The sequence below is a fragment of the Diplotaxodon limnothrissa genome, linkage group LG20 (genome assembly GCF_057381915.1).
Source record: "Diplotaxodon limnothrissa isolate DT_005_m linkage group LG20, D_limnothrissa_male_GT1.1, whole genome shotgun sequence".
NCBI lineage: Eukaryota > Metazoa > Chordata > Actinopteri > Cichliformes > Cichlidae > Diplotaxodon > Diplotaxodon limnothrissa.
This window is the reverse complement of record NC_140615.1, coordinates 5,412,502-5,468,082: the sequence shown is the minus strand read 5'-3', so window position 1 is coordinate 5,468,082 and position 55,581 is coordinate 5,412,502. Positions and strand designations below refer to the sequence as shown.

Sequence of the window (55,581 nt, the reverse complement as noted above, 5' to 3'; positions counted from 1 at the left end):
CATGCACATCAAGTTGTCCTTTATATTTATACATATACATGTATGTATTGTTTTAATGAAAAAGCTTTATGCAGTGATGCAGATGTTGGTGCAGTCTAGCAGGAGCTGGGTGTTGAACAGACTCCTTACTACCTGCTAACGTAATACTAATTTGAACACAGCAAACAAATGCACCTGTAATCGCTCCATCTGGCAGCTTTGTGGTGTTTTACTATCACACACTAGACAAGAATGAGGACATCGTTTATTCTAATTATTGTAAATTGACTACCAGATATTTCTGTGTCATTGTGATTAAGCACTTTAGCATCACCACACCTGGTGAACCAGCAGGGTGTTGGAAAAACTGATCCTGGGTCAGCCACAATCTAATGGCAGTGACGCAATAATATTTTGTAATTTAATATGACTTGGTGCTTGTAATATGAAGTTTTAGTCTCTGTGCGTGTGAAGTTCACACAGGGTTTAGTTTTAATCATTAAATATTAATTTGTTTATTTAATACGAATACAAATACTCTCCAAATTATGACTTAACATGCTTTTTAATTCTTCTGGTTTTGCCGATGGAGGTGTGACAAAAAAGGGTTTTTTACCTGCTCTGCAGCCATTTTTCATAAATTTATTATCATTTTATTTACTTATTTATTAACTGAGCATTAAGTTTTTTCTTACAACTTTTTAAAACAAAATAGAGGGCTTGTAATCACTGAGAATACCTTTCTTTTATATGAATATATTATTTACAGCATATATCTATAAAGATCACTTGATTAATTCTTCTTCATGCCAATATCTTGCGAGTGAAGTTGTCGAGTTCGTCTGAAAAGTTGTGCAGTGCCCGTCAAAGTAGTGCATAATTGACTGATGTAACAGTAGATATAAACATTACTTTATTGTACTTAATTATTTAGAACTGCTCTTATTCCATGCATATGATAATGCTGCAGGCATAAGGATTTATCATGTTACAGGCTTGTAGGATGTGTTTTGTGCAGCATGTTGCAGGCTGTAGTGCCCATAACAGTAAAAGACACACATCATAGGACTTATATGCAATGGATATGATTTATTTTAGAAAATCATATGTCAGATTAGGAAACTGATTATTTTAAAAGTACAAACAAATCGATCGTCAGTAAACTTTCACTTATTACCTGTACTTGTTTTCAGTTAAATGTTACACATTTGAAGTGAAACGTGACCATTTCTTATTACCCATCATCTCAACATAACACACACACACACACACACACACACACACACACACACACACACACACACACACACACACACACACACACACACACACACACACATGTTAGTGACTTCAAAGAGCCTCAGTACACTGAGTAGGTGAATACGGGAAGATTATACCTTTTTTCCTGTCAAAATAAATCCAGTGCCTTTAAACTGATGATGATTATATGATTACATCAACTAAAACATCCACATTAAACTCAGTGTGATCAGCATTTGCATGTAACATATGACTATATTAGAAAGTTATTTATAAATGAGACCTTGTGCTACAACGTATTGTGACCAGTCACATATACCACATGTTGAAAAAGACCCATAATACACTTTTAAAAATGTTTTTTTTTCCTGTCTTATTAGAAAACAGAGAAAACATCCACAGTACCAGCACCTCTCTTCTGCTTAGACATTAAATTGATGTAGAGTTGTCACTGAGGTTATGACATATCCCATGATATTGATCCTCAAAGTGGGTTTAAAAAGAAAAAATGATGCTAAAAAAGACTTTGGAGTGTGACACTCATAAACGCTACCAGAAGACAGAAAATATTCATAGTATGAAGGAAAAAAATTTCATATGTTCGTTAAATATACTGAAGTTATTCTTTTTTTAAATATCAGAGACTGATTGATCTTTGATGGATTTTATTGAACTAGTGTGACTGTCCCAGCTCACACTCAGGAAGAGGCAGGGCCTAATTATCGTCACAAGAACGCCATCTGAAAACAAATGATCCAAAGCAAGAAGGTGAAATGAAGCTTTCATGTTTTCTTGGGGCGATAAATTTTAGAAAACCAGTCAACTTTTTAAACACCCTGTTGGTGTCTGAGTCTACACTCAGTCTTCTAATTGAACTAGTAACCTCAAATATGGTGTCCCGGTTTAAGTCCTCTAACATGGAGGGTGAGGACGTAACACGTGCTGAATACTTGGCTCATTGACTTCAAACCATCAGCCCTGCAGGAATCATCAATCAATTCCTCCAATCCTCCAGAAACTGCACCTACAGTATCATCGCAGCTCTTCTTCAGGGTATCCCACAGGAACATTTCTCATATTGTTTAAAGCGTGTCAGATCCCCTTTACACACACACAGATTTACATGTAACAAGGAACGTACGTGTTTTCTCTGAGACCCCACTGAAGAGCATAGTGCAGTGACAGTTGCTGCATTTAGCAGGTACCACACCACCTGGGATTTAAACGTCTTAACTATAAGACGTTTATAAGACTTTAATGCTCCCCCTCCCTGCTTCTTCCGTGTGACCCAGAGTAAAGAGTCCAACAGGCAGGAAGGACTGCAAGGAGGAAAAGAAATACACATTTAACTACACATTTGTTTTTAAAAAAAAAGCATCGCAGTAAAAGCGTTGTCTACTCAGAGTATTTAAACATAGTTACCACATCAGTAAGTAGATATTACAGATACAACAGAATCTTGTATCTAAGATGAAATATATTACGCACGGCTATAATAACGCCATTGTTGTGGAATCAAGGTAATTTATTTATATAGTGAATTTTACCAATATGCACACAGTTGTTGCGTAGTATGTGAATGTGTTTATTTTCTCATTTTCTTTACATCATTCACCACTGCTCTCATTATACTAAATGGATTGACTGGCCAATCAGGAAGAGATACCTCATAAGTCAGGCTTTAAGGCAAGTAATTAAAGGGTGGATCTCTGCTTGCCAGAGCAGGTGAATTCATTTGATCCTTGAGAGAGCCATATCTAATTAAGCAGGGCCCGGAAGCTTCAGACTCCTCCTTCCCAATCCCCTTCCGCTAGAAAATCGCCTTTCACAACGATTAGTTGTCGTACCCAGATTTTCTTGCAGCTGTTCTCAGACAACCATCAAAATTTCCTTCCTTGAGGATCTTGAGTTTGAGGAGGAAGAAAGTATGGGTGCAGGAGCCAGCGCTGAGGACAAAAAGTCCAAGGAGTTGGAAAAACAACTCCAAGAAGATGCTGATAAGGAGGCTAAAACGGTCAAGCTATTACTGCTTGGTAAGTGACCTCCTGAATAGAGTTATGCTGTGCATCCTAGACTGCAGGAGAGGAGAAGTGCTCAGACCAACAGGGTTTACCTGTTCTCATGGAGGATTCAGTAAAAAGTAATTTTTAACTTTCCATCTTTGGCTGCAAAGGTTTTGGTTTGCAGAGCAGATCCAAAGTGTTAAACAGATGCACAGAAAAATATGTTTCTTTTAGTTTCAGACTGACTGGTGTGTGAAAGATAATGAATGTAACGTTACAAAAACACCTTAAAATGGAGAAATTTATTTACCTGCAGTCATCAGGTACAGATAAATGTCTTGATGAAGTGTTGCATAGGAGCCATTTGATGGTGATACTATATATATATATATATATATATATATATATATATATATATATATATATATATATATATATATATATATATATATATATAAACTCTTAGTTTGTTAAAAGATGTTAGAGCTGTTTCATTGGCATGAGGTCAGGGGAGGCGAGAGATTAGAGAGATAGGAAAGCAGATTGAACTTTTATACCCACAGGTCTGTGATGAAGGCCATTTTGGAAATTGCAAGTTCCATAACTGAAAAGTAGAGCAAAAGCAAAAGCTTAGACTAATGTTTGCCTATCTTTACCACCTGCTTATGCTTATTATATCATGTTTAAAATACATCAGTCACAAAAAATGGAAGAATTTCATGTTTATCGAAAAGATCTTCAAAAAGAAAACAGGAAATCTGTAAATACATATGCATGGAATTTAATGCATTTAGAAATCTACTGGTGAAAAGAACTAATAATCATCTGACTTTTACTTAAAAATGACTCTTCACTTCTGATGGAAGGACATTGGTGCTTAAAAGATCACAGCCTTTGGTCTAAATGAATCACAGCCTGGCAGTGATATGTCAATCCTATTAACTAACCAGTTTAGTGCAGATCCACTTGGTGAGATCTTTGTTGACTTGCAGCTCGCACAAAATGTATAAAATGTGTTCTGTTCTGAGAAATCAGCAAAAATAACTCACAAACGTTTATACTTCTACAGGGGGAACCTAAGCTGTTCATTTGTACAAATTAGTCTTGAAAGTGGTTTGTGTTTTTCTGACAGCAATTTTTTTAAATTGCTATATCATTTGCGATTGAAAAGCTAGTCAGCGATTTAATATAGACTTGCAAGTGATTTACAGAGATGTTGCTTCTTCTGCTGCACATGGATCAGATTGTAAGGGCAGGTAAGAAGAGAGCCATCACGTGGTCTCAGGGGGATATTGTGAAAACAGGAAAAAAAAAGACCACAGAGGATCCCAAACTCTGTTTTATTACAGCTCCACAGGCTTGCAGCTGATTTCAGTAGCGAGCAACTTGTCTGCTAAATGGTGAAAGTAACAGCTGAAGCATTTTAGATGTCTTAATGAACTTTTTTCAGTCCGTAAGTAATAAAACTGGCTGACAACAAATTTTGTGATGATTCTGCCATCAAGGGAGTAAACAAAAAAATACACAAGCAAAAACGTAACATAAAAAACAAAAACAAAAAAACCTCAGTAACAACAAAATATAGGCCTTGAGTGTAAATTTTTCCAAACAGTTTTGCATATTAGAAATGGCTGTGATTTCACTGTTGATATTCTATATTTTCGTGGATTTGTATTTTCTTTAAAAAAAACAACTTCCCTCCTTTAGAGCCGCATGTGTAAAGGTTTTAAATGCTCAGCACTAAGTCTGTCCATGGCTTAAGTGATGTGGCTCAAGTGGGAGCAAGACGGTCAGCTTTGGGTGTCCTGTGACGCATAAACTCCTTCTGGCCTAACTTAGCTTACAGTGTTGGAGGGAGCCTGATCTGCAGGGAGGCTTTTCTGCAGTCAATTTTACATAAATGCACGCCACTCATTATGTATGCATGCATGTACTTACTGCAACTTGCTGTCATTTTAGCTGGTTTCAGTGTTTTTATGTCAGACGTCCAACATTTGGTGATGTCTGCCGACAAAAGCTCAGTGCTAATCATTAGTGGGTGAGATTTAAAATAATAATAATAATAATAATAATAATAATAATAATAAATAAGGGAGTTTTTTTTATAGTTTAGCAGGGGGAAAAACTCCTATGAGAGCTGTGGCGTTGCTGCTTCTGTTATCTAAGCTTTGGCTAGTTCGGTGTCCTGTGTTAAAACAAAAAAGCTTTGCAAGAAACTGAGAGTCAGAACACATCAGAGATGTATCAATGCACATTAAAATCCATCTCCTCCACTTTGCATTTCTCATCCTACTTCTATTGTATTTTCTTCACTTATATATCAGTGCACCTGGCATTCTTATGCAATATATTTACATTTAGTGTTTTTATCTGCCCACTGTCTTGTGTTTGCAAAGTAAAATATCTTCATAGTATGAAATTTAGGATCTTAACCTTTGTTCTCTTTTCCACAGGTGCTGGTGAGTCGGGGAAGAGCACCATCGTTAAACAAATGAAGTAAGCGTTAAAATAAGTGCTGATGGTAGCTTTGAGTCATTCACTGTCACAGGTAGACAATGGGAATTTGGAGTTTTTCGGGAGTTTTTATTAATCCCATCAGTCATGAATTCGACCATTTGGCTAAAGCTCTTCAATCTCTGTCTGTTTCATTTGCAGTGAAGCCCTTTACGAAAGCTTAACAAGGCAAACATCCGCTTACTAATTCGTCAGCACTTCTTTTGTGCACTTGGTTAAACTTTGGCAGTGAAACCAAAGGGAGATCACTAAGACACCACAAGGTGGCACCCTCTCCCTCTCGGCTGTTTTCTTTCTGCCCATCAGCTCAGTTAAAGTAGTTATTGTTGAGAAAGTTTTTTCCTGAGTTAAAACACTTCTGCCCCCACTCTTCTACTCGCTCGCAGGATTTTGCATCAAGGTGGTTACACAAAAGAGGAACAAATGGAGTTCAGATCGATCATCTTTGGCAACATCCTGCAATCTGCTCTGGCTATCATCAGAGGCATGGAGATGCTTGGCATTGATTTTGGCGCATCATCTGCACAGGTCTCAAGTTACACTTAAGAGATAAAAACCAGACATGATAAACTTGTTGAGTTCATTCTCCCTGACATTAAATGTTGCACTATAAATATTCCAAGCACTTTGTCCATGCTGATGGAGTTTTATTCTGTGTGCACAAAACCACAGGTGGATTCACAGAAGCTGCAAAACTTGTCAGACTCTATAGAGGAAGGCACAATGCCTCCTGAGCTGGCTGATGTTATCAAGAAGTTGTGGAAAGACTCTGGAGTGCAGGCCGCCTTTGACAGAGCTGCTGAGTACCAGCTCAATGACTCTGCTGGCTAGTGAGTCGATGTCATATGTGTAAATCTAAAGAGTCAGCTCATGCAGACTTTATAAATACAGATGATTTCATATACCAAGACTGACTGCTGTACTGTTTGTTCTGGAATCATCAGCTACCTCAATGAAATGGACAGAATCTGCAAGGCAGACTACATGCCCACTGAGCAGGATGTGCTGCGATCTCGAGTCAAAACAACTGGTATCATTGAAGAGCAGTTCTCCTGCAAAGAGCTGCACTTCAGGTGAGTCACTGGGAAACTGGCTAAAGCTTACATGTCTGCGGTTCACAGGTACTTAGTGAGTGTGTTCTGACTTTCTGTGGTGAACAGGATGTTTGATGTGGGTGGCCAGAGGTCAGAGAGAAAGAAGTGGATCCATTGTTTCGAAGGTGTGACTTGCATCATCTTTTGCGGAGCTCTCAGTGCGTACGACATGGTGCTCGTAGAGGACGATGAAGTGGTGAGTCAAGGAGTCTTAGTCCTAAGTCCTAAGTGACCACAAAGAAACTTGTCAGTGAGTAACTCTGCGTTCACTCTAACTTTTATAGAACCGTATGCACGAGTCCCTCCATCTGTTCAACAGTATCTGCAACCACAGATTCTTTGCACTGACCTCCATCGTGCTTTTCCTCAACAAGAAGGATCTCTTTGAAGACAAGATCAAGAAAGTCCACTTGAGCATCTGCTTCCCAGACTACAACGGTAAGATCGCGTGCTTTGGATTTCAGTTATACCTGTGGCATGTGGCAGGCTTGAAGAAGGAGAATTTAGCAGTAGGCCACATCTGTCAGGCAAACAGTGAGATGGAAACCAGACTGGTACATGGCACCAGAACACAAATAGCAATAAAGAAGGAAAATTAACTTATAACGTAAGCCGCGATGCAAATACGTCACCTGTCACGTCATATAACACAAGTAATTATTCTGAACCTTCTCCCCTGATCAATTGCTTTCTTTTAGGCCCCAACACATACGACGATGCCAGCAACTACATCAAGTCGCAGTTCCTGGAGCTGAACATGAAGAAGGGCGTGAAAGAAATCTACTCTCACTTGACTTGTGCCACAGACACAAAAAACGTGGAAATTGTGTTCAACGCTGTGACAGACATCATCATCAAAGAAAACCTTAAGGATTGCGGTCTCTTCTAAGCAGCTGCAGAGTGGAAAGAAGGTACGTAGCGAGCACGCCACATTGCTCCCAGAGCCTGTGTCAGTGAAGACTAATAGAGTCAAGATCAGATCCCAGCTTTATCAACTTAACCTCATCATGTCTGGCCATCCTACATTGCCAAGCAACGGCATGAGAAATAATCAGTTTGGACCAATTGAGGCTGTTGAGGATGAGGAAGATAATCAGAAGCAAAAAGCAGTTCCTCAGTGGCTTGATATGATCAGTTTCACATTCCAGAAAAGACTGACAGTAAAATATTTCATGTATGATTTATGAGAATTAGTTCATGTTTATCACTTTCTCCACTTTGCAGAAATTCCTCTCCTACCTTAACCCCTCATATATTGGCATTAACTAAGGAGCGCTAAAGATGGAGCACAAGGGATCCTCAGATTGTTGTGTTTACACCATCGCTTCCATGCCAAGACACGACCCTTGACTGATCCTAGCACCTCATCATCTCCAACAGTTACACACCCCTGCAACACAGTGCATGTCCAGCTGGGTTGAAGCAAGTATCAAGCACCCATATCAACATCGTGGACACACAGCTTTCTACAAGACTCTTTCATTTTTCTAAACTACGCTATTTTTCTCACACCAAAAGCTGAAAGTTTGATGGTAAGAACAGGAAATAGTTGCTGATTCCATCCTTTGACTTCTGTGTCATGAGTTTTATTTACTATTAAAGCCAAGCTCTGTAAAATAAACTAAATAAAATAAAACAATAACTCTGGGATTTATAAATATTTTGAATAGCAACATCTCAATTTTATTTTATTTTATTTTGAGTACAGTAGTCTCTGTGGTCTTGATAATTAAACTGTGTAAGTTGCTGAGCAAATATCCCATTCCCAGTGCAAAATAATGTACATGTAACTACATAGTGTTGATGTATTCATTTCGCTTAACATTTTAATGTGATGAATAATTTTCAGGACATCAAACATGGTAGAGAAACTTTGTACATAAGAGTAGATAATGCATTATATTTTGAAAGATAATCTATGACAGAGGGAAACACTAGAGGGACGATGCTTCATTATAAAAAGGGATTGAAAAATCTACAGAGTTTGTCCTTTCTTATGAAATGTAGAGGCATGAAATAAAGACGCATTAACTTCACCTTTGTGTCCGTGTCTTCGTTGCAGAACCACACTGTCACTACAGTATATTGAATTAGCGAAACAGGCATGCTGACACTGACAGACCAGCTCGGGCTGTTACTTGTAGGGACAATGCTGCTGTTATATAATTTCCCTAATCCAGTCAAAGGGGAAATGGCAGCGTAGGGAAGTTCATTAACAATAACCCTATTGAGAGAGCAAAACAAATTAAAGCGGTAATTAATCTGCTGGGTGAGATTCGCTCTAAGATTGTGCAGGGACGGATACACGAGGCATGACAGCAAGCAAGGGCAAAACACAGTGTAAACAATATCTGGAGCTTAAAAGAGGAGCTATGGTTTGACTTGAGTGAGCGGGATTGCTTCCTTTTTGTCTCTCATGATATATTAGCATTTCCAAATCAATGGAGAGTATGATTCTGTTCAAACAGCCGGAGAATGCCAACAGATTGTTACAGATAAATATCACATTATTATCCTCCCTATGAAATTAAAAGGTTTTGTCAAAAGTTCTTTTTTTTTTTAACAGAGCAAGGGATTTTCAACATAGCATTTCTAAACATGAAAGCATGAATTAGGTCTATTTTCACACAATAACACAATTATTTTAGAAAAAAAAATACCAGGTTCAATATTATTAGCCTGTAAAATCAAGTTAAAACTGAAGATTATTGTCCAGTTTATACACAGTATAAAAACTTCAGCAAGAGTTTTTGCTGTCACTTGGAAAACATCATGGAAAAACAAAAGAAATCAGCTTAGACTTGAGAAAAAGAATTGTTGATGTTCACAAAGCAGGAGATGGACATGCAAAGTTATTGCAGAGTTTCCAAGTGTCAAGAATCATGAAGAAATTCAGAGAGTGGCACCCAAAACAGAACAAGCCTGGCAGAGGTAGGAAGCAAAAGATTTCAAAGACTCTGGAAAGAAAACTAGTGAGGAATGTGTCTAAAGACCCCAGAACAACCGTCAACACACTCATGAATGATTTAGTCAAGTTGGGAATTGTAGTCTCAACTAAGACAATCACTAGAGCTCTCCACAGGAATGCACTGCATGTGAGGCTTGTAAGGCTGCAGACCAAAAACAATTCTACTTCTGCAGAAGAGACACTTTCAAGTAAGACTGTAGCATGCTAAGAACAACCTAGAGAAAGATTATAATTTAGACTCTGGTAGTTTTTGGTTTCTGTGAAATAATTTAGTTTCTGTGTGCAAAGTAAAATAATAAACATCTGCAGCTGTATTGGAAACTGTGTTAAAAATTTCCTTGCTCGGGGGGGGTAATAATTCTGTCCTCATCTGTATGTCATTGTCACTAAAGCCAAGGAAAAGATCAAAGTGATGTTCATCTATAAAGCAAAAAAACAAAATTAACTATTAAAAACACACGAGTGAGTCATCGCAAAGCCTTCTTAAAAAATATAACCGATTCTCAATTTTCTTTAAAGATTAACAGCTCTGGTTGGAACAAATGAGGCTGAGTGCTTTAGGCAGTAAACACAAGTGGAGCGATGGACCAACACATTGTTGGCTTTAGTCTGATGTTACCTGCTGACAACATGAAGTTTTAGAATGTCACAACCTATATCCTGCAAACTGAACATAAAAAATTGCACATTTTGTCTCAAAGAGTCTTTTCCTGTGTGCTGTCATGTTGACTCGTAGCTTGCATCTCATTTGAGTTTATTTCATGGTTTTACTCTCAAGCAGAGACAGCAGAGAAAGACAATTTGAGCTGTTTTGTGTGTGCAGCAGCTGGAACACACTGACCCTCAGCTCCAAACATACAGATGTGTCGCCGAAGTCTAAAAATACTGTTTCCAACCTGAATGACCTCAGTCTCTGCTCTGTTTCGGTGAGAATATGACTATATGGTTTACAGTGGATAGCATCTGGTTAGTGTTGCCTGTTATTTTGTTTTAAACCAGAAGAACAGTCAGACAGCTTTGAGCTATGAGGTTAAAACAGGGCCAGTACAACTGCTCAGATTTCAAGTGAGCTATACGTCCATCGGACACCTGCCTAACAATATACAGCTCTGACACACTGGACATAAGACATCTGCAGATGTATTATGGTGTTCTTTGGGTCCTGTAGACTGCAGGGTGGGTCCTTTTTGAATCAGTCTTATTGTTGTGAACTTCTAAGACGTTTGGAGGCTCAAAGGATAATTTAGGTGGTGCACGCTGGAGGGAGGCTACTTCCTTGATCCTTGGTCTGCAGCAATGTTTTTAGGTAGGCGATACATGTTGACATAGCATCTATATGAATCCCAGGATCCAGGGTTTTACCAGAAAATGTCATCACTTTACCTTCAGTGGTTTTAATCATGTGGCCAATCAGTAATAACCTTTGATGAACTTTGCTTTTGGGACCAGGCTGTGCAGGACTGTGCTCTACTGCAGAATATACAGCAGCAGTCTTCCTAAGTATTCAGTCTTCATGTACTGTGTGCATCTAAATGCCTTCATCAAACTATTATCCCAGTTTCACAGTTTAGTTTTTATATTTCTTTACTAGTATTCACAAGACGGCACATCGACCTTTTAAAGGCTACATAATATTTATATTGCAAGATCAATGAAAAACAAAACAGCACATCAAAATCAAATCCCTTCACTCACTGATTTCAATAAAGATGTTCAGTACAATGTGTTCATGTTAAAATAAAACAAACAAACAAACAAACAGACAAACACCTATGCAGATATGGATGTGGCTACTGAGTTCCTTAGACTTCAGCTAACTAATCCCTGACCCAACTGCTTATATTTTATGTTTGACATCAAACTAATCACAAAAAACTTTGTACTATACATAAGATATGTCATTCATGCATCCCCCCAAAAATGGAAATTCTCCATAACTAAAAGTAAAAATTAAAAATAAAATACAACAGATGCAAATATTTAGTAACGTAATGTGCCACAGCTAAGACAAAACGCAACACGATGGTGAACAGAATAAACATTTTAGCCATAAAAACTGCAAAATGAAACGATGGATCTGATGAACAGGCAGTCAGTTTTGGTCCTTGTGCAGATGACAGCGAAACTATTAACCCGCCTGAGTGATGCAAAGATCTTAAATATGACAGGGATCATTTCACACGCTTTGCCCACTTTCATCCTCTCAGAGCACGCCACATCTTAAAAATCTATTAAGACAAATGTGATAACAGTTGCAAGTCCCAAAGTTAACGCAGTTTAGGTCCTGCAGCGTAGTCCTTAGTGACGCCTACTTTTGAATTTTCCCTCTGCAGAAAAGATCCCAGAAGTCCTGATTGTTCTGAAACCTGCAGGGAAATGAAAAGCTATCATTAATAGTTCAATCAGGAACATTATAGTAAAAATAGGATTGTTGTTCTATCAGCAGTCATTTATATTAGGCAGTATGGCTCTGTTCTGGGACCTCCCTGCAGGTATAAACAAAGACATGGAAAGCACCTGGTGAAAGAGAGAGAGCAGCAACAGCAAACCAGAACAGTTCGAGCATCAGTGACAACAGACATGACATTTATTCAGACAGAAATGGCACGAATAGCACTAAATGTAGGAGGTAGGTTTGCAAAGCGGCTTGCAGAGGCAACAGTAACTGTTTACTGGTAGAAGCAGCCTGCCAGAACTAGCATGCTCAAGGCTACAGAACACAGCATGTTTAACTACAAATACCCCAATCCTACCCTAAACTGTGGAACATGACTGTGGAACAGTTTTCCAGTAGACTCACAGCAACCTAAAGCAAACATCATTCAGTAAAAAAAAAGTAAAACATGCTTTTTAGTAAGTGTTAGTACTAAGTATTAGTATTTAGTAAGATTAGCAAGTATGTACGAGCTTTATTCTACTGCATTTCCGACTTAATATCAGACTATTTTGCTTGTGCACATATTTGTGTGTGTGTGTGTATATATATATATATATATATATATATATATATATATATATATATATATATATATATATATATATACACTCACACAATGTCCAAAATAAAAGGTTATCATCAAAATAATATAATTTAAATTAACATTTATAAGCTGCTTGTAACAGGCAGGGGTTTGACCCCTGGTTCCTCCAAACTGCTTTACATCCACAAGCAGACTGAAGGATCCACTGGAGGAAGATGCTGGACCTTGAATTTATTGACTGCATTTGCATTTGCAGCTGACTTGCACCCAGTGCATCCATCATCATCCATCATCTATGCGAGTGTGTGCATGATAGATGGATATAACCACCAGCATTTTTTTCACATATAAAAACTGTATTGATATAAGGCGTCGGTCTACCAGATCAGTTTTTAAATTGTCTGCTGCGCTCATCTGGAAGGAAACTTACCCAGGTCATGAAGTACAAAGCAAAGTGAACTGCAAACCTACCTCAGCACAGAATTTTCAAGGTCCTGTATGTTATACCTATGGATGCACTTAGGAATACACCAATCTCAGCCCATCCAAATGTACCAGGAGGATACATATAATCAATAAAGTTACCTCAAATCTTCAAATGATTATCTTCATATTCAAGCATTAATTCAGCATGCTGACCTGAAAGGCAGCCGTAGCTTCAGTAGAGCCCAATCTCCGTCAGGTTGATCTTGATGATGACATCAGTTACTGCGTCGAACACAAACTCCACATTCTTGGTGTCTGTCGCACATGTACGGTGTGTGTAGATATCCTTGATGTCCTTTCGTTTATTCAAGTCTTCGAACTGGCACTGGATATAATCTGCTGTCTCTTTGTATGTGCTCTCACCTACAGTGAAAGACAATAAATTGTTTAAGAAACATCCCCTTAACGATCTCTGGATCACCTAATTATACCTGTTTTTCTTTGTAGAGAACATCATACACAGACTGTCTGATTAGGAACAGTCTAGTTCAATTATGCACTTATTTAAAAGAGTATAGTATATCCCACAGCTTAAAACTTCATATGTGTGTATATATATATATATATGTATATATATATATATATATATATATATATATATATATATATATATATATATATATATATATATATACTGCAAATACATAAAATACAATAAAAATACAATAAATATTTTCTCAAAACATTAAAGCTTACACCATATAAGACCTTCCATAAACTAATGTTTGTCTCACCAGTGTACTCGGGGTAGCAGATAGTAAGGGGACTTCTGGTGATCTTCTCTTCAAACAAGTCTTTCTTATTCAGGAAAAGGATGATGGAGGTGCGGGTGAACCACTTGTTGTTGCAGATGGAGTCGAAAAGCTTCATGCTCTCATGCATCCGGTTCTGAGGAAAGAGCAGATGTGACTGTGACCCTAATTGGCATTTCTTGCAGAGGACATCTTGACCTGACACAAACTGAATATCATCAATCTGCTTTGCTTTTAGGGTCCCGTCACTGAGAAACCCGACTGGCACGGTGCCGGTTAGTGCCAGCTGGCGTCCACCCCTTGCTAGTTATGTTGACCTGAACCAACGGCTCTGTGTGAGTTATGAACAAAATGTACCACATGTACAAACAGTGAAGTAGGCCAACAATAGCGTACTTTACTGTGCTTGCAGAAAGTGCAGCCAATCACTGACACAGACAAGCCACAGAATCTAGTTCACTGTCACACTGTGTCGGCTTACCTGCACATTTTATGTAAGCAATCTTTCCCTTTCCTTCTATCATAAGATATGTAAAAAAGGCCAACAGTGTGCCAACAAGAAAACCCTATGCTTTATGATTTATAAAGTGGACCAGAATCGGAGTGTTCGCTTCACAGTGCACTTACCATTTCCTCATCCTCAGCCAAGACGAGGTCATAGTCACTGAGGGCCACACAGAAAATGATTGCAGTGACTCCCTCAAAACAATGGATCCACTTCTTTCTCTCTGAGCGCTGACCTCCAACATCAAACATCCTGCGTACACATGCGCAAACAGATTCAGTTACTGCATAAACATTCTCTTTCATGCTCATATTACAGTTGTGATGTCTTTTTGTGTGTTTTCTACAAGGATGTGCACCAACACACACACACGGGGCACGCTGATGTCTGCACTCTCACATCTCATGTCTGTGCCTCGCTCTCCACCTGAGTACCTGAGAGGCAGGCCTAATCTATACTACGATTTTCAGCTGAAGCCGAAATGAAATTAGAGAGCACCGCGTTTTTCAACACCAATCGAGTGATTACACATTTTTAGATCCTGAGCATTTTTATGGGATTACAAATGAAGGGAGGCCAGGAAGGCTATTACACTAAACGTTTTACCAATATTTATAAGTACAGGAGCTATATAATGTAATAATGTGAAAGGACTGAAGCGATGTAATTCCATTAACAGCCACAAAGGTGGGTCATCTTGAGCTCAACAGCAGCAGCATTTGTGAGTTATGTAAGAGGTCGAAACCAGGTCTATGATTTTGTGAAAACAGCATCCACTAAGCAATTTTATTTTTCAATCGTGTTTTATCAGCATTTTATTTTTGAGCATCTTTGATGCTGTGACTACAAAGATGTTTCATTCCCAGGTGAGGCCTGTTCTCTCATTATTCTATAACAAATTAAGCACATAAAAGATGTGTGATTGAATCCAAGTGTTGAACTCGGATTTGATAGCTGTTCCCTGGAACTCTCAATATGTCGGTGCAAATTAAAGAGGCCATCGTTATATATATACATATACATATACATATATATATATATATATATATATATATATATATATATATTAGGGGTGCAACAATACACAAAATTCACGGTTTGGTTCGGTTCGATACTTTGGTGTCATCGATATTTTTTCGATACAAAAAAAACGTTCATGCCTTTTTAATTTGTCATTTATTAAATTTTCACGGCACATTCCGCACCACATCTCTGTGCGTTCATCATTTGTTTGAAGCCAGCTCACCTCCTGCAACTACTTTTCCGAGAATACGTGCTTCTTTTGTGGTTCGGACTCCTTCTGACATTTCTTTGGAGGTGGAGGAACATCACAGTAATTGCTTAAAGGAGCTTCTTCGACATCTTTAAGAGTTCTAAACAAATGTCTGTCCTCCTCCTGAAAATCTTATGTATGCAAACACGCGTTGCAACTTCTTATCTTGTGCCTGTTTTTTATTTTGACAGCGAATGCGCACCTGCGGACCACTTATGTGCAGCCTTGGTTATTTCGCTTGTCATATTGCAGCCACAGAAATTCTTTTGTCCATGAAACCATAAAGCTGCACTTTCTTTTTGCCTTATGGTCTGATTTCTCATAACTTTTCCGTTTTGTGGTAAGCTTTTCTTTGGCTGTCACTTCTTCACCCTGACCTGTCTTATTTGGCTCAGCAGAACTAAAATATTGTGGCGAGCTCAGACAAGGAGGAGACGAAGGTATCGTTTGGTCTTGCTTCCCGTGAGCTAGCCAGGGAGCACAGCCGTTTATTGACATCTGCAGAAGAACACTGCCGCTAGCTAACTGCTCAGCGTAGCAACAGCACAGCAACAACAACAACAACAACAACAACACACAGGGCGCCCTCTGACCCCGGAAGGACACACCGTCGCAGCGAGAGGGCGTCACCCGTCACTATGGCAACATAAACAAAACATAACTGTACAAACAGAACCCCGAACAGCCCTGACCCACTACATAGCCCCCACCTAAGGGGTCAGTCGTCCCCGACGACAGTGCAGCCTAGGCGGAGTAGTCGAACGCAGATTCACTGAGCACAGGGCAAGCTAGCGAGACAGAAGTTAAGCTCTCCTTGCAACATGGCAAATTGAACCTCCCCCACCCTCATTCAGATCTGGCGTTTGGAACTATTTTGGTTTTCATGTGACGTATGACCCTGAAGGTAAGCGCGTCATGGACTAAAGTAAAACAGTATGTTGGATGTGCCACGCAATGCTCAATTACATGGGTGGGAGCTAGTGTGTTAGCACAGTTAGCTCGTTAACGTGTTGGCCGTCCAGCCCCATGCATGGGCGATCCGCGGTAGCTCGTTAACGGAGATTTGCTGTGTTGTGGCGTTAACGTCATTTCAACGAGATTTACGCTGACAGCACTAGTGGGAACACAACAAATATGACTGCACATTTATGCTGACATTATCCTAGTGCAAAGACAAGTGGAAGCAGACAAAAACAACAAGCACGCATGCTACAAACTTTACCCGAGTCATTTAGACAGCCGTTAGCACATGATTCTTCTTATGGGGACCTGATATGTTTAATATGCTGCTGAGAATATAGCCCAGAAGAAGCGTATAGTATAGCTTTTATTTTGGAAAGAGCCATTTCTCTGTAATAAACTCTCTTTTCCAAAGATGAGTGATTCCTCAATCAGATACAGGGCTCCTGCCCGACGTCCCGGGGCTAGCGATTTTTCCAGTCGGGCTACCAAAATCTATCTCTGCCCTGCCCGTCAGGCTATCGTAGGAAGGAAAAATATATGTCAATGCTTTTGCATTCTTTCGGAAATGTAGCTGGGTAATTATGCCATTGGCATCGGTGAGCCACTGTCAATATGTGACATATTGAAATCGCGTTTGAATTTGCGCTTGTTTTTTGCTTTCACTTTGCAATCGCGTGAACTGTGTATAGAGAGCGACAGCACTGATTGGTGAGTGATGATAATTTGCGCACCAATTCCTCTGACATCGTCTTATCAATCGTTAGCTTACTATGCAAACATGACAAGTGAAACCTCCCGCAGCTTAAACATGTGAGAGGTTGATCGCGCAGAGAATCGCTGAGCTTATGTGAGTGCGTGTGTAAAAGCAGCAGGATACATATTGTAGCGGGTCAGGGCTGTTCGGGGTTCTGTTTGTACAGTTATGTTTTGTTTATGTTGCCATAGTGACAGGTGACGCCCTCTCGCTGCGACGGTGTGTCCTTCGGGGGTCAGAGGGCGCCCTGTGTGTTGTTGTTGTTGTTGTTGCTGTGCTGTTGCCTCGCTGAGCAGTTAGCTAGCGGCAGTGTTCTTCTGCAGATGTCAATAAACGGCTGTGCTCCCTGGCTAGCTCACGGGAAGCAAGACCAAACGATACTTCCGTCTCCTCCTTGTCTGAGCTCGCCACATTTGTGTCAGAAGTGGGATGATGGTGGCACCCCATGTTCTGACCCGAGGGACATTTGCTGGACTTTGTGTGGGGTAATGGGGTCGTCGGGGACGACTGACCCCTTAGGTGGGGGGTATGTAGTGGGTCAGGGCTGTTCGGGGTTCTGTTTGTACAGTTATGTTTTGTTTATGTTGCCATAGTGACGGGTGACGCCCTCTCGCTGCGACGGTGTGTCCTTCCGCCCTGTGTGTTGTTGTTGTTGTTGCTGTGCTGTTGCCGCGCTGAGCAGTTAGCTAGCGGCAGTGTTCTTCTGCAGATGTCAATAAACGGCTGTGCTCCCTGGCTAGCTCACGGGAAGCAAGACCAAACGATACCTTCGTCTCCTCCTTGTCTGAGCTCGCCACAATATTTTAGTTCTGCTGAGCCAAATAAGCAGAGGTGGGACCAAGTCATTGTTTTGCAAGTCTCAAGTAAGTCTCAAGTCTTTATCCTCAAGTCTCAAGTCAAGTCTCAAGTAATGTCAGGCAAGTCAGAGTCGAGTCTCAAGTCACTGGTGTAAAAGTCCGAGTCAAGTCACAAGTCTGAAACTTTGAATTTCAAGTCCTTTCCAGTCTTTAAAAAAAAAAGAAAAGAAAAAAGAATGTTGCAGTTATATGCTAAATGTAAATATTAGACCATGTAATTTTAAAATCTGTGTTTTTCTCAACACATGACAAAATAGTGAACTTAGAAAATATACACAAATTGTGAAATTGCACCTCTTTAAAATGCAGCTCAATTAAACCTAGCTCCAAGAATAATTTTCACCGACAGTTCTGAGATAAGCTGCATGTTATTCTTGGATGCGGTTGTAGGACTGGCTTTAAAATCGCATGACAAAAATATCATACACATTAAAAAAAACTGTATCACCAACGTAGCCTGGACAACATTTGCTAGTTAGATGAAGTCAGCTATCTCATCGTAGCATATTTATATGCATATTTATAATCATACGGTTCTTGGAGTGAGTGCATACACTCATGAAGTTTAGTAACTTCAGGTCACTGCAACAAGCCCAGGTACAGTTTACCGACAGATGGGTGCAGGACCTTGAAATGCACCGTGTAGAACGAAAGACCATCGTACGTATCACAAGTTTACCAGTCTCACAAATCGTCGTCATAAATACACATTCGTTAACCGTTTATTAATAGGACCTTTGAGCTCAACGGTAATTAATTAGTAGTGGAAATAATTTCTGGTACGCGTTACAGAAATGTAGCAGTGACAATAATATTGTATGCTGTAATCGTACTGGGCAATTAGTGATACAAAAAACCTGTTTTATCCTGTGAATAAAAGTATATGTTTTTGTCAATGTACCATAATAACAGAAGCGAAACGCAATATTGTGTCAGGACAATTCACTATTTATGCACAATAAATAAAGGAGCATAGCGCGACAATTTCTGTTCAGCGCCAGACTTGCTTGTAACCTATATCACCAATTATGTTATGAAAATGACGTATTAACTACTAAAAAACACTGACCTTCGTGTAAATGCTTGGAGCAGACTAACCTGTGAGCTGGAGTGTTCTGGGACGTTATATTTGATCTTTGAATGGCTGCAATCCAGGCCATCCGTCGCGTCTTTGTCACTTCGGAAACATGGCTTGAACAATTTCTCCTCAACGACGTAATCCGATAACAACCGATCTCTTTACCCGTCGGCTTCCCGTGGCTGTCATGCGACCGGCTATTGCAGTTAATAATACAACAGCTTCTTGACATTTTTGTGTTTCTTTTTATCGCTGTGTGACTGATTTTAATTGAAAGCCTGCGTGCGCTACTACCGCTTGCCACGAGTTCCCAGAATCCTTTGCGGTTCTACCCGTGAATGACGTCACATTTTCAATCTCTATATAATATGCATGTTAAATTTTATATTTGGGGTAAAATATCAAGTCTTTTCAAGTAAACCGGTTCAAGTCCAATTCAAGTCCCAAGTCATTGGTATAAAAGTCCAAGTCAAGTCACAAGTCTTAGAACATTTTTTCAAGTCAAGTCTAAAGTCATAAAGTTAATGACTCGAGTCTGACTCGAGTCCAAGTCATGTGACTCGAGTCCACACCTCTGCAAATAAGACAGGTCAGGGTGAAGAAGTGACAGCCAAAGAAAAGCTTACCACAAAACGGAAAAGTTATGAGAAATCAGACCATAAGGCAAAAAGAAAGTGCAGCTTTATGGTTTCATGGACAAAAGAATTTCTGTGGCTGCAATATGACAAGCGAAATAACCAAGGCTGCACATAAGTGGTCCGCAGGTGCGCATTCGCTGTCAAAATAAAAAACAGGCACAAGATAAGAAGTTGCAACGCGTGTTTGCATACATAAGATTTTCAGGAGGAGGACAGACATTTGTTTAGAACTCTTAAAGATGTCGAAGAAGCTCCTTTAAGCAATTACTGTGATGTTCCTCCACCTCCAAAGAAATGTCAGAAGGAGTCCGAACCACAAAAGAAGCACGTATTCTCGGAAAAGTAGTTGCAGGAGGTGAGCTGGCTTCAAACAAATGATGAACGCACAGAGATGTGGTGCGGAATGTGCCGTGAAAATTTAATAAATGACAAAAAGGCATGAACGTTTTTTTTGTATCGAAAAAATATCGAACCATGACACCAAAGTATCAAACCGAACCGAACCGTGAATTTTGTGTATTGTTGCACCCCTAATATATATATATATATATATATATATATATATATATATATATATATATATATATATATATATATATATATATATATATATTATACATATACATGTGTGTGTGTGTGTGTAGGGTATATTCATCAACAAACTTCAACGTGTCCAGAACTCTGCTGCCCGTATTATTACTAGGACTCCCTCTGCTCACCACATCACCCCTATCGTGAAGCAGCTTCACTGGCTCCCGGTTCAACTCTGCATTAATTTCAAAATACTCCTCTACACATTTAAGGCTATTCATTCTCTCTCCCCACCATATCTCTCTGACTTGGTACAGATCTTCATCCCATCCCGGTGGGTGGGGGGGCTTTTAGTTGCTCTGCCCCTCGACTTTGGAATTACTTACCCCCTGACCTTAGATACATCAGTTCTTTCCCCCTTTTTAAGTACACCCTCAAAACCCACCTGTTCAAGATAGCCTACTCGGTATAACTACTCCATGCTCTTAAACTTTGTTTTATTATTGTGCTCATTTTCTGTAAAGTTGTCTTGAGTGTTTTGAAAGGCACTTTTAAATAAAATGTATTATTATTATTGTTGTTGTTGTTGTAATTATTATTATACAGATATAGGATCAAAGCGAGCCTTTTTATTTGTAAAAAAAAGGAACGGACTGGCCAGCTCAGCGACACCAAAAGACCTGAAACAGGTCACAACTAAAGTGCACAATGACAGAGTTATTTCCATGGTAAAAAAAACCAAACATTTGGCAACATCTAAACAGGTCAGCAACACTTTTAACAAGCTAGCTGTCAAGGTCTACAATTGAGAGACACCTTTAAGAATGGAAAAACAGGGGGTTTACAACAAGGTGCAAACCACTGGTTACACTCAAGAACATGAAGAGCAGAACAGACTTTGCCGGGAAACAAATTCTGGACAGATGAAAACAGGATCAACTTGTCCCAGAATGATGGGAAGAAAAAAGTATGGAGAGAAACATAAAACATCCTCTGTCAAACAGAGTGGAGGCAGTGTTATGGCATGGGCATGTACGGGTGCCGCTGGAACAAGCCCACTAGTGTTTACTGATGATGTGATTGCTGATTGAAATAGCAGGATGAATTGCGAAGTGTACAGGGCATTGCTCTCTTTAATTAACACAAATACTTTTTGTGTTATGTAACTGTTTCACACAGGGAAGTCTTTTTGCACTCGACCATTACAATTTACATAAAAAACATAAACAAGAAAAGCCTAAAAATAGTCCTTATTTCCTGAAGTAGAATCCGCTCTCTGTGTTGGGAACTGCTCTGTTGAGTCTACAATGAAGACATCTAGGTAAATGTTTATAAATATAGTAAACCAGTATAGACAAGAGCTGCTCAATAAGTCGCCCAAAGGAGGCCCTTTGTGAGCAATATGAAGCTGTACTAACTTGAAGTTGAGTTCTTTGAACGTGAAGTGAGTTTCAACGATCCCGGTGGTCTTCACACGTGTGCGCAAAACATCCTGCTGAGTTGGGATGTAATCTGTCTGGCAGATTCTCTCCATTTCGTTCAGGTAGCTGAGGGACAGAAAAAAAGTAGTATGCATTCAGCAGGGTGTAAAATACATTTTTAGGCTTTCCACAACAGAATCTGCTGAATACTCTGCTGAAAATCTGTACATACATATGATATGTTTGTTTGTTTGTTTTCTTTTATTGCCAAATATTTCCAAAAATGCTAGTTTAATGCAGAGTAACAAATGTTTGGTCATGCGGAGATCATCCTGCATGCACACATCTGAGGACGCCACAAAATGATACTAAATATGGGCTCATATTTTCGTGGATGATAAACACTGACTCCTTTTGGGTTGAGTATAAACAGTCTATCTCTACAGGCTCTTCTTTTCTCATAGTGTGGACACAGAGTCATGACAGCCCGCCTGTTTTGACAACAAAGAGAGTGTGTCCTTCACGCTAAGCTACGCTACGTTTTCTTTTCAGGACGAGTGTGATATAAACGCTACAGAAGCACAAAAGAACCTTGAGCTTTATCCTCGTCTGATTGGTAATTAAAGTCTAAGCTATATTTAGCTCAAACTTCCCATCAGGTGTTCTCATTCTGAGTTTCACTTTAATAACAAACTGTTTTGCCCAAATGCCTTTAAGCGGAGGGCTGCAATTTCCATTTGCCTGTTTCTCCTTCGTTTCTTGCCCTGTTTCAGGAATGCAGTCCGTTGTGCAACAAGCCGACACAGGACTTCGAGGAACAAGACACATCTTGCCTCTCTGTGTTTCAAACATGAAGCAGGAGAGCAGCTTTTAGTCAAAGCTGTCACACTCCAGGTGACGAAGAAAATGCAATGATAAAACTTTTCTTGAGAAACCGATTTATATTGACTGTGTTATGACTGCAGTCATCTGTGTGTCAGCTCATCTAATATCTATGTGGAGAAGTGAGTGCTCACTATGCAGCCGAGTCGTTGAGCTGGTACTCTCGAGATCGATCGAAGCAGGCCTGAACTCCAGCATCGCTCCACAGCCTCTGGATCACGCTGGTCAGCTCTGCGGACATCACCCCTTCATCTGCTGAACTCGCCAGGGCAAACAGCTGGCGAGCGTCATCCTGGCAACACGAATAACTGCTCACATCGTAAAATTCTCTCTTTGAACGTCATCTTTTATGTCGACCCAGTGCAGTTAGCTTACCGCTCGCGCCTCGTCTCCGAAATCTATCTTCAACTGGCCCATTGCCCTGATGATGGCCATGATGGACTGGATGGTGTTGCTGTACACGACCACTTTGTACTGCTTGCACTCCTCTTCTGAGTAGCCATCTTCATGAATGATCCTGACACAGACACAAAATCCAAACAGGATTTTAGAGCTCGTGTAAATATTTGACAGTGTTAACAATGTGGCCTTAACAAATGTGGGGCAAATTGCACATTAGGAAAGTTTAATGCTTGTACTGTCGTTAATGCTGGAATTTCAGCTTCACTGAGCATACAGCATGGCTAATGTGGGAACTGGGGGGCTCTATTCAGGCCCTGCCAGGCTACAACCGGCCTCTGAAGCCATTGTTTAAAATGTTATTCACAAAGGCCCTGAGTGGAGCGCAATGAGGCTCCAGATCTGCTTTCCCATAAAAATGTGCTGCAGCTATACGAGGAGCTGGGACTGTCTTTCACCAATGTAGAAAATAAATAAATAAAATAAATAAATAAATAAAGGTTTCTTCCAGGAAGAAGGCGTTTGATACACAAGTTGTAACTTACTTCATCTGCTTAACTATTGTGCTTTTCCCAGATTCTCCAGCACCTGCAAAAATGGACAGTATTTACAAACAAATAAATAAATACAAACATGAAAGCTACTACAGAATGTATTACAGTCTAGTCCCCTGTCACATGGATCACACCAGCTTTTCATAACAGCTGAACTTAATCCCATCTCATTTAATCATACATCCCACAGTGTGTGGCATGTTTGCACCAAAACCACCAGGAAAAAAGCTTCTTTGTGATGAATTTCAGAAACCAAACTGGACCCTGGGGGGAGTGCAAACAGTCATGTAGTACTCACTTGCTCGAAATCAACTGGCTGCACCACTCAGCAGTTTCTCAGCATGAGCACATTCAATTTTCCTTCATCACCGGAAATAGACAGTCACCAACGTCATGTAGAGGAATGAGACGCTAACTGCTTACTGCAAACCGTAATAGCCCAGATAACAGTGAAGGAGCACAGTGAGTCGTTCGATGAGCTGGTGCACTTGATTCAAAATAGTGGGAATCTGCGACAAACAATGAACTGATGGCAGTGGTGATGTCAAAGCCGCACCAAGCTTCCATTATAATAAATGATACCGTAATGATGATGAGTAGGGAGGGATTTCACATGAACAATCATTATAGTATTTCTACAATAATCACCCAAACAGGAAACAGTTGTCACGCTTCTGGCTGAAACTGTGTTTTTCCACTGGAGAGACAGTCCCAGATATCACGCTGGTCTGGGCGTTTGAGAGCAGTTAGGCCATAAAAATACAGAATATGAATCAAACAGGATGTCAGCAAGTTGACCCCCCCCCATCCCCTCCAATAACAAACATAAACTTGTTTTCTGGCTCAAATCCAATGTTGCAGTATGAGAGGGGATGATCCTTTTCTCTTTTTTATATTAGATAGATAGATAGATAGATACATACATACATACATACATACATACATACATACATAGACGAACATTATTCAGTCACCTAGATCCACCTTTTCCTGCTTTTTACAGCTAACTGCACCTGTTCTTACACATGTTACACTGAAAAAAAAGGGATTGGCCAGCTCTTGGATTTATGTAAGCATCTTGCGTGTATTTAGCACAATTGCCTCATGGTTTAAAGTTAAGTGTAACTATATAGTGTAGAAACTACATAATATGCAGAGCGGGTAGATTAAATTTTTCATATCATGTTCGAGTGAAGTAAGTCAATAAAATTAAAGCAATGTTAAATCTTGCGACACTGCAAGGGATTTCAGTCTTGCACGCTTTGGATCGTGGTTTGAGGAAGGCATCCATCTCAGTCAAGTCGAACAGCTGCCTCTACTTTTTTTGGTAAACCGAAAGAAGTAAATTGGGTGGTTGTTACATTAAAAAAAAGTCTACCTTGTAATTTGAACACAAAATTTTCATGTTTCTATCTTGAACGTAATTAAATCATGTAGGATCTGTACGAAATTCAACAACTTAATTTGTTCTTGTTGAGATGACCTGATACAATCTAGTAAGAGTGGTTAGTTGCTGGACTCATGAACATTAACAAGATCACATGAGATTTCAAACTGCAGGAAAATCACTAGAACGTCTTGATGCATTCTCAGTCATCCAGGAAAGTAAATCTCCAAAAGTTGATTCTGTTCATCTGGACGTAGCATTTTGTGGGATGAGTGACGAAATGTTTCTCCCACAAAACGCTACGTCCAGATGAACAGAATCAACTTTTGGAGAAAATCACTAGAGTTACAAGAGGCAGACAACTACAGACACACACACACACACACAACGTGTATGCTATTGCTTTTTATTGTGTTTTAACCTGCATGTCAAGGACAAAAACGTACAGAAAATTCCGCATCAAGCCTTGAAATCATAGCTTTCCTACTTATGTCCAGCCTGGATTGGTGACATGGTGGTTAGTGCTGTTGCCTCACAGTAAGAAGGTCCTGGAATCAAATCCACAATATGGCTAGTTTGCACTGATTTCTCTCTGGGTATTCTGGTGTCCTCCCACAGTTAAAAGTCATGCAGTTACAAGAGTTAGCTTAGGTTGATTAGTGATTCTAAATTCACCATAAATGTTAATGCAAACGGTTGTTTGTCTCTATGTGATTCACTGGTGAGCTGTCCAGTGTGTACCATGCCTCGTAACCTAGCCCCCCTGCAACCAGGATATAGGAGGATGTTAGTTGTTGTAGACCCATTCAACTTTTATGTTAACCAGACTCTAGACTTTGTTGAACATTATGTAATATGAAGTCAACATGTAGTATTTAAGTGATCAAGTAGTACTGTGGTAAAGGTTATTGAATAGTGTTGAAATAAAATGACAAAATTGTGAAGGATTAAAATATTCCAAGAGCTCAACTTACTTCATCTAAACATGTTTCAATCACGTTTTATGAACACAAAATGCACAGGTTTATTGACTATGAATAAGTTGAGTTGATTTAACTCAGTTGTTTAAGTTTCTGCCAAAGCAAAACGTTTGTGTGCAACCAATGTCCATTATTGAATCAAGTAAATCCAACATGGCCTTTTTTTCAGTGTACGTGTGAGCGGACCTGACAAAAGACACGTAAGGTGCATACAATAATATTTTAGTCAAAACAATTTCATGTGTAAGTGTAAGTGTTGAGAAAGCTTCCCAATAAGCGTTGCACAGAATATAACAAAGATGAGGGCACGCCAGTGAGAGAGTGAGGGGAGAAGCCAACAGGGAAAATATTGTCATCGTCATCTGAGCTGTGTAGTCACTTCACAAAAGGTTACATTAACGTAAAAAAAGAAAAGAAAAGTAAAAAGATTATTGTAAATGTAACTAAATGTTTTGAAATATGGGCGACTGCTTTCTTCCTTAACCTCCTAGGACCTGGCGTCCACATATGTGGACATCACATTTTGGGTTATTTAGACCAAAATACTCGATTTTGCTCTACAGAGCCTGATATCCACTTACGAGGACATTATACTGCTACTGTTCTATCAAAATTTTAAACTAATATCCTCATTTGTGGCTCTCATTTTCTTAGAAACAAAAAGTAGGTAAAAAAAATCTGGTAATTGTTTGTTTTTACATTCATCAGGTCCCAATCAGCCCAAATATCAAACAGAAATTAAAAATGCATGCAATGGAAGAGTTTGGGTCTTAGGAGGTTAAAACACCCAGTAAGCTACATTGTCTTAACACAATGAATCCCTCAAAATGAGACACATTCCCATTGCCAGTCAGGAATCTACAGCAGATGAAGTTTGTCAAGGAGGCTCAGAATACAGTATCGTGTTCAGATGGACGGCCAGCAAGAATAAAATCCATGAATTCTTTGGTTAAGCTGTCAGCAGCCAGAGAGATTTATGCTCATCGGGCTCATCAGACAGAGGGGAGAAGACAAAGTGTGTTGATCCCACTTCTCAGTTCTGTCAGCAACCAGTTCTCTCATTCATGGCATTTTTGGCTGATTGTCAAGCATGGCCTGCTGCCAATTAAAAAACCAACTTTACACAGGGAGCCAGAAACACAGGCAGGAATTAGACTCCAAACCAAGCCTCATTTAACAACAATCTGAAATGCAGATTTAAAAAAAAAAAATTGTTTGTGGTCAAATAGGAGACTGTTCATTGGATGGGTTAGCTGGCTCTAAGGTTTTGTGGTTTTGAATAAAGCACAGCAGCTGAAGTCCTCTTTGTTCTTCCCATGAACTCTCCTCTTCCCGTACAGACAGGGAGTGAAGGGCACTGCCTGGAAAAATCTCTGAGGTCAAAATTTGACAATAAATCTTTCCATACAGTAAGAGTTTTGCCTGAATTTAGTATTATAGCGCCACATTTTTCCACCTGAAGTCAATCCTCGTATATCTGCTGGTAGGATTTGTGTGTATCCAAAACCCACATATGTGACTTCATGTGGAATCTATTTTTAACCTAGCAGCTTTATTTTTTCCCAAACAACAGCCATGCTGTAGTCTATTAACCTAACAGTGGAGAAAAAATAAAAGGTAACCTAACACTTGTGGGCAGTAATGGCTCAAAAAATACAGTAAGTAGATTTACTGGCAGAGTTTAGTTCTGTCTTATCTTTTAAATCAAGGTACAAAAAATCATTGCAGACACAAAGGACAGCGCACTGATGGAAAAGCTGCCTCATTGTGAGAAAAATGCCTCTATCCAGAATGTGACACAGAACACAAACAAGGGGGGAAAAGCAGGAAATCAGATATAGAGAAGCATGAAAATCATCTCAGTCTTGATCAACAACCGCAAATGTTCACACAGTGCAGTTCCTGTTAGTGGAAAATATTCATGTTAAGTGAGGTTAAGTGGGTGGTGCCTAAAAAACAAAACGTTATTTCAGGGTATTACGTTACACTTTGTCTCTCCAAAAAAAAAAATCACAGACAATATCTTTACCTTTGATTATCTTTCTGATTTACCACCACAGTTACAGTAATTGACAAATTCATTTGTTCCTTTGAACTGTCCAAGCTGAATCATGAATAAACACTTTCTACAGTTTTATGAGTAGATTTTCCACCATCATTAAAAACTGTAATTTACAAACAGCGCTATGTTCTGGCATCCTGCTGCGTGACGAAATTAACACTCACTGGCCACTTTGCTCTTTAACAAAAATATCTAATCAGCTGATCACATGGCAAGAAGTCAATGCATTTAGGCACACAGATATGATCAAAATGACCTGCTGACACTCAAACTGCGAATCAGGATAGAGAAGAAAGGTTGTTTAGGTGACTCTGAACGTCATGCATGGTTGTTGGTGCCAGACTGGCTGATCTGAGTGTTTCAGAAACTGCCGATCTACTGGGATTTTCCTTCACGATGATCTCTAGGGTTTACAGAGCATTGCCCAAAAAAGGGAAAATATCCAGTGAGTGGCAGCTCTCTGGGCTAAAACGCTTTGTTGATACAAAAGGTCAGAGGAGAAAGGTCAGACTGTTTAGAGCTGATAAGAAAAGCAACTCAAAAGTAACTCAAATAATCACTGGATACAATCAAGGTATGCAGAAGAGCACGTTTGGATACACAACATGTTGTACCTTGAAGCAGATGGGCTACAGCAACGTAACACCAATGCGGGTGCCGTTCCTGTCAGCTAAGAACAGGAACTTGAGGCTACGAGTCATACGACCTAACCAAAATTGCACAATAAAAGTTTGGAAAAATGATGATGAGTCTTAATTTGTGCTGCAACATTCAGACAGTAAGGTCAGAATTTGACACACTTCTTTTCACACTTGTTTAAACGCGACAGCCTTCCTGAGTACAGTGGCTGACTCTATCCATGCCATTATGACCACGGTGTACAAATCTTCTGATTGGTCATTCCAGCAGAATAACGCCCCAGGTCATTTCACAAAGCTCAAATCATCTCAAAGTGGTTTCTTGAACATAACAATGATCACTGCACTCAAATGGCCTCCACAGTCTGCGCATCTCAATCCAACAGAGCACCTTTGGGACGTGGAGGAAGATTTACATCATGAATGTGCAGCCGTGTGATGCTGTCATGTCAATGTGAACCAAAATCCCTGTGGAATGTTTTTTTAGCACCTTGTTGAATCATGAAGAGTTAAAACAGGAGATTATACCTGCTACTAGCAAAGTGTACCCAAAGAATGGTATGTTACGTATGATATTGTTACGTGAATAAAACTGTGTGTTAGACAGCGGTCTCATATAGTGACAAACAACATCTTCCACCTCTCTCCTTTAGTTTTACGACCCATAACTCTTCTTCTGCTTTGGTTTACGCCCATTCCTAAATCTCTGTATCATATTCTTGTGATCATCTTCACATATAGTTCATTATATTGAAATGACAGCGATTAGCATTCAGTATGAGTGTGAACAGCAAAGTTAATATGTTGCTCATCTGGGAGCGTTTACGATATGATATTTTCTGTTATACTAATACTTTAGGCAAGGTCAAACACAGTAAAGGATGTTTAATTGTCTGGTTGGTTCACTTTCTGCACTGATAAGTCTTTTTTTTGTTTTAAACAACAGATGGCACAAAAAATATCACAGAGTCGTCTCTCTGCTCAGTTTAGAAACAAAATACCACAAATCTGGGCAGGCCCAGATCAACAGACCATAAAATTTTAATGGAGCTTTTTGATGTTGACGTTCTCCTTCTTTTTCCAGAATGGAAAACAAAAGAATCTACCCTGTTGTCTCAAGTTTAGGCAAGTCCGATGGTATTTACATGAAAATTTTAACAGACATCATATTCAATTACAGGATCTTTCTCTGTTCTTACACATTTACACCATGAAATACATCCACAGGCACAGAGAATAAAAACACTAAGCCTTGTTAGACTAGGCTAATTTAATACCCCACACCCACAGTGACAGTGTAACAATACAGCATACAGTTATAGCATGCTGAAATCTGCACACACTGTGAAGATAAGGCCTGACTTTTTGTGTGGTCGGCAGGATCCTCTGCCTGAAATTCACCACAGCAACAAACTGCTTTGGCTAAAGACAAAACGATTCTAAAAGAAGTTAAATTACTACATTTAGAAATGACTAAGGTGAAGAACACTAAAAATATGCAGACCTTAAATAATGAGCGGATTAACTGATTGGGTTGCTCATTCATTTAACTGCATATGCAGGCATATCAGTCTTGGTGTGGCTGCAGGCTGTATGCACAGATTGCCAGTGCAGCACAGCTCATCACAGGTGGACACTTTTGTCCATGAACTTGTGATAATGTCAAGCTCAGCTCTTTCAGAAGCTCCAATACAATTCATTTTAAATGCACTTGTTCTCAAGTACCAGAACAGACTGACCCCAGACCAGCTTTTACCTGCAGCTCTAAATCTGTAAGCACTGATGTAAAACAGACCCGAGGCAAGTGACAACACTTGTCAGCTCTGGGCAAGTACTCCCAATTTCAGCAATGCAACACAGACTGAAAACCAGTGAGGTGGCTAAGGACTTGCATTTGCCCTCTCACCACCAACATCTGGTTTACTTCTGAAGGAAGAGGAGAAGCGATGAGCCGCAGCTGCTTAAAGCTGACAGGAGGAGGGGGAGGGAGGAGTGTTTGGAGTCAACCTAAAACCTAAAACGATCCCACACTAAAGAAGTGAATATTAAAAGTGGACTTCTCATACAGTCGTGTGATGACACAACATCTGCTGTACATAAAAAAAGAGAGAGAGACTGTAAATAAAGTTCATACCAAGTAAAAGTAGTTTCACTTCTTTGGAGGATTTGTCTCTGTCTTCTCGCAGGTTTTTATCAATCATTTTACTCCTCTCCACCGCAGCTTTGTCCTCGGCGCTGATCGTGCACCCCATTTTTTCCTTCAAACGAATTCTTAGGCGACGGACTGTGGTTTCAGCAGCTCATAAGTTGAAAACACCGTCCAACGAGCTCTGAGCTCGGCGTGAGCTGAAGTTCCCCAACGCAGGGCGAAGCCGAGAGAGAGAGGGGGGGAAAGGCGTTGGCACAGGAGCCTCAGTCCAACTAAACCCACAGTCTGATGCTGCTGAGCTCGCACAGCTCCAGGCCATTCACTACCAGGAGACTATCAAATATAACTTTTCAAATCATAAAATACTTTAATCCAATTTATCGACACTTACAGCTAAAATCATATAAATAAAAAGAAAGAAAGTAAATATGAAAACTGTGTGAAAATCAGGAGCCAAATCCAGCGTTTCCGGTGAAAAAGTCCAATAAAAACTACCAAATGTTCTTTTTCGCCCCCCAAAAAGTGACTGCCGCACAGCGGAGCGTCCAACCAGCTGATCCAGCTGCGGACCAAGAAAACCCTGCTGAAAAGGGAAAATTGACGCTCACCACGGGGCTGACGGGAAATGTAGTCAACTCCATTCAACCTGCTATGTAGCCTATTTCTGCCTGTGTTCCCAGAAGTAATGCTCGTCTAAATAAATGTAGTCTACTTCTTAAAGCTTTGAGCTGTAATGTTTAGACCACGTGAAGGTTATCTGCAAGTTTTCTCTGTAGCTCATTCTGAAGTACAGGCAGGAGAGTTTTGTGTGGTGTGACTGCGCCCTCTGGGGACTCACGAATGAAGCGCATTGAAATGCGGAATTCAATTAACCTTTATTCAGTCTGTATGATATTGTGCCTGCCCAGAGAGGTTGAGGGGCTCAAAAAACGGTTTCCTCCAGCTATTAGATATAACTTTGACTTTTTGAACAGGAAATAGTTTGGGGGCACACCTTTCAATGAGCCTGGAGGTTCGTGCGCGTTTATTATCGGAACGGTTAAATGCAGCAGTATTAGCAGAGTTAAGCTAATGTTTAGAATTAAGATTTTACACGTTAAATACGTGAAATGAGTGACAGAGATGTATCCAGTGTTTTATGTTTGTTGGATTGATGTGACAATCCTGGTCATTTTTATCTCCATCTGGATTAGCTTATTGACCCTTTTGTTGTGAAATCTCAGCAGTTAAAAAGTTCACTACATTTGAACATCTGGAAGCAGATAATATTTACTGGTATCAGTAATTTAAAAGAATTACACTTATGTCAGTGGACTAACCTTTTTCTTTCTTTGTCGTGTCCTAATGCAACCAAAGATAATTTGAATTTTATATCTACCATCTTTTTAAAAGACTATTAAAAAAAACATAGGTGCCATTCTAAGAATACTTTTATATGTGACATGTATTTTAAGAGGGACAATTTAATGTTTGGTTGTTTTGTTTTGTTTTTTATAAATGATGCAATAACCTTTTATAAAATATCGTTTTTTCCCCAGCTCCTGCTGCCAAACAAACTTCACACCACTGTCATCAGCACAGGTTACCAGGGCAACAGCTGATTTCAGGGAAGTCAGGATTGGGAAGTAAGTGAGAAATTCGTGTGAGCTCTTGTTTGACCTACACTTTGTTTTTTAGTAGCTGTGAGCCTGTTTGTCAGAGCTTAGAGGCTCGTAGGCCTCGGTTTAAATGTTTGGTTTATAAGAGGCAATTCGTTACTACACCCACTGACGGTGGGCCACTGGGTGCAGGTGTGGGATGCTGCCATCATGTCACATTGACTTGATGTTGGCATCAGTCCCTGGGCACTTTCACTGGGAGTGTTGTAGCCTATCGAAAGGTCAGGCTGTTTGAACTGTTTCTGTGCACTGCAGGAGGCTCCCGCTGCTGCTCGACATTAAAGCTATGAGTCTCTCTGTCCAATGGGGTGCAGCACACGAGAGTGTATGAAAATTAAAATAATCAGAAAGCTGTGGTGGAGCCTCAGATGATGCTTGTGTCCTCTGTGTTTTGATGTATCTGGTGAATACAGAAAGGGGATATGCTGATATGTATTTGCATATGAAAAAGAAATTAGCTTACAGTAACTAGTGCTGCATGTGGCCTATTAACATATAAACTTACGATAACAATAAACAAAGAGGGGAACTAAGTCCCCTGCTACCTTACGAGCTACGGTGTTGTATAGTCCATACACAAAGCAATTAAACATTACTAAAACATAGTAGTGGCTTTAGTTTTAGTTTAATATGTGTATATATATATTTTTTTTAAAATAATAAAAATAATTATAACTTGAGTAACCATGCATGTTTTGCATGGGCTGCTGCAATGACTTAGTCTTTACCCCTTGTTAGAATAAATTATTCTTATTCTTATCTATTCTTATTCGTATTCACATTATTTGTGAAATTTGTGCATTTAATGATAAGGCTGTCAATGCAGAACCCCAAGTTCAGTCAGAAAGTTCACAAATTAAATGATTTCATCACAGCAGCAGAATATAGTTTGTGCTGGCCTCTAGACTTTTTAAACTATCATTCCACCCAAAAATTGTTACACGTGATAATGGAAAGTATAAGTTAAATACAGTTGGGTCCTTAATTTGTTGGACAAAGAGACAATGACGGTGGATTATAGATCAAACCATTAAGACTGAAGAGCAGATTTTTCAGCTTTAATTCAAGGTTTTTAACAAAAGCTTTGCATTAACTTATCAGGAATTACAGACATTTTATACACAATCCCCATCAGAGATCAGGTGACTCACTCGGCCATGGAAGAATATCCCATTTCTTTGCCTTGAAAAACTCTTCAGTTGCTTTTGCAGTTTGTTTTGGGTACATTATCCATTTGCACCGTGAAGCGCTGTCTGATCAGTTTTGTGGCGTTTGGATGTATCTGAGCAGAGAGTGTGAGTGCTTTTAGATGTCTTCTAGTCTCACCTGGTTTTTCTGGTCTTCAGTGTAGACCTTGATTGTAAACCCTCTGCATTTACATTCATGAAGGCATTTCTTGATTGTAGACCTTGACAATGATACCCCAACCTCCGCGAGTGTCGTCTTGACATGGTTAGAAATTGAGAAGCTATTTTTCTTAAACAATGAAAAGAATTTTGGCCTAATGCACTTTAGCTATCTTCTGTGGTCTTTCAGGCTATTTAGTGTTGCTACGCTGATCAGTGAATTCAATCTTTTTAACAATGCATCACATTGTAGGTTTTTGCTGTCTCTCTGATGGTGTTCTGGGGGGTTTTCAGCCTAATGATGATTTCCTTCACTCTTTAGGTCTCATAATTAACATTAAAGTGACAGCTATAAAAAACAAAACAAAGTAAACACTTTGAATCAACTTCAGATGTTATGCCTGCTCCATTTGGCATGAAATAACAAGGGAACAGCCTTCATCTGGGCATGAAAGTACCTGTCAGTCAACTGTCCGGTTAAATTTGAGCCTCTGAAAATGTGGGACTTAGCATAAGAATGGCTGCAATTCCTCAACAGCTCATGCAAGGTCTTTGTAAAATCCACTGATTTTAAGCTGAAATTCTGCACCACTGCAGTGGTGTACAGAGGTGAAGCTGCAAACAACTCTGTCTTTCTAGAGCAAATAGTGGATCTAACTGTGACCTCCTAAATCCTGCAGGTGGATGTTGGGGTGGTGGAGGGGTCAGCTGTACAGGTCAGCTGCTGCAGTACTGACATGTCAGAGGGATGCTGCAGCGTAAATAGATGCCAAATTGAGAGAGTGTGTTTGGTAAATGACATGAGGAGAATGAGGTCTGTTGTGTGTATGATGCAATATGGCTGTGTTGTCTTACTAGCTCGCAGGTTTTGCTACATTTGTGATAAAAGTCCAGCATGGGGGCAGTGTTTTGTTGAGGGATAGCAGCATCCCACCTTACTCAAAATGTCACTCCTCTTTCATCCTGTCCTACTGTTTCATTTCACCCCCTACCTACATCACACACGCACACACACGTGTGTGCAAGGACACACGCAGAGGTAAAGAGCAGGAGGTACCTAGAGGGCACGAGAGAAAGGAGATGATTGATGGGGTTGCTCATGCGATTGATGCAGTTATTGATCTGGAAAAAAAAATATGTCTACAACTACAAATTCAACCAGCAACACTCAAGTTAATCTTCTTGCTGCATCTTTAATGATTTCAGTTGAGGGAGGGAGGTACACAGCAAAATCTTAACATGGAGACAAACAAAATCTTAAGAATTAAGAATAGGAGCTGCCTTTGCAGCTGAAGTGCGAAAAAGAGAAACACAGAGGAACATGGAAAACATCACCACTGTACTGATGATTTACAGTACAAACAAAACTCTGTTTAATGATGTCCAGAATTCTCCCAAAGGTAAGAATATTATCTGCAGTTCACCTTCAGACCAGGTTATTTCTCTGTCCTCGCAATCAACAGATGGTCACAGAAAGACAGCTTAAAGCATTTAATGAGATTGGTCTGGGCGATTTTGCCGCTAGAGTAATGGAAACCAGATGATTGAGCGTTGGATTGATGTTCTCTCGGTATAAGGGGTTTTGTAATGACCCCAGACTGTGGGAAATATCACTGAAGTTATTACAGCATTGTATCATAAAAATAATAAAGTAATACTCCACAGAAAAAAAACAGAGACAATCCAAAGAGATTAAACCCCCGTTCAGCAGTGCAAGTGAAATAAATCGAGTCAGTTTTAAATTATTTTTTTAAAATAAATAAATTGTGTAATAGTTTTGCATTTGGAAGGTTTTAGCAGTCTATCAGCTGTTAATAAATTATTAAAAAATAAATAAACACAGAAGAAATCTGAGCATCATGCCAGTGATTGTATGTCACTCGCTCGTCGCTGCTAAGTTTAAGGTAGGGCTTCACGTTAAAGCTCTTTTTAAGAGAAGCTGATGGGGCAACCCTGCCTGAAAAACAACATGCAGCACAGTCATATCGCAAGATAGTTAAAGAACATTATGCCTTTCCCTGACAAAGAGACCTTTTTTTGTTCTGACTCCCAGCAAGCTATGAACCTTCTCCTGCGCGCCTTGTGTTTAGTGTCTTGTGATCATTGCCGTCCGTCCGGTATGAGGCAGTCCAGAATGGATGAAGGCAGCAATAGATAGGAAGTATTTAAAAAAGAAAAAGAAAGAAAGAAATTGTTTAGCAAGAGACTTGTGCCTTGTAATTTGTCTTTGGAACGTTTGTCACTTCTCGTGTGACTTGTGCAAACAGTTTGTATTCCACCTGAGATCAGAAAAAGTATCGCCAATGTCTTCCATCTGCCGTTTGAATGAGGCCAATGGCAAAGCTTTCCATGTGTAAGCATTGCCACACCTCTGTGCTCTATGTAGCCACAACAAGCCCTGGTTGTTTATTGCACAAACACGAGAGCACTCACACAGCTCCTTATGTTTACCTGTAAACAGTGCAGACATTACAGGGTAATTAGTACTGGTGTGCGAATCTGTTCATCCCGAGCCGTATTTCAGCTGTTTTAATGCTGTAGTCAGTTTTTTGTTTTTCCTTCTTTACAGCCTAAATCCTTAACGCCACCTCTATCGAAACAATTAAAGCAATTCTTTGAGTGGGGGGGCTGGGGAGGAGGAGGAGGGGTTGCAATCACGAGTCTGCCAATGTGAGATGATTTTGGTGAGGAGGTGATAATCACAAGACTAAGAACAGATAAACACGATAATAACGTTCCTGGAAAATGGTTAAAAATACTCTGTCAGCCTGTTTATTATAAATACCAGCAGCAGTAACAGCTGTGAAATGATCCCTGTTCAGCGCGATGAATATTTTAAACTCTATATGGAGGAACATTTTTGCATTAATTCCTTGGTGTAATGAGATGTGCAAGTGGAATAAATACATGATAAAAACAGATTCTTTACTCACTAAACAAACTGGCAGTGACAGCTACAGGAACTAAGAATCTTTTACTTAAACAAACTGGCTGTTCTGCAAACACTTTGTTGGTGCACGTACGAGTGCCTGGGGCGGTGCTCTGTCTTTTAATGATGAAAGTGTTTGTTGGTTAAATCGGTTATAAAGTATCTGTTTGGTTTAAAGACCCAGCAGTAAAACCTTGAACTGATTGCTCTGAATACACAATGATGAGAGAAAATTTTCATCTCTTGGTGAATTCATTTTAAACAATAACCAGGAGGGCGAAAATGCAGATGGCAGGGCAGAGGGGCTGATATGATGAACTTTGTATGGTGCATTGTCTTTGCATATTCAGCGGGGAATCCACATTTAAATGAATGCATATCAAAACTAAACACTCTGCGAAAAGTTCTTTTGAATGGCTCTAACAGTGCGTAATAAAAACACTGACAACTATGAACATTGCTTTGACAAAGTTTCCACACTTCTTATGTTTATGTGACATTTGTCACTTCACTGGACTATGATAAGCACAACAAGGGCTCGGTGTTTGTCCACTGATGTGACACAGAAGCGGCCTCACACCGTATGGCTCTTAAAGCATGTGATGCTACAGTGCATCTGACTGTTGGGCTAAAAGTAAAATGAAGCACAAGATATATTGAAGTCTGTCTTTCACTAAAAAAGCTACATAACTTAAATTCTTCCAAGAAGATACCGTGTTTACAGTTCACTTTGCTTTAAAGCACTTTGTAGCATCAGCTAGAGATGTATTAATTCAACAAATTGTAAAAAATATGAAGAAAACTAAATATATTTATTGGCTTATTGTATGGCAGAAGAGTGCGTACATGAGTCGGCTACAGCTCTGGTACAGTTTTGAAGCAGTTCTCTGATACATGGAGCTCATTGTTCAGCTGTTGCTGCTGTATGAACTCTGAGGTTTCCTCAAGGATCTGCCCTGGGATGTGGAAGTCAGCTGGCATGTGCTGCTGAACAGCTGATTCCTGAAGATCCTCAGTCTCTGGCAACTCTAGGCTGGCTCTGCTGTGAGAGTTGCAGGGCTCCAGATTGCATCCAGTGCCCTGAAGGAACTGCAAAAAGTTTTCCTCAATAGAGGCCTCTCGGCTGGGCAGCTGCTCTCCTTCTCTGGGCCCAGCGCGCTTGAAAAGGCAAGCCAAGTGGCGGCTCAGCTCCTCGCGGATCTGACGGTTCAGGCAACCGTAGAAGAAGGGGTTGGATGTGAAGCAGAAGTAGCCAATCCATGTCACCACATCCTCCAGCTGGGCTAATGAAGCAGGGGAGGTAGACACTACAGCCGAGTAAAGGTGGAACGAAAAATATGGCAGCCAGCAGCAGAAGAACTGGCCTCCCACTGCCACCAGAACCACTGCAGCCTTCCCCCCACTGAAGGTCCTTTGAGGGGTGGTGCGGGAACCAGTTCCTCCGAGGCTGGCCGCCATGGTTGAATGGCTGCTCACAGACTCGGATCGTTGTCTTGGAGTGTCCATCCAAGTGGGGAGGGGGCCGTGCTGCATGGCTGCTACTCGTGCCACCTTAAACATGTTGCAGTAGACCACCAGTATGATCAGCATAGGGCACAGAAAATAGATGACTGTAAAGAAAACCATGAAGACCAGGCGTGTGATCCCGCCACCTGTCCAGTGGAGGGAGCAGTGTCTCTGAGTGGGAACGAGGAGGGAAGAAGCCCCCAGACCCTGGTTTCCCTGGAGCAGCCGGCCCAGGAGTGGAAGTACTGACATGACAACAGCTTTAATCCAGATTCCTATTAGTACCATCACCACCACCCCCACTGTCATCTTTACCTCGTGACGCATGGGGTGGACAATGTAGTAATAGCGCTCCACATTGATCGCACATATGGTGAGGATGACAGCGCTCACTAGACATACACTCAAGCAGAGGTAGCTCCGACACAGCGCTTCGTCCACCAGGATTTGATCTGACAGCATCCCCAGAGGCATCAACACCAGCGCTGCCACCAGATCCACCAGACAGAGGTGGAACACGAAGGCAAACTTACGCAGCTGCGGCGTTTTGGTGATGACAATGATCACAGCCAAGTTGCCCACCACTGCAAGCATGTTCATAATGAGCATAGCACACAGTGCCAAGGAGCGATTCAAATCTATCCCACCTGGGATGCTCGTCGTGGGTGAGGTGACATTAGAGATGTTTGGCTGCAGTGAGGGTGGAAACAGGGAGAAAGAAGTGTTCCAGGAGGGGCTTGGTGTGACAGGACGCTCCATGAGAGGATGGGATAAAGAGGAGACAGTCCGCTGAATTTCACGGGCCCATCACCCATCCTCCCCTTTCGTAGAGTATCGCTGAGAAGCTCAGGCAGTGGTTTCTGTCATGGCAGCTTGAACCCTACAGGTCCTCACTTCCATAGACCTTGGCCCAAAGCTCAGCAGATGATCAAACACGGGCGTAACAGAACTCTTAAGGAAGACGTCCTCTTTCTAACAACACCACAAAAGATCTGAAACAAAATAGAAAGTCCAGCTCAGTCAGGTATTGCTGAAGATAAACATTTGAGACTCATCTTGCCACAATGAATGAAAAAAGGTAAAACTAGTTGTCTGAGACTAATTTAAAAGGTAAATAATATTCTATACAAACGAAAAATCATGCAATGATATCACTGAGGCATCTGATTGGTCAATGTAATGTGCAATGTAAATGTAAAATTAACCCTAAACAAAGGGCCAGATTTAAATATACTGAGGAGAACTGCTGTTTTAACTGGTGGCCACAACAAATATTACATTTGATTTATTTTCTTTTGTATAACACAGAAGATTTTTTGAAGCATCCTCTCTTGACTTTCAGTGGATAAAACGTGTGCAGTTGATAAGTGATTACAAAATTGCAAAATTATAGATTAAAAGGCAGTAGTTATAGAATTTGATCATTTGATTTTAATATCCTAAAAAAATCACTTTTTCCCTTTTTTTTTTTGCTCTGTAACTTTTCTAATTTCAAGTTGATTAATTTTAGCTCTTCTACTTAAATGTAAACCTATCAGATTTGATCCAGTCCTGCTTGTAGCCTAGCATATAACCATAAGTCACCATTTACTACATATTTGAGTTTTTGAATCATCAGATGTGTCTTTTCAGGGCAGCTGAAACCCCAGGGAGAGGCTCAAAGCACAGAGTAAACCGTATGCCCTCCTTAACTGACAGAAGATCTAAACTGAAATAGAAAATAATCTGCAAAACTCACAGATCACCGCTGGGTCGAAAAGATCATCAAGTGCAATCCTGACATGTAAAACAAAGTGTTTGTTTTACTTTCTTTTTATAAAAAAGTTCTGATAGGACTTCTGAACAGTTTCTTAATTATCTACGCTGTATTTTAACAGTAATGTATTAAATGTGTTTCTGAGTGAAAAAGTATGCATTTTAAAATTGCCTAAAAGGGATGTGAAGTAAAGAAGAGCACCTTCAGCTGTCCGTATTAGTGTTTGCTACTGGAGTAGATCCTGCACTGTTTACTGTCGCAACCTCACCTGCGCTCAACCCCACGCGCTATAAAAGCCGTGGAACGAGCACAAAGCCTTCGGTACATTTCCATATGCTGCACAGCTGCAGGTGCAAGTTTTCCATTTCACAAGTGTGACATCCCTGCAAAGCACCTCTTCTTTTCCTGCCCACGTATGCACATCGAGCACAACAGCCACCAGTCAGACACAGAAGCATAAGTAGGTGGCCTTTGCTGAATCGGTCAAAGGGAAAGAGTCACCTTCAGCTGAATTTTTTTTTAAAAAGCAGCTCATCTGTGATGCAGAGACAAGCGTGGAGCAGTCTTCTGGAGGGTCTTAGTCTAATCAGCCCTGATTGCTTTATGGAAACATTTATCATCAGTGTAACTCTCCAAAGTGAAGTGGAATAAACTCTCAAAGGATCTTTAATCTTTATGAAAGTTTTACTGGCAAAAACTGGAGAAAGATTCGAGGACTCTAAACCAGCACAAGCTGTTGTGCGACGTTCAACTCACACTTGCCCAGTTTATGTTGCTTTAAGAGCTGCACAAAATTCATACAAAGCTTCAGCCTAAGGTTGTGCGAAATCTCTCTAACTGCTGACTGAAAACCATATGACCCTATCATATGCACATGACACTGTGTTTACCGTGAGCAGAAAACAAGCCTGTTGTTCAAGTGTCCTTTTTCATTACAAAGCACTTTCACTTCTCAGCAGCAACATGCAAGCGAAAAACAGGGTTTTAAATGAGACGAGAATATCTATTCTCACACGTCCTTGTCCTTTAATGTGGATACGTTAACGTAATGTGTGATTTGATGAGAGAATACGCTGCCCCTTGAGTCAGTTTCTACCGCCTTCAGCATCCCGTCTTTCACTCAATCACAAATCTCCCCACGTGGCGCAGGTATTGTGGAAATGCGTGTGATGACAATTCAGTGACATACCTCAATCTGGAAAGGGCTGCTTCCTCCTGTGCAGGTTCACAGTCCAGTCTGCTGAAGCATAGCCGACCTGTTTCACTCTCTCTCTCACACACACACAGCAAACACGCACACACACCACGTCACAGAGAGAGAGAGAGAGAGGAAGCGAGAGCAAGAGAGAGAGAGAAGGAGAAGGGGGAAAGAGGAAAGGGGCACTCCTGTGTCTCCTCCTCACCTGGCCCCTTTCATCTCGTCATCATCCTGACCACCCCCACTCCCCCTCCTCTTCCCTTCAAAAACACAACGCACACCTCCGTCCTCTTAGATCTCGTGCAGCAAGATTGGAGGTGGAGAGACAGAGCAGAAGCAGAAGGTTGAGATGGAAGGAAAAAAAAAGAGTGCAGGGGCTCTGTCTCTCACACTCACACACTCTCCCCACACTCTTGCACACACACACACACACGTGCTATCGCCAGCATGCGACCAAAGAAACTGCAGATTCGTGTAGCGCAGACAGGCAGGCAGCGGGGGGGGGGCACCCGCCTTCCCTCCCCTCCACTGGGTCTTAGTGCCTCACTGGCACAAGATCCACATGGACTTGGGGTTCTTATTTTGACTATCATGACAGGCCCGCTGCAGGTCACATCAGGTCCATCTGATATGCACGGCAGCATCCAAAAAATTGCAAATCAGAAAAATCACTTCATCCAGGATTTCTCTGATTCTTTCTCCTTATGCTTAGTTTACCAAAATCCCCCTCGATGCTCAATCTGGCAAAATCCCTCACACAAAGCTGGATTATTGATTTGTAGAAAAGAAAAGAATTCCAGTGGTTAAAGTTAATGAGGTGAGATTAACATTTACAAGAGCCCAGCCCATGCAATACACACTGGTGCATTTGTTGTGGGTGTGAAGTGTTTAATGTCATCATATTATATAAATAATATTATAATTAGTTTTTTTTGTTTTGTTTTTTAAAAGAAGATTTAACATTCTCTAATGTTTTTTAATTGTCTTTATTATCATTCTGAATGCTACTGATTGTGAGATTTTGCACAAGAAAAGCAATTAAATAGTAATGGAATTAAGTGCAAGTGTTACAAGAGCAATTACAACATCAGATGTTGAATAATTAAAATGTCCGAGAGCCCAGAAAGTTTTTTTTAGCAGTTTAACTTTTAACAGACGCAACGCACAAGACAAAATGGAAACTTCTGCTTAGTGAAGAGAATAAAGACATTGCTACATGCGTCTGGAAAATAAGTAATTGCTTGACTAAACTTGGCTTATGCTTGTGTATTTGTGTTTTGTTCTTTTAGATCTCACATCAGTAATATTTGCCATGTTCTTTAAACTGGAAAGTCTTTGCACTCATGTTGGGTTGAATTTGTGGGTACAGTTTAATGACCTAGTTTCATGAGCGTGCAGCGAGAAAACGATGATAAGTATCATATTTTCTCACCTTGAAATTAGTTTCATCGGCAAACAATGTTCATGGGGACTAAGGAACAAAATGATCAACAATGCCCTGAGAGTTTCATGTATAATAGCCCAAGATGTGATGATAGCAATACTACTGTGATATTTTTAAGAGTCGAACATAGAAGAACCTTTGTGTTTGTTAATACGCTGCTCCTCAGCTCCCCTGTGTGTGTGTGTGTCCTGTGACTGCGCTGAGGTGTTGAATAATGATGGAAATAGCAGATACATGCTCATGTCAGCCGTACCAATGGCACTGGAGGGAAATACAATAGTTTCCATGGCAACTTTGCTTTAGCCTCTCCACCCTGCATCAACCTCAGGGCACAAACATTCACACGCTGATGCTCCCTGCATGCTGCACCGCGTGGAGTAGTGTTCGACATGATGTGCAAGCATGTTGTGTCCGGGGATTATTCTCAGACTGCTTTTTTCCTGTACACAGATAGGCTGGTTTTTACTCAATTACAGCTGCTGATCTGTGGTTTTTTCTTTTATTGTAATCTTGGATTTCATCAATAGGGGGAGCTCTCACATTTAACAAGTTATTGCAAGGGCTGAAAATATTGTTCTTTTCCTGCACATCAGCCCTAATGTGCTCCATACAAGCACAGTGATTCATGCTTATAGAACAGGACTTTTATCGACCTTTATGCATCCATATAAGTTGTCGTCATCCTTCCTCATTCGGCAACGCAGCTAAATGAGATAATCAATAGTTCAGGTGAATTTGTTCAGTTTCTGAGTATGATCTGAGGCAAAAGGTTCACGATGTGTTTGGATGTCTGTCTCGATTGTTTGACGTAAGATGCAGCCAGGCAGTTTGCACACACACACACACACACACACACACACTCACACACAGTGCTCTGAAAGGAAAACACGTGTCTGTGCTGATGTCAGACATCCAGGATGATGTCGCGCAGCAAGAAAGCATCGCGTCACAAACCTAAATCATCTCAAACTGGGTTTTTGAACATTACAGTCAGTTCACTGTACCACAAAAATTTACACAGCTCACTGGGCCAGTGTGGCAGAAACAAGGTGTACCTAACAAAGTGTCCACTTACATTGTATTAAATGTAAGAAACATTATCCGACCAAAGTTAAATCAGCTTTACTCAAGTTTTATCCTGCTACAAAACCCCAGAAGGTCACGTTAACCTGATGCGCCAGATGAGTAAGGCTACACATGCTTATCTGAGCTGAATAAACCCTCAGAGCACACACAGAACATCGTTTTAGTGCACTCGATTATAATCAACAAATAAGTGTGGAGGCCAGAAGAGTGACCCAAAATGGTTTATTTAGGCTGTTAGGCTCTCACAGTTTATGTAATGCAGACACCATGTGGATCTACATGCTCTACTAACTAAGTTATTAGAGCATGTAGATTATAGTCTACTACACCTTATCCATCTGTTCTTAAACATTCATTCTGCAGCACTGAGCATACACCACCATTAGACACAATAAATACCCCCAAAATACATTTTACTCTAATTATCACCGCAAATATTTCACATTTCTGTATGTTGTTTGGGATAAAGTAGTCAAATCTACTTTTTTTCACTGCTGAGCAAACTTAAGATCAGAAATACCAACCAGTCCCATGTAGGCAGCCAAAGAATATACTAATCAGTGACAGGAACTGGTTTGTGCTGTTTCATTTCCCAGAGTCATGCATTGGAGTCCAAACAGACACAATTAGCACTCTCTGGTGGCTCCAGGTTGGCACTGATATCCTGCACACTCTGAGTCACTGATGAGTCCCGATGTCCCAGGCTGCTGTCTGCCTGGGGATGTATAATAACACCGAAACTGAAAGAGGAGCCAAGTAATAAAAATAAAAAAGTAGGCATAATATGGTCACTTTCAGGCATTTGAGTCCCAGTTACTTACTGCTGATTCGGTACTTTCAGTTTCTACTGCTGTTGTGTTTTACCCCATATTGTATTTTTCTCTATATAGAGTATGTTTAGATGTGTAGTTATGTTAATTTTTAGATTTACTCACCAGAACAAAGCAACACACGGCTTCGAGCTACCAGATGCTCAGTGCCTCCTTTTCTTGTCACACTTATTGTTGTGAGAACATCATGACTCCCATACAAGTTATTGTTTTTCATTCTCTTACTGACTGTGAGAAATGTGATGTCATTTCAATGACTCATTTGCTCATTTATGGTTTAAAAAATGCATCTTTTCAGTAAATTACTTACAAGTTTACATGAAATACTGACATCAGCTCCAAAGTACACTTTTCCCTGCCTTTGCTTCCCATCTCTAGAAAGATTTTTGGACTGTGGCTTACTGGAGGTGACGGTGTCCATGAATAGGGCAATCAGCTGATTATGTGGCATCTGACTGAGGAAAAAAGGCTTTGAATGAGTCACAAATAGCCTACAGGAGCTTAGCTGCTTTTTTAGTGTGATAAGAAAACCCTTCATCTCTTCAGAGGACACAGTTCAGAAACACACACACACACAGAGGTACAATATAACTCCAGTTCTTCCTGTATTATTTTTGATTTTTTTCGTTTGTTTTTGTCAAACTAGCATCTGAGAGCTGAAATTCTACAATTTTTATTTCCTTATTTATTTAGTTTTGGACCTTCCATTGGTCACATGAACATGTGTCTGTGGTTTTGTGCTTAAGCCAGGCTAATCTAACTAAAACAACACAAATACACAGTATTGTGCAAAAGTCTCTAAGTACCCTCATTTCTGTGTATTTTTCTTCAAAAGAGACAGATTTTTAAAATAGGTTATAAGAGAGACGAACAGTATCCTTAAGAAAAGGGAGAAAAAACAGCAAAGACGTCAGAGAAGCATTTGGTCCTTCAGTTGATCCATCAACTGTTCACTGAATCATGCTAAAACATTACTAAACAACACTAAAATATGCTGGAGGCTGTGTCATGGTTTGTAGTGTTGTGGATTTTATCAAGCAGTTAGTCACTTGGATCGTGTAAAGGTACCGAACGTACAAAGAAGAACTTTGAATGTCCTTCAAGAAGCCTGGAGAACTATTTCTGAAGACTACTTAAAGTTGCCTAAGATAGTTCAGGCTGTGTTGAAGGATAAATTCAGATATTTAATTTAGGTTTTTTTTTCTGTTTCTATGTTTATTTGCGCATCCCATTGTTCTAGCAAAATAGAAAGAAATGAGGAAAAGACTATAACTAAGATAAGTGTAAAATAAGTATATAACTGACCCTTTCAGGCCAAAAGCTGGTGCATCACTTTCTTCTCTCAGTCATTCTGAGGCCGGGTCCTGACACAAAATTAAAATCTTTCTTCATACTGTAATAAAAGTTGTGTATATTTCTATCCTTCTACTGTGAGAGGACAGCACTTATATACTCAACTATTATTCAAAACTCCCACAGCTGCAGTGCAATCAGTGCAGTCAGTGAGTTAATTAATGCCTATATTATCATGCGTGGTTGAATCCAACACATCCCCTCTGTGGAAAAGTTCCATCACAGCTGTTACGAACAAAATTTCAATATACTATAAACCCCGTTCCCCTCGCTTGCTAACACCAGGACCTCAGGAGTTTTAGTCGTAACATCACTAGCCTACACAAACACGAGCACTCAAATGCATTTCCTCTGAGCGAGCACCTGCCATAAATGATGGCACAGTTGACCCCAGGATGTCATCACTTAGCCCACCTCTCAGTTTTTTTGTTTTTTCATAAAATGGGAGAGGATGTAATCTGTAAATTTTTCATTATTCATAAAGAGGATTATTCTCTCGTCCTCTTCAGACAAAATACATTACATAACAACTGAGCTCAATCATTAAAAAAAAATCTAAACCCTTCTTTTTTGGAAAATTCTTTTGTCATGTCTGCATGCTCATAATAGTCAAATGAAACTTTATGGAGAAGAAATAAAATCTTTTCATTCAGCTTTTCCAGTGTGAGTTATTATGTAGTCAGCAGATTTGTATGAATTCAAACCTTTATTAACCATCAAAGGTCAACTTAGAGAGACTGGGGAGTGATGCATAAGGAGGCTTGTAGGCTTGTGTTGCTGCAGTGTTTACAAATGAGCCTTTCTGCAGCATCACTGCTGAGCAAAGAATCAGATAAATCACTGGCAGCTTACAAAAACACTTTATTGCAAAGAGTGCAGTACATAAATAATGCAGTCAGTGTGGTGTAGCATCTCACTATATGCATTTGATGTCTTTGAAAATTGTTACCAGAGTGCCTACTCTGCTGTTCCTTATTTCCTGTCATACAGTGGCTTGCAAAAGTATTCGGCCCCCTTGACCTTTCCCACATTTTGTCACATTACAGCCACAAACATGAATCAATTTTATTGGAATTCCACGTGAAAGACCAACACAAAGTGGTGCACACGTGAGAAGTGGAATGAAAATCATACATGATTCCAAACATTTTTTACAAATAAATAACTGAAAAGTGAGGCGTGCGTAATTATTCAGCCCCCTTTGGTCTGAGTGCAGTCAGTTGCCCATAGACATTTCCTGATGAGTGCTAATGACTAAATAGAGTGCACCTGTGTGTAATCTAATGTCAGTACAAATACAGCTGCTCTGTGACGGCCTCAGAGGTTGTCTAAGTGAATATTGGGAGCAACAACACCATGAAGTCCAAAGAACACACCAGACAGGTCAGGGATAAAGTTATCGAGAAATCTAAAGCAGGCTTAGGCTACAAAAAGATTTCCCAAGCCTTGAACATCCCACAGAGCACTGATCAAGCGATCATTCAGAAATGGAAGGAGTATGGCACAACTGTAAACCTACCAAGACAAGGCCGTCCACCTAAACTCACAGGCCGAACAAGGAGAGCGCTGATCAGAAATGCAGCCAAGAGGCCCATGCTGACTCTGGACGAGCTGCAGAGATCTACAGCTCAGGTGGGGGAATCTGTCCATAGGACAACTATTAGTCGTGCACTGCACAAAGTTGGCCTTTATGGAAGAGTGGCAAGAAGAAAGTCATTGTTAACAGAAAACCATAAGAAGTCCCGTTTGCAGTTTGCCACAAGCCATGTGGGGGACACAGCAAACATGTGGAAGAAGCTGCTCTGGTCAGATGAGACCAAAATGGAACTTTTTGGCTAAAATGCAAAACGCTATGTGTGGCGGAAAACTCACATCACTCTGAACACACCGTCCCCACTGTCAGATATGGTGGTGGCAGCATCATGTTCTGGGGGTGCTTCTCTTCAGCAGGGACAGGGAAGCTGGTCAGAGTTGATGGGAAGATGGATGGAGCCAAATACAGAGCAAGCTTGGAAGAAAACCTCTTGGAGTCTACAAAAGACTTGAGGCTGGGGCGGAGGTTCACCTTCCAGCAGGACAACGACCCTAAACATAAAGCCAGGGCAACAATGGAACGGTTTAAAACAAAACATGTCCATGTGTTAGACTGGCCCAGTCAAAGTCCAGATCTAAATCCAATCGAAAATCTGTGGCAAGATCTGAAAACTGCTGCTCACAAACACTGTCCATCTAATCTGACTGAGCTGGAGCTGTTTTGCAAAGAAGAATGGGCAAGGATTTCAGTCTGTAGATGTGCAAAGCTGGTAGAGACAAACCCTAAAAGTCTGGCAGCTGTAATTGCAGCAAAAGGTGGTTCTAAAAAGTATTGACTGAGGGGGCTCAGGGGGCTGAATAATTACACACACCCCACTTTGCAGTTATTTGTAAAAAATGTTTGGAATCATGTATGATTTTTGTTCCACTTCTCACGTGTGCACCACTTTGTGTTGGTCTTTCACGTGGAATTCCAATAAAATTGATTCATGTTTGTGGCTGTAATGTGACAAAATGTGGAAAAGTTCAAGCGGGCCGAATACTTTTGCAAGCCACTGTATATACTGTTACAATGATGAGTGATCTTATTAATCTTTTCCAAAGTTTGAAAAATATAGTTCTGTTTTCTGTAGTTTTTTTTCTGTTTTGGATCTGTAAGATGTCAAAGAGAGGGGGAGGCACACAGACCCATAATCATCAATGCCCTGTACAAGTTGCATAAGAATTATTCTGAACTATGGGGGGGAAAAAAACCTACTATAGAGACAAAGCATAAAAATATGAGTCTGAAAATGAGCATAAAAAGTTGCTGTTAAAATAAAATAACAAAGATGTTTTCTAAGAAATATGAATGCAGTCGTGAAGTGAGTACTTATGAGTCACAGTGGTGTTTCAAGCTAAATGTTAAGGATGTGACTGGGTAAGATATGCTGTTTACTTGGTTACATTTGGTAATTAGTGCTAAAAAAACAACAAAAATGAAAGGATGATAAGGATATATGGAAACCTGAATTATCTTCTTCTTTTAGGTGCTGACTTCAAGGGTTGCCACAGCATATCATCTTTCCCCTTCCTTCCTTCTATCCCTATCATCCATACATCCATGAACCTCCTCTGAGGTCTTCCGCTTTTTCCTTTGCCTGGCAGCGACTATCCCACTATCCCTCTTCTGCACATGTCCAAACCATCTCAACCTTGCCTCACTAACTTTGTCTCCAAACTGCTCAACCTGAGCTGTGCCTCTGATGTACTAATTTATAATCTTGTCCATTCCTGTCACTCCCAGCGGAAAAACTTGACATCTTCAACTCTGCCACCTCCAGCTCGACCTCCTGTCTTTCTGTCAGTGCCACTGTCTCCAAACCATAAATCATAGCATGAAGCCATGCTGCGTCTTGCTGATCCCATCTCTCCCACCTCTCTAGCTTCAACAGCTCTTCAACAGCTTTATCCCTCTGTAGTTACTACAGCTCTGCATGTGACCCTTGTTCTTGAAAACTGGTACCAGTACACTTCTTCTCTGTTCCTCAGACATTCTCTCACTCTCCAAGTTGTGCTAAACAATCTGATTACCAAGTCTACTCCTCTGTCTTACCTCCACAGGTATGCCATCTAGACCAACCACTTTTGCATTCTTAATCCTTTTGATCGCTGCCCTAACGTCCTTCTTGCTTATCCTGTGCACTTCCTGATTCATTAACTTTCCTCCATCTGTCCTCCTTTCTCTCATTTTCTACATGAATCAGATCCTTGAAGTAATCCTTCAATTTTCTCACACTCACTTGTTAGCAAATTTCCATCTTATTCTTAACTACCCTAACCTGCTGCTCATCCTTTCCAGCATGATCAAGTCTACAAACCTGTTGATGCATTGCCTATCCTATTTTTCAAGTTCTTTCCCTCCCTTAATGTACAGCTTTACAGAACTCACTTTAAGCCTCAGGGAGACATAAATGTCTGCACCAGACTTTATTACTGCACCCCATGCCACCAATGTCATCGTGTTGCTTGAGCCATCCCTCAAGCTTGACTTAAATATCAAAATATAAATGAGGCCACAAAATGAAATATGTCCCCTTTTGCCCATGAAAGCTCAAGGTTTCACTGCTCTTCTCCATTATTTTAGCTAAGTAATTTGTTAACAACATTACTGATAAATAATCTCATCTACCTTTGGTTGCGTGCACCTCTCAGTGAGGTGCTCTTTCCTCGTTTTAAATAAAATAAACCACTTTAACTAATGAGGCTAATGACATGTTAAATATTAATTTGAAACGCTCCCTCTTTTTCGTGCAACACTGTTAATTGGGGTCCGTTTTAAAATTACTAACAGGACGGGAAATGATTGTTAAAATGAAAGTTTTCATGTGTGAATATTTCTCTGTCTTGTTTGACAGCCGATGAAAGGGTATTACTCACTTTAACTGAACACTAGGTGACAGAAATAGTCATGGCATACATATTTATGAGAAGATTACAAATGTCAAGGTCTGCACAAGTGAAACTTTGACACGACAACCTGCCAAATTTTAGAATAATTTGTCACTGAGGTTATATTTTAATAAAAACATTTGTGGGTTGGGACCCAGTGTGGTGCTGGTGGTCTGACGTATCTAAACCACATCCTAATTGATAAGTAAAAAAATAAAACCAGCAGGGCCGAGTGTAGTCAGAGAGAGCACAGTGAATAGACTAGCTTTTTGTCATCAGGCCTCATTTCAGGCTTCTCTTCACTGCAATCTTGCACATCTTCTCTCCTCATTAGAACCACTGAGAGCTGAGTCCTGTAGGCAGGATTTGGAGGAGGGGAGGTGAGGGATGATGTTGTGAAATCCAGACAGATGCTGGATGGTTAATAATGCAAGCCAGCTGTCAGCTTTCAGAAGGGTGATAATCTGAAAATCAGCCAAGAAGCCTTCAAGCTACTCGTTCACTCAGACACACTTCGGTGACTGCAAGAAAAGCTCCCAAACAGCACTAAGACGAAAACAGAAGCAGTTGTTTTTACACTTTCTACAGTTCTGCGGGAAATAAGGAACAAGACCGGTTAGGATTTCCTTCTCTTTGCAGTCTTTGTGCTGAGCTAAGCTAACTGCCTGCTGGCTTTAATCTGTCATTTTAAAGACCCAGTAGTATTTATTTTCTCATCCATCTTTCTGTTACAGAAAAAAACCAAGTGTATCTCTATTAGTGTAAATCTATTTATGTATTAGAACATTTTTCTAACCTTTATGTTTCCATTTACAGATAAGTTTGATTTTTGGCTGTAATCTTCCATATCAGTCGTGACTGCAGTTTCTCCGACGTTATAAAGGCCAACAAGGAACAAGAGATAAGCTAAGACTTGTGTAAATACATCCACATCCTTCCAGCTTGTTTTTACACATGATCAGTGACATTATATACTATTAAGTTTCTCAAACTTTTCTTTTTGAAAAGACAAATTGTCTTTATGATTGCTGTAAACATGTGGGTTATATCCTTTTTCCTTTTTTAGATAATAAAAAATAAGGAGATTAATTCAAAGCTTTTCAAATAAGCTTCCAGTCTGGATACAGATTACAAAATAATAACACAATAATACAGTATTAGGGACAGGAAACTAAATATTGTGTGTGTGTGTGTGTGTGTGTGTGTGTGTGTGTGTGTGTGTGTGTGTGTGTGTGTGTGTGTGTGTGTGTGTGTGTGTGTGTGTGTGTGTGTGTGTGTTTATGGGTTTATTTGGGAAAAAGGGCAGATTAAGAAAAAGGACTAACTACAGGATTTCTATATCTGACAGAAACAAACAAACTGAAAAGTCTCTGTTTCTGTCATTAGTGTTGAAACAGATGTAAAAATAAACTCAGTGCAAGTAAAAATCCATTAGCAGTGAGAAGTTATGTATTCAAGTGAACTATACCTTTAAATATAAAATTTTATTTCCTGTTTTCAAACACAGCTCTCTGATCATGACAGCAGACACTGCAACTGTAATAGTGACCAAGCATTAAAGCCCAGTTCCCAGAAAAAGTCCACACATTAGGGAAAGCCGAAGCCTGTGATTAATAGGCAACACGGAGCAAAGTAGAGCCTTTTAAATCCCTTGAAGCTCAACACAAGGCTGTTCCCGAAGAAAGAGATCATTACAGATCATTACAGAGTGGCAAAAACTCGGGAAAAAAAATCTAATTTACTGTAACGCCGTCCCTCTCACATTTTCTGTAGCACCAGGCTTTTTACTTCGGTTCTGGATTGTGCTTTGATACGACTAAGCCATCGATAACTGATATTAGCCAACTGGTGTGATGGGACCAGTGCTGCAGTAGCTTTGTAAATAAAGCATCAAGCAGATTTAACAGCTGAAGAACGGAAAAAGGAAATTCATTAAAGAAATAGTGTATTTAATTGACCCAAAGAACGCCACAGACTAAAACTGCAATTAAAGATCCTACATTAAGAATTTAAATTTAAAAAATGCCCTTATTGATAATATAAATGGGACAAAAGTCTAAAGGCTGCTTTGGTTAACTCTCACTGCAGCCTTCAGTGTTTTTCCGTCACAGCAGAAGGTTCAAGTGTGCACTGTGTGCTACTTGCAAATGGCACACAGGCAGAGTGAAATAGTGGACACTTAATGAGAGAGAGCTTAATGGAGAGTAAATAGTGGGCGTACATTAGTCAGGTGGGCAGAAACATGACTCTGCGACATCCTGAGACTTTCTAAATCGAGAAGCAACTAATACAGAAAACATTCTGACATATCGCTTTCCTGTAGCTCCACTGTCACACGTTCATGGCTTTCCCAGTAAATTTGGCAGAATTAAACTGTGAATTTTCCTGTTTGCAGAAATAATCCGTGTTTCTTGAAACTGAACTGCTCACTGCTGGAGGCGTGCTGCAGTGAGCTCTTCACCTCTGCTGCTTCTTCACAGTAACTCCTGAGCGACTGTCCAGCCGTGGCTGGAAGACGGGCTCAAGGGAGAGCAACTGAGGACGAACTCACATCTGAATAATAGATACATCCTGCAGCACCAAAGTAACTGAGTCATTCGCTCCCTAATCATGCTCTGCCATGGGCATCAGCAGCATTATATAATGACTGCAATGGACAGTCGCAGCTTAACATGGGGCTGGGCCTGTTTGCCTGAGCTGCAGCTGTATTGGCATTTTGTGCCGACTGCTGCCACTAGTGCATTGTGGGATGGAGCAAACCACATGCTGGCGGGACAAAGCAAAGACAGAGGATTGATTAGACATTGGGGGGGAGTCTAAAACCTGTTTATGAAATCCTCTTACTCATGCTGGAGTCACTGCAGTGCAGTCATGCATGAATCAGTTTATGCAATCAGGGCAGTCGAGTTTTGTTTAGGCTGGCACTGTGAAGGCCAGAGTTCACGGGCAATGAGAAGAAGCAATGCTCAGGGGAGCCCTCGTTCCAGGGCCTGATAATAATAAACAGCTAATGATGTGATTTGAGAAGGGTGCTTTGTGCATGATGGCCAATTTTAGCACCATCTGAGACCATCTGACATGATCATTAATTGAATAGATGTACAGTAAGTTACAGACATACAAGTGACTTGTTGAAATTGCCAGTAAAAATAGAGAGCTGCTTTTTCTTAGCTCTGTGCGCGTTCAAGCCTGCTGACAAGGATCCTCCTCGTGTGTCTTCCATTATTCACAGCCTAGTGATGAATAAGTAAAGGCACACGTAAACACCCTGATCTTACGGTGCAATGGGACACTTGTCTTCAAGGCCAAGGGACATTCAGTGCAACTATTTCTTGCTCTCTCTCTTCCTTCTCCTCCCATCAAGGAGCTGCTCTTTCAGCTTTGTGTCTCTCGGCATCTTACTTGTGAGCCACACATTTGATTTATGGTTTGGTGGACTTTTCATTTTAAGTGAAGGTGCAGCAGATTTATTTATGATACTTAATCTTCCCTTTGTTATGACTCCGGAGGTATATCCACTCAACTTCTCAGTTACACTCCCTTCCTGTATCATATAGCAATGAGCCTAATACAGTGGAATGTTTCCATATTTAGTCCTCTGACGCTTTTAGGGGAAGAAAAAAAAAAGATTTAATTCATTTTCATTTCCTGTGAAAAGCTCTGATTTCTATTCTATTGCATTGGAAGTGCATGGCTGTGTTAAGTGCTTCTCCATTTGAATTAGAGAAAAGTGTGAATGTTAACTTGAAGCCATCATTTCCAAGGATAAAGAGTCATTCGGGTCTGCATACATTACTCTCACCCTTATTACAGCACTGCACTCCATAATGCAGATGAGGTTTTCTGTCTCCCCTGGGGCACAGTCATTGCAGTTTGACTTGAGAGCTGGTTTGCCACTAGTGGCCACAGACACAGACACTGAGAATTGAAAAGTGACAGAAATAAGCAAAGTGTTCATAAAACAAACCCTCCGGGTCAGTGTTTTAACCTGTCCACCCTGGTATAATGGGCTCTTAGCGCAGATAACATGCAGAACTCTGGGTTTTACTCAGTTCTAGTCTTGTGCAGGACCAGATATTTTCTTAGCCGAGTAATGACTCTCTCATATAATACTCATATAATGGCACCAGAGCAGGGAGTCACAAGAGATGCTCAGTCATAATGAATGTAATGAATATAATGAATGAGACATGCAGATAATCTGAAACTTCTACTGTGATTTCTAAAAATCAAAGGTTTTATTTGAATTTGTTTTTTTTTTTTTGAACGGGCCATTGGTCTTTCTTGGCATCTTCAGGGGATGACATAATTTTGACTGAGTGCAGGGGAACAGCACTTATTACAAAGACAGAGGATTATCATTGTTTTCCCACATAGTTAATTAACTGAGAATCATGCGACTCATTTGGGAACAGCTGACATGCATCACCTCCTTGCTTTTGCCCTGAGGAGTGGATTAACAGGTATTAAAGATACAACCTGGGAAATGCGCTGTCTCTTACTCATGCTCTCTTTATTCGGAATATATCAGTATCGACAAATAATTATATCCTTTGTTTTACTGATGCAACTTTAAATCATAATCTGTATGTAAAAGATCATATGGTGCAAAGAAAGAAAGCTGGCTTAAAGTGATAGGAGATGAAAGAGCTTGTTTCAGATTCACACAAAAATTATTTGTCACTTCTCTAACTGACTGTATATAAAAGATGGACTACACCACTGTCACATCACCCACTATAAAGCTAGCAATCTTGGTTAGCATAGTACATCCATACACTTTATAGGTGCATTATATAGACACGCTGGAACTAAGTAACATACAAATAAAGTACTAGAATTTCAAATGGCAAAACTGGAGCACAGGCTCCTTGAAGTGAGAGCAGGCGATATTGTTTGTTAT

General features: G+C 40.3%; 3 protein-coding genes across 3 annotated transcripts; 1 reads left to right on the top strand and 2 right to left on the bottom strand.

The window, feature by feature from the left end:
- The first annotated feature begins 3,166 nt into the window (after nucleotides 1-3,166).
- On the top strand, nucleotides 3,167-7,739 carry gnat2 (guanine nucleotide binding protein (G protein), alpha transducing activity polypeptide 2). Its single transcript, XM_085344269.1, has 8 exons — nucleotides 3,167-3,272; nucleotides 5,696-5,738; nucleotides 6,143-6,284; nucleotides 6,429-6,586; nucleotides 6,701-6,829; nucleotides 6,917-7,046; nucleotides 7,135-7,288; nucleotides 7,549-7,739. Exons 1-8 carry the CDS (start codon nucleotides 3,167-3,169, stop codon nucleotides 7,737-7,739), a joined length of 1,053 nt encoding a protein of 350 aa, XP_085200395.1.
- A 4,391-nt stretch (nucleotides 7,740-12,130) lies between these two features.
- gnai3 (guanine nucleotide binding protein (G protein), alpha inhibiting activity polypeptide 3) lies at nucleotides 12,131-31,462 on the bottom strand. Its single transcript, XM_085345123.1, has 9 exons — nucleotides 31,094-31,462; nucleotides 23,884-23,926; nucleotides 23,315-23,456; nucleotides 23,074-23,231; nucleotides 22,055-22,183; nucleotides 14,665-14,794; nucleotides 14,020-14,173; nucleotides 13,439-13,648; nucleotides 12,131-12,184 (listed from the first exon to the last, which is right to left on the bottom strand). Exons 1-8 carry the CDS (start codon nucleotides 31,209-31,211, stop codon nucleotides 13,458-13,460), a joined length of 1,065 nt encoding a protein of 354 aa, XP_085201249.1. The 5' UTR covers nucleotides 31,212-31,462; the 3' UTR covers nucleotides 12,131-12,184; nucleotides 13,439-13,457.
- A 6,434-nt stretch (nucleotides 31,463-37,896) lies between these two features.
- On the bottom strand, nucleotides 37,897-39,306 carry gpr61 (G protein-coupled receptor 61). Its single transcript, XM_085345124.1, has one exon. The coding sequence runs from the start codon at nucleotides 39,304-39,306 to the stop codon at nucleotides 37,897-37,899; it is 1,410 nt and encodes a 469-aa protein (XP_085201250.1).
- Nucleotides 39,307-55,581: the final 16,275 nt, after the last annotated feature.

What these genes read in the sequence shown, in the direction of transcription:
- gnat2 (XM_085344269.1), top strand. Translation starts at nt 3,167, where the DNA reads ATGGGTGCAGGAGCCAGCGCTGAGGACAAAAAGTCCAAGGAGTTGGAA. An exon ending in ACCATCGTTAAACAAATGAA is followed by an intron (nt 5,739 to 6,142) that starts GTAAGCGTTAAA and finishes ACTCGCTCGCAG; the next exon opens with GATTTTGCATCAAGGTGGTT. An exon ending in TTGGCGCATCATCTGCACAG is followed by an intron (nt 6,285 to 6,428) that starts GTCTCAAGTTAC and finishes ACAAAACCACAG; the next exon opens with GTGGATTCACAGAAGCTGCA.
- gnai3 (XM_085345123.1), bottom strand. Translation starts at nt 31,211, where the DNA reads ATGGGGTGCACGATCAGCGCCGAGGACAAAGCTGCGGTGGAGAGGAGT. An exon ending in CTCAACGACTCGGCTGCATA is followed by an intron (nt 22,184 to 23,073) that starts GTGAGCACTCAC and finishes TCTGTCCCTCAG; the next exon opens with CTACCTGAACGAAATGGAGA. An exon ending in TGGCTGAGGATGAGGAAATG is followed by an intron (nt 14,174 to 14,664) that starts GTAAGTGCACTG and finishes CTCTTTCCTCAG; the next exon opens with AACCGGATGCATGAGAGCAT.
- gpr61 (XM_085345124.1), bottom strand. Translation starts at nt 39,306, where the DNA reads ATGGAGCGTCCTGTCACACCAAGCCCCTCCTGGAACACTTCTTTCTCC.